The sequence below is a fragment of the Octopus sinensis genome, linkage group LG4 (genome assembly GCF_006345805.1).
Source record: "Octopus sinensis linkage group LG4, ASM634580v1, whole genome shotgun sequence".
Classification (NCBI taxonomy): domain Eukaryota; kingdom Metazoa; phylum Mollusca; class Cephalopoda; order Octopoda; family Octopodidae; genus Octopus; species Octopus sinensis.
In genome coordinates this window covers 124,344,905-124,416,993 of record NC_043000.1, presented here as the reverse complement: position 1 = coordinate 124,416,993, position 72,089 = coordinate 124,344,905, and the positions used below count along the sequence as shown (strand labels likewise).

The window sequence follows — 72,089 nt, the reverse complement described above, 5'->3', positions numbered from 1 at the left end:
ATACATATATATATATACTTATACTTATATATATATATATACTTATATATATATATATATATATATATATATATACTTATACTTATATATATATATAATAGAAATATTAAAATTACTAAGTCTACTGGTCTGGCTACGATGCATTGAAAAGGGGCAATACCCCGAACGCGTCTGTAGCTGCCGGTCAAGTAGTGTGGAGCGACTGACCCCTTGTTCGAAGGTTATATGGATACAGTTTGTGTATCAAATAGCTAACTTAAGGCGATGGCCTCATGGAGCTAATAAGCGGACCGCTTTATTCTTATTTTTATAAGAATGCCATATTAGTATGGCGATAACTATTATATATATATATATATATAAATATATATATATACTTATATATATATATATACTTATATATATATATATATATATATACTTATATATATATATAATACTTATACTTATATATTATATATATATATATATATATATATCTATATATATATATATATATATATATATATATATATATCTATATATATACTTATATATCTATATATATATATCTATATAATATATCTATATATATTACATTATATATATATACTTATACTTATATATCTCTTATTATAAAAAGGCAGATTTTATCTGCCTCCCTTTGTATCTTATAGAAATCTACAATATAGGATTTCTTCAATTACAATTTACCTAGCATTTTTAAGAGTAGAATGCATCGGTCATGCCAGGTGCCAGGTCCAGTTTTTAAAATTTAAACTCCAATTAAGCAAAATTTACAGAAAACTCACATTCTGGTGTGTATGTCAAATGCTTTTCTTAGTCTGGTTTACAGCACACGCAAACGCACCCACACAGTGTGCTACGAATAAAGTGAACGTAATTCAGTGTGTTGACAGGTAGACAATAGAATGCAATGACGCTGTCTATGACGCTGATAGATACATGAGTAAAATGTATGGGAAGCTAACAGATAAGAGTGAGTGAAAATGTTCTTGGAAGAGAGTAAATAGCGAGAGAGAGTGATTTGAGGAAGACTTTACATTAAATAACCGTAGTGGCTTGTGTTAGTAATAAAGTAAACATACACTCATACATACATACATACATACATACATACATACACACACACACACACACACATACACACACACATACATACATACACACACACATACATACACACATGCATACATACATACATACATACATATACATACATACATACATATACATACATACACACACACACACACACACATACACACACACACAGTATTGAAGCTTGAGAACAATCAGATACATTTGCAACACATCTGTTGAAAATATTATTGTTCACACACATACATATACATATATACATACAGACAGACAGACAGATACACACACACACACACACACATGATCCAGCATGGCCACAACCTCAAGGCTGAAACATATAAAAGAATAACAGAATATAAATGTGTGCATGTGTGTGAGAGAGAGAGTGTGTGTGTATATGTATGTATGTATGTATATATATATAATAATGCGGTTTTTTCATCAGCTTGAACTAAAAGTCAGAGGGGAATGGGATAAACTACTTATATTAACTTGCTATAAAAGCAGGTAGTAATTTTATCTTGTCCTTATTCATAGTGCAAGTTTTGAAGAGTGCATTTCTATTTTAACAGCTATTTTTTTCAAAGCTATGTTGGAAGTAACAAAGGAGCATATTTGGCATATTTTGCTTTATGAGTTCAATAAAGACAACAACGCAACGGAAAGTACAAGAAATATTAATGCAGTATATGGGGATTGGACAATAAGCGTAAGGCAGTGTCAATGGTGGTTCCAGAAATTCCGAGCCATAAACTACAGCCTAGAAGACGAGCCTCATCCTGAAAGATCTGTAGAACTCGACAAGGACATCCTGAAAACCCTGGTGGAACAAAATCTCATCGTAACTGTTAAGGAACTAGCAGAGAAGCTTAGATTTGGTCATTCAACCATTCATTGAGACCTGTGTGCTATCGGAAAAGTCAGCAAATTGGGTCAATGGGTTCCTCACGAACTTTCCGAGTCTAATTGCATGCAGAGAGTGAATGTATGCTTTTCTTTGCTGTCACATCTCACCACTACTGCGCTATGTATATCTATATATATAAAACTGTAGTTGTATGAGTGTCTGTCCCCTTCGATTTAGATTCCTAACTACTCCCACATTTTGCGGTGCAGTTTAACCAAATTCGGGTAGCTAATAGTCGTGATTCATATCGAGCCCATCTGAGTATTAGCGTGCGTCTACGATGAGTCTACGATTTTAAAAATAATTTAACATCATTTTTTATTCCATTTTAATGCATAATTTTTCGTGTGTCGATGGCGGCGGAGTTGGCGTCCACGCTCACACCTGCACCTGTGGGGAAGGGAGTGTAAGGAAATCAACGTCGTAATGCGTTGTCAAGGAGACCAGCGTTCTTTTAGAACAACGACTTCATGGCTTGAAGACACCAAAACAGAAATGGCTAAGAAAGCGTCTACATGAGTCTACGATTTTAATGCATTTTTTCGCTATTATATAAGGGAAGTAACTCTCTAAAAATGTCTACGATGAGTCAACAATTTTTTAAAAAATTTACCATCGTATTTTTTCCATTTTTAATGCATTTTTTGCTATTTTTTGGCTATAACTCTCTAAAAATGCTTATATAGTTATTTCCCTTACAAACCCGAGCAACGCCGGGCGATACTGCTAGTATATATTATATATATATAATATATATATATATTACTTATATATATATATATATATACTTATACTTATATATATATATACTTATACTTATATATATATATACTTATATATATATATACTTATACTTATATATATATATACTTATATATATATATATACTTATATATATATATATACTTATTATATATATATATATACTTATATATATATATATATACTTATACTTATATCACAGAAACAATGATAAAAACATTGATAGAGGGAGAACAAAGTGTGAGAGCTTTTTTTTACATTAAGCAATATATATATCAGTGGCATGTAAAAAGCACCCACTACACTCTCGTAGTGGTTGGCATTAGGAAGGGTATCCAGCTGTAAGAACCTTACCAGATCAGACTGGAGCCTGGTGCAGCCACCTGGCTCACCAGCCCTCAGTCAAACTGTCCAACCCATGCCAGCATGGAAAGTGGACATTAAACGACAACAGACAGGCAGACAGACAGACAGATAAGAAAAGAAATGGAGCAACAATTAACAATTAGAAGTTGATCATTGTATTAAAAGGTCATAATTTAATTGTAGTTGAAAATATAGTTTTTATATATATATATATATATATATCAGGGGTGAAGAATCTATGTATAGAACACATGCACTACATGCCTTACTATTTTACCACGATGGATAATTTTTGTGTAATATATAATTGATTATTGATAAATTTCACTAGATTCATTGTAGACATATTTACTTTTATTGTTCCATACCAGTGGCACGTAAAAAATACCATTCAAGCGTGATTGCTACCAGCATTGCCTTACTGGCACATGAAAAAAACATTTGAGCGAGGTTGTTGCCAGTGCCATTGTACTGGCTCCTGTGCAGGTGGCACGTAAAAGTCACCATTTGAGCGTGGCCGCTGCCAGTACCGCCTGATTGACCCTCGTGCCGGTGGCACGTAAAAGCACCCACTACACTCTCGGAGTGGTTGGTGTTAGGAAGGGCATCCAGCTGTAGAAACTCTGCCAGATCAGATTGGAGTCTGGTGCAGCCATCTGGTTTGCCAGACCTCAGTCAAATCGTCCAACCCATGCTAGCATGGGAAGTAGACGTTAAATGATGATGATGATTATTTTGCATTCTTTCATTTCTCAGTATAAAGTGGTCAACAGAAACATTGGGAAAGGAAAGCAAATTTTTTTAGCACTTCCTTTCAGTTATAGTAAGAGCAGTGGTGTTATTTTTTTTTAATTCTATTATTTTCATGAAGGGAGCATAAAAAAAGACAGCCAAAACAAAATAGGAGTAAATGGCTAAGAAAGAGAAAGACAGAGAAAACAGATAGTTTACTGCTTGCCTTCCAAACGTGTTAAGCCAGTAGACAAGTTGTCCAAAAGAGAGAAAGGTTGACAACTTGTCTACTGGCTTAACTTTCTCTCTTTTGAAGTGCTGATATTTCTACTGTCCTGTGCAGCAGAAGTCAAAAACTTGCCTATTCAGAGGACTTTCTTGATAATTCTCTTGATACATATCCCATGTAAACAAAATATTAGATAGCAATACATGTAAATGCATGGATATAAAACAGTTCAAAGAATAATGATACATTATAAAAATCATTTTAGTTTTTCTTTTTTACAAACAAAGGGGAAATTAAACGGAAAATACTAACTGCATTGATACACCTCCTGCAGAAAACACTTGTTTGTCTTTGATGAAGTTCAATGGAGCAGCACCAACATAACTTTCAGGAGGTTGAAGTTTGGGAAATTTATGTACTTTTGCAGAGGAAGCTAAAAATAAAGATGTAAGAAAAATTTCAACAAGGAAGAGCAACGATATAATTGAAATGCAGCTAATTTGTAAGAAAAAATAGTTTAGACCGATGGTTCTCAACCTTGGGGTCATATAAGATTTTGTTGTTGAAGTTAATATGCAATAGATTAGTTGTATTTCTACAATAAATAAAATATTTTAACAATTTATTTACAAATAGAAACGTTATCATTTCTAAATCTCCCAAACAGAGATATTCAGTAACAGTTCTTTAAAGTAAAGACTATTTACCAAAATAATGGAGCAGTCCTGGATGGGACAAATGTTACTGGGGCTAGACAACAGTAACATTCGTCCTGTCCAGGACTGCCACATTATGTTGGTGAATAGTCTTTACTTTACTTATACAATTCCCAATAATATTTAATTATAAAAATATCAGTTTTTTTTAAACATGAAATGAGTAGGGTGGGGGGGGTTCTAGCAGACTAAAAGCAGGATTAAAACAGTCCAAAGGCAAAATATAATTGAGAACCTCTGGTTTGGACAATGAATAGAATGCAGAGACCAAAACTGAAGGTTGGCATTGCTCAAAAAAAATTGGCATCTTGCCAGTTAGGGGAGCTTTGGTAGACCATGAGGGAACCAAAACGCCCTGATGCAGTACCAGGCAGTGGCTCTTGTGGCTTCTGATGTTAACTGATTGGAACATGTACATTGTTTTGTCTTGGTATAAAAGACGGGCTACAGCAAATATTCTGCTCAATATCACAGTTTTGCTTGTCAATTGCTTGACCTTAACCCTTAGTGGCTGACGATATGTGTATCTCTGATCACGAGAAGAAGTAGTGGGGAAGCATCATAGCCATGTGCTGAGAGGAATTCTTTGGAGATTGAATAATTCACATGGTGTTTCATTCAACATCCTTAAATAACCCTTATTCAGGGACCTTTTGGGCAGGATGGGCTACTCAACCTGAAAAAAATTCTAACTGGGCCCCACCTGCAAGGTCATGAGCTGTTTATCTTGATATGAAATCACCATGTTGCACACATGTGGCTATGATGTATGTGCCTGGCGTACCCTTATCAGATGGATAGACATGATGTTTATACTGGGCTTCATATATTTTACCCCAGTGTCACTTTGATGGCATGAATTGTTCTCTCACTGAATAATAATAATAATGGTTTCAAATTTTGGCACAAGGCCAGCTATTTTAAGGATGGAGTAAGTCAATTATATTGACCCCAGTATACACTGGCATGAGGTCCAGTCAGGCAGTACTGGCAACTGCCACACTCAAATGGTGCTTTTTATGTGCCACCTGCACAGGAGCCAGTCCAGCGGCACTGGCAACAACCTCACTTGAATGTTTTTTCATGTTCCACCAGCACGTGTGCCAGTAAAGCGACGCAGGTAACGATCACGCTCGAATGTTGCTTTTTACATGCCACTGGCTCGGAAGACAGTTTGTTGCTCTGGCAACGATCATGCTCGGATGGTACTCTTAGCTCACGCTTGGATGGTAATCTTAGCTCACGCTCGGATGGTACCCTTAGCATCATGCTCAGATGGTACTCTTAGTGGATGGTACTAATATTTGATTACAAAAATATAATAGGATTCTTTTAAACATCAAATCGCAATGAGGGTCAAACCAAGTAAAACTGGAATCAACAGAGTCCACAAGTAAAAAAAAAAATAAGGTTGAGAACTACTGATTCACACAGTCAGTAAATTGTTGTAATGAACTAAAAAATCTTGTTGAAAAATATAAAATCTAACTCGTTGAGATCATACAAGGACAAAGAAGTAATTGGACACAAAAGATGCTACAATTGGATATGATGCTATAAAAATTGTTCTGGCTACAACTTCTTGTTATGTATAATTCTCATGAAATTTCTAATCCATTTAAGATTTGAAATGTGTGTCGGTGACACGTAAAAAGCACACACTACATTCACGGAGTGGTTGGCGTTAGGAAGGACATCCAGCTGTAGAAACACTGCCAGATCAGATTGGAGCCTGGTGTAGCCTCCTGGCTGCCCAGACCCTGGTCAAACCGTCCAACCCATGCTAGTATGGAAAACTGACATTAAATGATGATGATGATGATAATGATGATGATACATGTTTTTGATAAAAACTGATTTACCTTCTTGTACATCTTGCAGAATATTAGCTACACCACCAACGTGGTCACCATGCCAGTGAGTGACGATAATATCACTAATAAACCATTTATTCGTCTTCAGCTCTGTCTGAAGCAGTGAAATATATTCAGAGTTATTCTCTTCACCAGCATCAATCAGTATTTTGCTGAAAAGATGGAGTAATACAACGGAACATGAATTAGAAAAATTAATTTTAAAATGAAATTTATTTCCTTTAAAAATAACAATAATAATTTTTTCTACTGTAGGAACACAGGTGGAGGTGCATGGCTTAGTGGTTAGGAAGTTGAACTTATGATCATAAGATTGTGTTTCCAATTCTTGGACTGGACGGTGTGATGTGTTCTTGAGCAAAACAATTCATTTCGCATTGCTCAAGTCCACTCAACTAGCAAAAATTATTAACCCTGCAATGGATCAGTGTCCCGTCCAGGTGGCGAATTTCTACACCACTGAAACTAAGAAACTGTCCCTTATGAGCCTGGCATGGCTTGAGAAGGAAACATTTCTTCTTCTTCCTCTTCTATAGGAACACAGCCTGATGTTTGGAGGGAGATGGTTAATTGCTTACATTGGCCCCAGTACTCAACAACTACTTATTCTATTCACCACAGCACTCAATTAGTATTTATAAAGACAGATGAAATGCTGCTAAGCATTTTGTCCAGCATGCTAACAATTCCACCAGCTCACCACATTTTTAATGATAATGTTTCAAATTTTAGTACAAGGCCAAGGGGACTAGTGGATTACATTGCCCCAGTGCTCAAACGGTATTTATTTCATCGACCACAAAAGGCCAAAAGGCCAAAAGGCAGCTAGGTGGCAGAAACATCAGCACGCTGGGTGAAATGCTTAGTGGCATTTCATCTGTCTTTACGTTCCGAGTTCAAATTACTCTTTCATCCTTTCAGGGTCTATAAATTGAGTACCAGTCATATACTGGGGTCGTATGTGCACAGAGTAGAAGAGATTACAGCTGCCAAAAGTCAGATTCAATCTCCCAAACTAGATAAGTGTATTTCAATTTACTTTTTTACCTGATAAAAACTTCAAGAGTTCTCTCTCTTCCTTTTCTGAGAGAGAATTATCATTAACACTAATGACTATTTTTCATTAAGTTATAACTACAATGAATTAAAACAATATTTTTATCTTAACACATTCTGTAATGTATGCCTGATCACAACACGCGTTTGCAAAAGATAACAACGCAAATACCTTGAGATAACAGACAAGATACAACTACAAATGACAAGCCTGATGACATGCTTAACATCCTACAAATGTTGAAGAAGATAACACTATGACATGCAACATTTGCATAATGTTAATCACACTTTGCACGTGAATTGGCAACATAGTGAAATTATTGCCAAGAATAGGTACAGGTGTAGCTGTGGAGTTAAGAAGGTTGCTTGCCTCTCGACCATATGACTTGGGATTCAGTCCTACTGTGTGACGCCTTGGGCAAGAATCTTCTGGTGTAGCCCTAGGTTGACCAAAACCTTGTGAGTGAATTCTGTAGATGGAAACTGAAAGAGGCATAACATATGCATGTAATGTGTATGTGTGCATCCACATGTGTGTGTATGCGCGCATGTACGTGTGTGTGTGTGTACCCTTGTATACACATCACATGATGGTTGCAAATGAGCATCATTGACACGTGAGGGTGTCCGCTTGTTCCACATGTGAAGGTGTTTGCTTTCAGTCTTGGAAAATATTCTTTTCTACTCTAGGCACAAGGCCCAAAACTTGGGGAGAGGGGGTTAGTCGATTAGATCGACCCCAGTACACAACTAGTACTTAATTTATTGACCCCGAAAGGCGGAAGGGCAAAGTCAACCTTGGCAGAATTTTAACTCAGACAGACGAAATACCGCTAAGCATTTCGCCCGGCGTGCTAATGTTTCTGCCAGCTCACCACCTTAAGAAAATGTATATATTCTTTTCTACTCTAGGCACAAGGTGCAAAATTTTTGGAGAGGGGGTCAGTTGATTAAAGCAACTCTAGTATGCAGCTGGTACTTAATTTATCAACTCCGAAAGGATGAAGGGCAAAGCCAACCTCAGCAGAATTTAAACTCAGAACATAAAGACAGACGAAATACTGCTAAGCATTTCCCCCAGTGTACTAACGTTTCTGCCAGCTCGCCACCATAAACATGGAAAATATTAACTTGCTTAGAAACAGGTGAGGGTTGGTGACAGGGAGGACATCCGGCTGTAGAAAACCTGCCTCAACAAATTCTGTCTGACCCTTGCATGCACGGAAATGTGGGCATTAATTGATGATGATGATGGTGGGAGGAGGAGGAGGTTTAATAACAAGAAAAAAGCTTGTTCCCACATATTATGCAATCTTAGCAATGTGTTATAGATATCAAATCTACAGTTTACTACTCCTTCACCATCTAACTTTGTTTCCTCATAACTTCTTTACAATCATGCATATTTGTTTAATGACATTTTATAGAAATACAGGCGTGGCTGTATGGTCAGAAGTTTGCTTCTCAGCCATGTGATTCCATTTCCAGTCCCACTGCATGGCACCTTGGGCAAGTGCCTTCTACTATAGCCTCTAGCTGACCAAAGCTTTGTGAGTGGATTTGGTAGATGGAAACTGAAAGAAGCCTGTCGTATGTATATGTGTGTGTATGTTTGTGTTCCCCCCACCATTACTTGACAACCAATGTTTGAGTGTTTACGTCCCCATAACCTAGCGGTTTGCCAAAAGAGACCGATAAAATAAGTACTAGGCTTACAAAGAATAAGTCCTGGGGTCGATTTATGCAACTAAAAGGCAGAGCTCCAGTATGGCCACAGTCAAATAAAAGAATAGTCACGAGACCAATTATTTTGCAAGGAAGACCAGTCAGTTATTTCAACTCCAGTATTTGACTGTAAATTCTTTTACAAATATAGGTGCAGGTATGGCTGTGTGGCAAGAAGTTTTCTTCTCAGCCACGTGGTTACATTTCCAGTCCCGCTGCATGGTACCATGGGTATGGTACCTTAGGCATGGTACCTGAAGCTAACCAAAGCCTTGTGAGTGGATTTGGCTGGTGGAAACTAAAAGAAGCATGCCGTGTGTGTGTGTTTGTCCCCCACTGCTGCTTGATAACTGGTGTTGGTGTGTTTATGTCCCCATAACTTAATGGTTTCGGCAAAAGAGACCAATAGAACAAGTTTGTCTGTTCCTTCTCGAGCCACACCTTGGCGTATAGGTTTCCTCACCTGGACAGGACGCTGGTCTGTCGCAAGTGAGCTGCAAGATGCAAGAGGAATGAGTGAGAGAAAGAAGTGGCAAAAGAGTCAGCAGAAGTTCGCGATTACCTTCTGCCGGAGTCGCATGGAGCTTAGGTGTTTCGCTCATAAACGCACACATACCTAGTCTGAGATTCGAACCCACGATCCCTCGACCGGGAGTCCGCAGCTCTAACCACTAGGCCATGTGTCTCCACAATAGAACAAGTACCAGGCTTTAAAAAATAAGTACTGGGGTCAATTTATTCAACTAAAAAGAAATTTCTCCAAGGCAATGCTCCAGCATGGCCGCAGTCTAATGACTGAAGTAAGTAACAGATAAAAGATACATATTCAGGCATGATTACAGCTTTGTGTTCTTCTACCTCCACCAAACCACCACCACCAACAACAACAACAACAACATTTCCTCAACTTTCTTTAGAACACATTTTCAATGAGTATGGTACTGCTCCAAATACAGACTTTGGACAGCTCAGGATATCTGCAAGTACAGCGATGACGCCCAGTGGTTAGAGCAGCAGGATCGCGGTTTCAATTCCCAGACTGGGTGTTGTGTGTGTTTATTGAGCGAAAACACCTAAAGCTCCATGAGGCTCCAGCAGGGGGTGGTGGCGAGCCCTGTTGTACTCATTCGCTCCAACTTTTTCTCACTCTTTCTTCCTGTTTCTTATCCCCAACTTTCTACGCAACCGCTGAGCCTGGATGCACATTCATTCATCCGTCGATGCTCTCGGTGTCAGGGTTGACTTGCTTTCTCTTCTGCAGGTCTTACAAATAGCAAAGGACCATGTTTCGGACTTCTCCCACTCTGGGAAGAAGACCGCTTCGCTCAACAAACGAACAAACAATGACGACAATGTACTAAACATACATCTTGTTGCAACTTGCTGTTGAAGTGGTAAAGGTCAAGGCTTTGTTACTTTAGGGTTTGTACAGAATTGAACTTTTCAATGAGTAAGATTTTTATGACTGCACTGAAAAAAAAAAACCATACACAGACCTCACATAATTGGGTTTTTTTTTACTATCCAGCAAACCACATATCTTATTTGTCACCGTGACACAAATTTCTAAACTGTTATCAATATCCATCTTTGCTGTCCATATTATGCTCTTCAGTCAAGCCATATATAGATTCTACTCACCCCTCTACAATCACCTCTCTCACCAGCACATCAGCAACAAAGAGTTCCAATTAGTCAGGCTCAAAGTCTCCTGCTGCTCCGTCTAAAATATCTGCTTCCCCCATCACTCTCTGAACTCTACAACCACATCTCTTCTTGCCTCAAAGACAACTTAATTTACTCCTCTTCAAAGTCATTGTCCTCTACAACATCACTGCTCACAACTCACCTTTCCCCTCACCCAACCCCAACCACAGTCCTTCCATATTAATGCTGCTGGGGCAAAAACCAAATCTTTTGTATTCAGCAACTTTTCTACATTAATTTGTTTCATCCCCAAGGTGTGTCTCAGACCAACACAGAGACAATCTAAACATACTTAATTTCTTTCTCATCAGCAAACGCAACATCTACAGAGCCATAACTGTCTCTGCCCTTCTAAGATAACAGGATAAGTATTGTGGGAATAATGGACTGATGGTAGGAATTAATGTAGAGTAATGGAGTAACTGACACTGTTGGTTATGACAAGTGTTCCAGCTGATCCAATCGATGGAACAATTTGCTCATGAAATTAATGAATACTCCACAGATATACTCTCTCTTTACTCTTTTACTTGTTTCAGTCATTTGACTGTGGCCATGTTGGAGCACCACCTTTAGTCAAGCAAATCGACCCTGGGACTTATTCTTTGTAACCCTAGTACTTATTCTATTGGTGTCTTTTGCTGAAGCACTAAGTTACAGGGACATAAACACACCAGCAGTGGTTGTCAAGCGATGTTGGAGGACAAACACAGACACACAAACATACACACACACACATATATATATACATATATACGACGGGCTTCTTTCAGTTTCTGTCTACCAAATCCACTCACAAGGCATTGGTCGACCCAAGGCTATAGTAGAAGACACTTGCCCAAGATGCCACGCAGTGGGACTGAACCCAGAACCACGTGGTTGGTAAGCAAGCTACTTACCACACAGCCACTCCTGCACCTATGTGTACAATGAATATAGTTCTCAGGGGATTCAGTATGATACAAAATGTAACGAGTCTGACCCTTTGAATTACCAGTACAACTCATTTTTGCCAGCCAAAAGGGAAGTTTTAACCCAATATTTTACATGCTATTATTAATAGCTTTTTCTACTTTGAGTTCCATTGTTAAAAAAAATAAACAAGTGATCTGGCATTGACAGAATCTGGGGTAGCTTAAAATATTTAAGGGAAGCTTTAGGTCTACTTCAAAATGAGGAATACTTTAGTTACATGAGTCGACAGCACAATAATCTGGGTGTGTAGATTTTAGGCAATTTGTTTTTGTGGGGGCGTCCAGGGAATTTTTTCCCCACCTCTTCCCATGATTTTTTTCTGATGGGTGATTTTGTAGAATGTATATCAGAAAATATTTCCAGAAAAAATGTCAAAACTGATCTGGCATACCTCCATATATTATATGCCCCACCGACTTTATCGCTTCATATCAGTTAAGCAAATGGCCTTCCCTATTGCCGTTCTTTTGGAGCATATAAGTCAAATTTGGATGGGGCAAAATGAGTAAGACATCAATATTTATCCTTAGACATCAGAAAGATGAGAAATGCAAAAGATTACTACATAAATAAATATCTACATCAAATGAAACAGGGTCGGGGGAAAATGGCACATGATATGAAATTAACGAAACTCGACTAAACAGAAAAAAAAACTCAACATAAAATATCATCTATAGCTTCTTCACGATTCGTTGGAGTGTTGTCTTCGTTATATATTTACTCACCATGCAGTTAAAGAGAATACATTATTGAAATCAGACATTACTCATTTTACCCCATTTTAGAAATCATATCTTTGAAACTTGAAAATTATCAAATTAGACATTAGAGTGGAAAAAAAAATGACTTGAAATAATATTGATTGTTAAACACCAAAAACTATCTAGATATTTTGATATGGTTATCTAGATATGGTTAATATAGGGCGTAACAAATATCAGAAAATCAAAAAAAAATGTGTGTAATAGGTGTAAAACAACTTCCTATGAACGAATATGAAAAAAAAAATTCGCGCACGCGAAAGGGGGGTGGGGGAGAGGCTTCGGAAAATTCACATCGGGAAGTTCCGAGGCCTCTCCCCCACCCCTCTTTCGCGAGAGCGCATTTTTTTTTTCATATTCGTTTAGAGCAAGTTGTTTTACACATATTACACTATTTTTTTTTTTGTTTTGGTGCCCGGGTCAGCCCCTCAGACGCTTTCGGAACTTCCCGATGTGAATTTTCCGAGGCCTCTCCCCCACCCCCCTTTCGCGTGCGCGAATTTTTTATTAGCAACCACAATCAAAATCAAAGTGGAGAACAAATTTGAAAAAAAGAGGACCTGCCACCGGAATATGTTTGTTTTGGGGGTTTTTTCTTCAACTTTAACAACAACTACGCTGACCAATTTTTACTCTTTAAGATGATGCAACAGTACAAAATAATGTAATACTTGCAAGTAGGTAGAAAATAAGGTCAAACTAAAGGGTCTCTCCCCAACTCCACTTTCGCGAGCACGCATTTTTTTTTTTTTTGTCATATTCGTTTAGAGCAAGTTGTTTTACACCTATTACACTATCTTTTTGTTTTTTGTTTTTAAGCCTGGATCCAGGCCCCTTACTTTGACCGAAAAATCGAAAGATGTAAAACACTGAGTAGCGAATGGATAGAAGACTAATATATCCGCATAATGACATTCTCTGTAAAATAAGTACACTACATGGGGTAATGTGGGTCTAAGCAAATTATGTAAGAGAAAAGAAGATAAGCAGGTTATCATACGTCTGTACCAACACGTCAGCCGTGAAGCTAAACAACCGATAGTGTCAGTGAAAGAAAGAAATAAAGTTTACTGTACCTATCTCCTTTACCAACTAAATATGTATTTGTACCCTGAAGTGTCATTTGGCCTGGATTGCATCCAAGAATACGGGTAACACATGATGAAAGCTTCTCAATTTTAGGGATGAACGTAGTCATTTTACTGGACCTCTTCGGATCAGTTGTAAACACGGTGCCCTCTCTGAAAGGATAACGTTTGACTGAAATGCATCCAGAGTTGTCTCCCATGAGTATAAATATGTATAGATATATACACACATATATATCGTTTGTTTTGTTGTGTCCGGAGAGGGTAGGTCTCTTTTAGTGCCTTGTTATTAAACACACTCATCGGTAAAGTTTCCACTCATTTACTTATTTATTTTCCCTAAAATTTTCGTTGCGTCTAGCAACCTCTTCAGTAGTCGTTGACCCTGTCCGTTATCCGAGCTGGGTTCTTTTTGTTTGTGCGCATACACATATATGTATGTGTGTATGTGCATGCATATATGTGTGTGCGCGTATGTATGTGTGTGTGTGCACACACACATATATTGATAGAAGTGGTAAAACAACAAAAGAATGAAAGTGACCTCGATATTATGTAAATAGAAGGGATCTTTTCGGTTTGAACGGCAGTTTTTTTTAATAATTTCCACGTAACTAAACACTTTTAAACTTCATATACTGGTAGAATGTGTTTATAAAACATCCTTTTCTCTTGGCTTTATTAAGAAAATTCTATAGTTTGTAAGATATTTGTTGTTGTTTTTCTTCAATTTCTGCAGTTTCAACCAATCAATGACGTCTGTTGAGGTGAAAACATTAGGCGCCGTATGAATATGTCACTCTTTTAAGAAACAAATTGGGTTTATTTACATTTCTGAAGAAAAAAGATACCCTTCCCCCCACCCCTAACCTTAACCCTAAAACCGATTGAAATGCGATAGATCGATACTAGGGTCATAATTATGGATGACAATTTCATGACACCGCTAGAAAAAACTGCCGTTCAAATCGAGAAGATCCAATAGAAGAATTTATCTGTAAATATGATATGTGGCCACTATCTCTTCGGTTACGCGGCCATCGAAAATATGCTATGAAAATGACTGTTAAACAAAGGGAAATTACTGTGTGATTGACCGTTATTAAGACAAAAGAGCTATTAGAACGACCGCTAAGTGAGGGGAGTGAGTAACGGTAAGGGAATAAAAATGTTCATAGTATTTGCGTAAGCGCACATGTCCATACCTATACATGCGCGCCCGTACACCCATGTACATGCGCCTATAAGTACATACTCATCCACCCTCACTTGAAACACACACAAGCTCACCCACACATTCGGCAAAAAATATATACATACCCGCATACACGCTCGCACACACACGCGCATAAAAAAGGTTCATGCACACGTCTATATACGCACATGCACAAAAAAAAACAGGGCTAAAAGCAAAAGAATGTATATATGTATTTTAATACTTTTGTGACAACCATTACTTAACACAACAAAGCTTATACAAAGCTTTACATTTTACTTTTGACAACTTTTTTCTGAAAAAGTGAAACCGGTCAAGTTAATAAATATCTAAAATTGCATTTTCAAACCTTCTTTCATATATATTTCCACTCGTGTGGTTCCTTACAACTTCACTTTGTTATATATATATATATATATATATATATATGTATATGTACATGTATGAGCTTGTGTATGTATAAATATATAACTTAGCAGTTCGGTAAAAGACACTGATAGAATCAGTACTAGGCTTACAAAGAATAAATCCTGTGATCAATATGGTCAACCAATGGCAGTGCTCCAGCATAGCCACAGTCACATGACTGAAACAAATAAAACAAAAAAAAACTATGCCATTTTAATCCCGAGCAAGGCCGGGTATCTCTGCTAATATATATATATATATATGCATGCATGTACATATGTAAGTGAGGTAATAGTTTTAGTTTTAATAGTTTCACTATGTATATATTATATACATAGTGAAACTATTAAAACTGACAGTATTATCTTACATTACAATAGAGATGTTGTTTCACTTTTGACATGTAATACTGAAATGGTGTAAGAGATAAGAGATTGCTCCAGGCTTGCATTAGGCAAGAAATTGAAGATTTTTTCAGCCCATGACACTGCATGGACACTAAGTAAGGTATGTGTAAAATTTGAATGAAATCAGTTGGATTGTTCTCAAGTTTTAATGATGCACACATACAGACATACACAGAAACACACACACACACACACACACACACTCTCAGATCATAGCAGAGAAAATTATATTTTGTGGTGTAATGTATGGAAATTATTCTATAGAAGAAAAGCAAGCACTTATATCGTGGTAAACAATTGCAAAGAGGAGTATGATTCTGAATTAGAGCGAATGAAAGGGAAAACTGATTGGGATGCTAACAGGAAATGCCATGTCCCAGACGCACTAAAACAGGGATATCTTGCGAAGCAGTTTGTTTTTTTTACTCGAATTTGGCCAGTGTCAAAATCTCAACTATTTGATTCTGTTGTCCAAGTAGCCAAACACTGCTATGAAAAATATCTGAAAGACAAACTTGACAGTGCTGAAAAAAAACCCAAGAAACATTTCAGAGTTGCTGGAGGAGGTCGTAAAACAAAAGCACCAGGCATGAGAGACACCTTGTTTAAATGGTTTGTGGATGTTAGAACATCACTGCATGTGAGATTATCACAAGCTCTTTTCTTAATGCAGGCTGAGGAATTTCATGAGGAGTGGCTTTGCCAACACCCAGACACATCATCTGAGAAAAAGCTTTATTTTTCAAAAACTTGATGAAAGGTTAGTAAAAAAGAGTATGGTCAATGCCAGTGCCAGCTGACTGGTCCCGTGCTGGTGGCACATAAAAAGCACCATTTAAGCATGGTTGTTGCTAGTGCTGCCTGACTGGCTTCTGTGCCGGTGGCATGTAAAAAGCACTATTCAAGTGTAGTCGATACCAGTACTGCCTGACTGGCCCTCATGCCAGTGGCACATAAAAAACACCCACTACTCTCTCAGAGTGGTTGGCATTAGGAAAGGCATCAAGCTGTAGAAAGTTTGCCACATCAGATTGGAGCCTGGTACAGCCTTCTGGCTTGCCAGCCCTCAGTCAAACCGTCCAACCCATGCCAGCATGGAAAGCTGACGTTAAACGACGATGATGATGATGGTGATGATTGTTGCATCTGAGGAGAGTCGTTTTGTTTTAATGCCTTATTAATTAACATTCACCGGAGCAATTTCTATTCATTTACTTATTTATGTATTTTTTATATTTTTTGTTGCTTCTTGCAACCTCTTCTGTAGTTGTTGACTATCTGTTATCGGAGCTGCATTCTTTTTGTTTGTTTGTGTGAATGGATGGGCATCACCGTGCATGTGTATACACATATGTATGTATATATGTATGTATGTATGTATGTATGCATGTGCGTGAATGCATATATATATGTGTGTGTATGTATATATATATATATATATGTATGTATGTGTGTGCTTACATTTGTATGTATTCTGCATATTCCTGTTTGTGTGTGTGCGTGTGTGTATTTGTGTGCGTACTTATGTCTCCTCGTGTGTGCGTGTTTGAGTGTCTATATGTATGGGTTTGCGTGACTGTACATGCATCTGTAATGTATGGATGTGTATCTCCATATGTGTCCTTGTTGTGTGTGTGTATATGGTCATATGTTTCCATCTCCTTTTGTGTGTGTGTGTGTGTGTGCATTTGTGTGTGCGTGTGTGCGTGTGTGTGCATGTGTGTGTGTGTGGTGTGTGTGTGTGTGTGTGCTTGTCTGCCAGTATTACCTATGTACCTATCTATCTACTTACCTATCAGTTTACCTACATATCTACTTACGTATCTCTTTACCTACATATCACTTTACCTACCTATGTTCGCCTACATAACAGCCATCTAGCAAATCTACTTGTGTATGTTTTCAATGGTGGCTATTGTGATATTTCTTTTTATATGTCTGTTTCCTTTTACACAATATTAAAAATTTTCTGAGGGAGCTCCCCAACTGGTGGTAACAATATGTAGAGAAGGGAAAAGTTGACCATGAGAAAAGCAAAAAATGAAAGAGATAAATGAATAGCAACACCTTTTCTGTTGCTATCAAAGATTTTGAAATTTTAAGATTACTCTTTTACTTGTTTCAGTCATTTGACTGTGGCCATGCTGGAGCACCACCTTTAGTCAAGCACATCGACCCCAGGACTTATTCTTTGTAAGCCTAGTACTTATTCTATCAGTCTCTTTTGCCAAACCGCTAAGTTACGGGGATGTAAACACACTAGCATCAGTTGTCAAGCAATATTGGGGAACCAACACAGACACACAAACATATACACACACACATACATACACACACACACACACACACACACAACACACACACACACACACACACACATATATATATATATATATATATATACATATGACAGGCTTCTTTCAGTTTCCGAAGCTATAGTAGAAGACACCTGCCCAAGGTGCCATGCAGTGGGACTGAACCCAGAACCATATAGTTTGTAAGCAAGCTACTTACCACACAGCCATTCCTACGCCTGAGTAAAAATTTTCAAATTTGGTATATTGATGTACTTTTCAATGCTGAATCTGAGTTTGTCAAACATTTATTCCAGAAAAATTGTAGCAAAATGTTACAAAAGTTTAAATTTGATCATTTCTACTCAATCAGAAAACAGGATTTGTACATGATAGCAAGTGATAAAATGAAAGTAATCGTTAGAAGATGATGTTTTAAACAAAATGAAAGCAATGTATGAGAAATAATACTTATTGGAAATTGTAGTTGCGATACCTGTGCTGATGGCACGTAAAAAGCACCATCCGAATGTGGCTGATGCCAGCACCACCACCTTGACTGGCTTCCGTGCCAGTGGCACATAAAAAGCACCAACCAATCATGGCTACTGCCAGCCTCTCCTGGCACGTAAAAAGCATCCACTACACTCATGGAGTGGTTGGCGCTAGGAAGGGCATCCAGCTGTAGAAACACTGCCAGATCATACTGGAGCGTGGTGCAGCCTCCTGGCTTTCCAGACCCCGATCGAACCATCCGGCCTGTGCTAGCATGGAAAATGGACGTTAAACGATGATGATGATGATACAGAGAGAAAGTGACAAGGAGTGAGGTAACTAGTAGACATAGGTTGGTGGTGACAGAAAGACAACAGATTTGTAGATCCAAATGTTGAGTTATTTCTCATAGCAAATTATATTTGTTTTATTATTATTTACGGAGAACATTCTCTTTGGGGCATAGATTTTGAAAATGAAATTTGTTTTTCTTGAGGATACATCATTTTAGAGCCTTTCGGCACTAAACACACATAATCACATACACTCACATGTGTATATGTGTGTATTTGTTTGTATGTGTGTATATGGTTGTCTGTCCATCTCTCTATACACACACACATTCAAAGACATATATTCGTCATCATCATCATCATCATTTAATGTCCACTTTCCATGCTGGCATGGGTCGGACGGTTTGACTGAGGTCTGGTGAACCTGATGGATGCACCAGGCTCCAATCTGATCTGGCAGATTTTCTACAGCTGGATACCCTTCCGTAGAAACTCTGCCAGATCAGATTAGAGGCTGGTGCAGCAATCTGGCTCGCCAGTCCTCAGTCAAACCATCCAACCCATGGAAAGCAGACGTTAAACGATGATGATGATGATGATGGGTATATGTGTTTGAATGTGTGTGTGTGTGTAGAGAGAGAGAGAGAGATGGACAGACAACCATATACACACACACACACACACAAATACACACAAATACACACATATACACATATGTGCATACATATACTGGATGTATTCATTTGCTTTGAGGGTAAAGAGATAATATGGATGTAGAAGGCTGACTCATGAAACAATTACAGATTGAGTGACAGTAGAAGAATAGGATGGAACAATAGGGTGTTTATTTGTTATATTTGACCAAAAATAGAAAAATGATACCTGAAAGTAGGTTGATGTAAGAAGTGTAACAGCGGTCAGAGTCTCATGTCTCATTGACAGAAAATACAGCATAAATATGACAGCATGTTGTGATATCAATGACAGTATGTGTTGTCATTGATATCACAGCAATAAAATAACAAATTTAATAATCATAGGATTTTAGAAGTTATGTCCTTGAAGCCCCACATTGCAGCCCCAATGACACTGCACCAAAAATGTCCCCTTCCTATTCATCTGTAACCAGACCTTAGTGATCTGTACCTGAAGAGCCATGAAACCATCTAAAACCTATGCTGGTAATTCTACCTGATGAATTGAAGGCACATGGCTCAGTGGTTAAAGCATCATGAGGTTGTAAGTTCAATTCCTAGAGCGGGCTGTGTGTTGTGTTCTTAAGCAAGACACTTCATGTTGCTCTAGTTCACTCGGCTGTAGAAATGAGTTGCGATATTACTGGTGCTAAGCTGTATCAGCCTTTGCCTTTCCATTGGATAACATCGGTGGCATGGAGAGGAGAGACTAGTATGCTGGTCTTCCATAACGACCTTACCCGAACTTGTGCCTTGGAGGGGAACTTTCTAGGTGCAATCTCATGGTCATTCATAACCAAAGGAGGTCTTTACCCTTTGCCTTAATACTATTCTCAGTAAATTTGAGTCCACTAATCACAAAACTACAGGGTGCAAAGGGTAGCTGAAGATACTTAGTTATCAGTATATTACTCTCTTCAAACCAGAAAAATCAATGAGAGCCATCACCAAAGAACTTAAGCATCAGAGTGGACTATCAGAACTGTGGTGCTGAAGGACACTAAATTCAAGTTGTATGTACCGAAAACAGGAAAACTCAAGTTAATCAAGTACTTACCCACAAATATAAAAACATTCATGGATATGGCATGTTTTGATTCTTCTGTGATGAGAAACACTTCAATCAAGAGCAAAAGTCTTACAGAAGAATTGACAAATGGTTATGTGCAGATCCTTTTGATGTCACCATAGTGATGCACATTAAGTTTCCAGCAATCACGATGGTTTTAGGAGTGGGGAATAAAACAGTTTATGTCATGTCACCTCACGTTTTTTTTTAATTAATTAAAAACCAATTAAATACCAATGGAAGAAATAAGTGCTTTTTTATTTCTTTCAGATCCCCATGGCAGAGAAAATGCTAACACAAGAAGTTAAAACACATTCAGTACCACCACCATCATCATCACCATCACCACCACCACCACCACCACCATCGTCTTCATCATCATAAACAGTCTAAATTTGACGATTTTTTTATGTCTCCTGTTTTCAGGAATAGATTGATACATTGGTGAACGGTCAACGGCGTTGGAGAGCATGATGATTAAATTTGTAGTTGAAAAAAAGTAGCTGACATTCAAAGAGAGACTAAACAACTTCCTCCCAATGCCATATTCCTAACTGAAAGAAGCCATTGATCAGGTGATGTCTGAAATAAGTGAGGACTATTCAGTGCAGGCAGGTTAACAGTTCCAGACAGACATTGAAGCACTCATCAATGCTGAAGACAGGTTCAATCCTCAAGTACCGGGACCTGTCAGTGAACTATTTTTTGCACTGTGCAGCATTTGAGATGCTTGGAGAGGCTGGACTACTAACAACAAAGTTCTTGTCATCATTAGTGGCTAGCCTTACTGAGGCGTCAGGTGGTCCCCATTAAGGTGCTTGGCTGTTCCAATGCCTTAGCCTCACATTACCCATGGTAATGCTGTGAGCATCTTGGCTTGCTTCAGTTGGTTCCATTAACTGATAGAATAAGTACTAAGCTTACAAAGAATAAGCCCTGGGGTCGATTTGCTCGACTAAAGGTGGTGCTCCAGCATGGCCACAGTCAAATGACTGAAACAAGTAAAAGAGTATATGTGTGTAAGTGTGTGTAACTTTTTGAAAATCTGTGTAAACTGTGAAACCAGTAAATATAATAAAAAAATATTTTAACTATTCTCAGTGCATTTTGAACTTCTTTTTCTCCTATATTTCTACCTGTGTTTTCTACATGCATAGGATTGAAAGAAATGAAGTTAATATGATCCACTGGATGTGTAATGTCAGTGTGCATATACAGCAGAGTGTAAGTGCCCTGAGAGAAAAGTTGGGCATAAGAAGCATCAGATGTGGTGTGCAAGAGAGGCGTCTGTGCTGGTGTGGTCATGTGTTGCGTATGAATGAAGACAGATGTGTGAAGACGTGTCACTCCCTAACTGTAGATGGAACCTGTGGAAGAGATAGACCCAAGAAGACATGGGATGAGGTGGTGAAGCACAACCTTTGAACATTGGGCCTCACAGAGGAAATGATGGGAGACCAGGACCTTTGGAGATATGCTGTGATTGAGAAGACCTGGCAACCAAAGTGAGATCACAGCCATGCATGTCTGACCCTGTTAAGAATACCCCTGATGCATTGGGTGATATGATATGCTTGAGAAGACCTGTTGAGTAAAATTAATATCATAGCTGTGACCAGTGCCCCCTGACTGGCTCCTGTGCTGGTGGCACGTAAAAAGCACCATCCGAACGTGGTCGATGTCAGGTCTGCCTGACTGGCTCCTGTGCTGGTGGCACGTAAAAAGTAACAACCAATCATGACCGATGCCAGTACCCACTGGCTCTTGTGCCGGTGGCACATAAAAAGCTCCATCTGAACATGATCACTGCCAGGCCCACCTGATTGACTCCCATGCTGGTGGCATATAAAAAGCACCCAATACTTGCTTGGAGTGATTGGCATTAGGAAGGGCATCCAGTTGTAGAAACAATGCCAGATCAGTTTGGAGCCTGGAGCAGCCACTGGCTCTCCAGACCTCAGTCAAACCATCCAACCCATGCCAGCATAGAAAACAGATGTTAAACGATGATGATAATGATGATGATGATAACTATACCTATATATATATACATATATATATATATATATATATTATATATATATATATATGATGGTATTTTAATAATACCATCCCTATATTTATTTATAAATGATTTTACGCATTTCGTTTGTTCGTACGGTGCTTGATCACTTCAAACGAACTTTCGCAGGCATGATGGGGGAGAATGTTAGTAGTTATTTAGCTGGTGGACTTCGGTTGATGAGAAATCATGCGTCTAGGTGGCGCTAAATTTCGAAACCGGTACCAAGTTGACCAGCATTTACTTGTTCTGACCCATTTGAGGTAAGACATTATTATTGTTCACTGATATTTTTTCCTATCTTGTCTGTAATAGATTTGTGATTTTTCAGTGGTACAGAAGTATTTTTTGACTTCTATCATGAGCGATATAGGTACTCATTTAGTACCCTTGTGTAGATATGTACATATCTAATATTGTATGTATATATTTTATTAATTTGCCTGTACGGCTAATAATTCGCTTACCACTTGTGATGGTATTTTAATAATACCATCCCTATATTTATTTATACACACACACACACACACACATATATATATCATCATCGTTTAACGTCCGCTTTCCATGCTAGTATGGGTTGGACGGTTCAACTGGGGTCTGGGAAGCCCGAAGGCTGCACCAGGCCAGTCAGATCTGGCAGTGTTTCAACAGCTGGATGCCCTTCCTAACGCCAACCACTCCGAGAGTGTAGTGGGTGATTTTATGTGCCACCGACACAGGTGCCAGACAAGGCTGGCGAACAGCCACGCTCGGATGGTGTTTTTTTATGTGCCACCGACACAGGTGCCAGACGAGGCTGGCGAACGGCCACGCTCGGATGGTGTTTTTTATGTGCCACCGACACAGGTGCCAGACGAGGCTGGCGAACGGCCACGCTCGGATGGTGTTTGCTACGTGCCCACAGCACGGAGGCCAGTCGATGCGGTACTGGCTATGGCCACGTTCGGATGGTTTTCTTATGTGCTACTGGCACCACAAAGATACAAATTCCATTGATGTTCATCGATTTTGATTTGGTTTGATTTATATATATATATAATATATATATATATTATATATATATATATATATATATATATATATAATATATATATATATGTATAATATTAATTAGAGACAAAACCACTATTATGCAAATCAAACAAAGAAAGACTTAATCCAATACATAAAAAATTTTATATAAATTAAATAAAATTAAATTCGCCACTACAATTGTTTCGTGTCTCTTCTAAGGACATTCATCAGGTGGTCTTCAGATCTTCTATTCAATTTTAAGTTATGAAGTAACTTAAAATTGAATAGAAGATCTGAAAACCACCTGATGAATGTCCTTAGAAGAGACACAAAACAATTGTAGTGGCGAATTTAATTTTATTTAATTTATATAAAATTTTTTATGTATTGGATTAAGTCTTTCTTTGTTTGATTTGCATAATAGTGGTTTTGTCTCTAATTAATATTATATAATATTTTACTATAAAATTGGATTCAATCCTAAATCTGATTTTTCCCTGTAAATTTGTATTTATTCCCTAATATTTATTATTATATATATATATATATATACACTTAATCATATCGGAGGGAAATGGAAATTAATAGAAATTTTCATTTCCAGTGGCCTAGCGTGTAAAAATTTAGTTGAAAGACCATGTATTACTCATAAAATACAGTGTACATTTAAACACATATGAGGAATCTATTCATGGGATTCATCACGCTAGAACCTAGCTGTTCTTTCTACGGAGATTATGAAACTGAATATTTTTTTGTGGATGATTACGTCGTTTATGTTTTAAAAAAGAAGTAAAAAGGGTCGTTAAATGAGGGGGAAAATATTTTCCAGACATTTAGTTATTGTTTCTAGCATATCGGGTTTTCTTGTGGTGGTAGATATTTTTTCGTCTGCTGTTTCAGGAGAAATCTACGCATGCATGAAATATCAGACGAAAGTAAAACAGGGAGTTTTTAGCTTTTTGAAAGTGGCAAGGTGGATGGAGGGGAACAGGGTATTTTGTAAGAAAAATTAAAATCTAAAGAAAAAATTTCCAGTTTCGTAATCTCCGTATTTTTCTACGTGGATTAATAAAAAAAAATTCGAAAAAAGTGAAAAATTATAAAATTAGGGTAGGGAGGAGGAAATTAAAATTTTGGAAATATGATTTCTTTTATTTTTTTTGCAAAATCGTAATCTCCTATATCAAAACCAAAGGAATCCGAGGAAATTTATGAAAAAAAAAGAAGGGTATGGAGTGCTTACACTTTACCTCCGCCGGTTTATATTACAATTAAGAAAATGGTAATTTTTTTTTTTTTCTTTTTAAAGAAATTATATAGACTGTTACGGAGATGTACTTGCATAGCAAGTGACCTGATTTGAGATCGTGTGCTGAAACAAAAACAATTGTAGCGTGGAAGATGTTTATAAACCATTTCAAAACACACGAAAACCATTAGCTTCACTTCAGCATTTAAATTTAATTTGTCAAAACATTTTCTTCGCTTTGAAATCGCGACCTGTTCACTGGCATGCAAAAATAATTTTTGCTTTATTAGAGTGTTGCATTAAAAATTAGAAACGTAAAAATTTCGTTTTGAATTTTCCACGCCGGTTTTGTAGCAACGCGCACCCCCACCATATTACGACATTACCGTCACATTGACTACGTTGGCAAATAACAGATCAGGTTAAAGAAGGGCTGCAATTTAATGCTGTTAGGAAAGTTCGTTCACTGCTGACATTTATTCTACAATGCAGCTGAATAACTGGAAGGCAATCAGCGGTGTTATAGTACCTGCTGTTGTTTTATTCATTGCTGTTTATTACTATTACTATTTTAATAAACACAGCAGCGGAATCAATGAAACTAAACACGGCCTCGATGAGATTCTTTCTGGTCTCCTCCGGGCTGAAAAAAAAGTTGATAATCTTGCAAGGCCTCGAGTGGCACTAGGACTTGGTGGATGTCTCGACTTGACCGTCAGTGCTTTAGCTTTATTCCAAAAACTGGGATTAGCTCCATCGAACAATTCTAATGTTCATCACGAATCAATCAGTTCTTTTGTTGAATTGGAAGAATTATTCACTTATTTCTTCACCTACGGAGCCGCAGCAGAGTAAGTAATTTATATCATCAACTCATCATGTCTTATACCAAAAGTTTATTTCTCGAAGTTGTTGCATTTAGATTTAACATATTTATAAACACGAAAAGTTAAGATGTTACCGTTTTGCTGACTTTACAGAAATTCGAATTTTAATGAAATTGAAACCTAATACCGACAGCTGCAAATGTTTACAAATGTTATGTTTACAAGCTGATTATGTTTGACCTTCGTGTTTTATAACCATATGACAGTAATTGGTAATATTATCAGTTTTTATTGTATAGAAAATTGGAAATTTGTGTTGAACTAGAAAATTAGAAATGTGTTGGGTAATTTGAAATACGATGTTTATTCTCTTCGACTATTTTAAATAGCAAAGCAGAGATGTACCATACAAAACCAACGAAGCGTGAAGGGTTACGCATTTAATGTTGTCCATCTTTTCTCTAAATGCTGTAGAGGCTAATTAAAATAATTGAATTCTAGTTATTATTTTATTTCCTGGGTAGACGTTTGGGCTCTTCTCTATAGAACGGGGAAAGTGGAGTTGTGAAACTTGTCTTTCCTTGAAGTGAAACTACTCTATCGGGAAGAGGGACAGGGACACGAGCTCAATTCACTAAAAGCTTGCTTTTATGATGACCCATTGAGAGAGCCCACATGTTTAGCCATCTGACCTGCTCAACAAAGGAAAACCCGACTCCGAGAAAAGTGTGATGGCCTGCGTCAGCAAAATTCAGTAAATAACGTTCGTAAATTCAAGTTGCTATTGTTTAGACCTGACTGAGAAGACTTATGATCAAAGGCATTCCAGCTTAAATTGTCCCATCTTTTGTTTTTTTAAGACGATAAGGTTTTAAGGGGAGCGTTTGGTTATTGTTTCTGTTAGTTTGAGCGATCATGCAGAGATTCTGCTGTTGTTGATTCGATATATGTCATGATAGAGACCTAAACGTAACAAGACACTTTAGAGGAAAATGCTTCTCTTACGTGCTGAATAAACAAATTTTTTTATGTATAACCACATCTTCAAATCGTAAATCGCTGGACAATATGCTGAAGTTTGTTTAGTCTACCCAAGCTGATTTATGTCAAATAACGATTCTCTCTCTCTCTCTCAACCGAGAGGACAAACTACTGTAATTAAATAAGTTTGTTTAGTGTTAAGGGTAAGAGATTCCACAGATAAATGAATGAAACTATTGAGATGGACGTTCAGAGGACGACCCTATTAAATAAGGGTTCTTGTAGGCCCTCAACTGAGCGGGTAATGAAAAGCAAAAGACGTAAATAAAGCAAGGTATAGTGAATGCTTCCATAATAAAAATTTTATGGAAAGAATGCCGATTTTATATATTACCGAAGGATCGCAAATTTCTAGGGTGAAATTGACTCTCTAAGTGTGTCAAATATTTTCATGGATGAGTAATTAACAGCAAATAAAGACGGTACAATTAACTTCCTTCAAAACTATGTTCCACTTTCAGTGGGGCAAACAGTTTGCATAAAGTCTGTTTCAAAGTTGTGTAGTCTCTCTCACTTGCTCAATCTATGAGTAACAATAAATAAAAGGGAAGGGATATTCTTCAGAAAAAAAAAAGTTTTACTTCCGAGAGCGGTGTTCAGGGAACGAACGTTTAACGAACCGAATTATCTCTGACAACAGCTTACATAAGTCCTCTCTTCCCTCCTCCCTCTCTCTGTCTTTGTATGTAAACACATATAGAGAGACACGCAAACGTGTGTATGTGTGTGTGTATTACATGTAATCATCATCATTTAACGTCTGTTGTTCATGCTAGCATAGGTTGGACACTTTGACCAGAGCTGGTAAGCTGAGGGGTTGCATCACACTCCAGTCTGGTTTGGCATGGTTTCTACGACTGGATGCTCTTCCTAACGCCAACCACTTTACAGAGTGTAGTGGGTACTTTTACGTATTATCACTCGTGCGCTTTTACGTGGTACTACCACGAGTGCTTTACACCACCAGAAGGACCAGACTTAACACTTCTGCTGTGGGTAGAAAAGGCAGTGAGGGAGTTAAGTAACACCTGTATTGATGTAGTGAAGGTTGTGAAGAAATTCAACCCTTGATAATTGGAGTAACCCGACAGGAAATTTTCAATCCCGGTGAAGGATGAATGGACCCCATTTGTGGATATCTTTCTCAGAAAGTTCTGTCAGGCAAAAACCATAAGTAATATAAAGGGCAACAACTTCGTTTTTACTCAACTTTTCAGGAACCAGAAACCACTGGGTTTGTAGAAACGATACATGTGGTCATTGAGGAGAGTTAAATATCCAAAGTATGAAAATAAAGATTATGTAATTGTTTCAGGTGTTGGTACCTGTGTCAGAGAGATTTCCTTTCTTGGAAACATTGTGACATATTTCTGAAAGCTCAGTCAATTTCTATAGAAAGAAAGATTAAAAAGTTCAGTAATGATAGGGACACGTTTAAGATGGGTTGACAGTAATGTATATAGAATGCCATCTGGTTCAGCCTTAGGTAATTAATGTCAGTGATCAAAATAAATAAGGTTAATAACCCACTCTAATTATACCATTATTATAAATGTGAAACATTTATATTGATGATGTATAATGGTGCTTCATGTGATGATTATAATATAGAACAGACCTGCTATATGCATCCCATCTATATCATCCATAGATTATTGACAAGAAAAATATCTAAAACTGTCAGTTTTAAATAGCCGATGTGTAGACTACTTCCAAGATTCTCAAGTTAAAGAAATAAGTTCCTATGTAGTATTTCTTTGCATGTATAAAAACTAAATATTTCAAAACTTCAAATTATTCAGGACAGATGAAAGTGTGTCACATTGTTAACTGAATAAATGAATTGAAATTTGTTGTTTAATGTGTAAGACTAAATTTTTCTTAGTAATTATTGAAGATTTCATCTTGTTAAAAAGTTTATTTTGAAACTTGAGTTATTCGTAAATTTTTACAAAAGTTGATTTGAAAATCTTTGGGTCTTTTCTTTTTTTTACATGGCAGCCTTTTGTTCGTATTAACCATTTTTAATTGATTTAAATGGAAATGTCTTAATATCTAAATTACTGTGAAGGTGACGAGCTGGCAGAATCATTAGCACTCTGGGCAAAATGCCCAGGGAAAATCTTTACGTTCTGAGTTCAAATTCCACCAAGGTCAGCTTTGCCTTTCATCCTTTCAGGGTTGATAGAATAGGTACCAGCTGAGCACTGGAGGCAAATTATCAATTTTCCCCCACCCCTGAAATTGCTGGCCTTTTGCCAAAATTTGAAACTAATATTTAAGTTATTGTGTTTTGGCAGAAGACTAAGGCATTAGCTATATTGCAGTTGAATACTGTGTGTGTGCATTTATGTTTGTGTCTCCTTGTCTTGACATCACATGATAGCTATAAATAAGTGCCTTTGTCACACAAGCAACGTCATTCATTTCCAATATGTCTGGCCATGGGAAATATTGCCTTGCCCAGAAACAAAGGACGTTTGGCAACAGAAAGGGCGTCTGGATGTAGAAAATCTGACCCATGCAGGCATGAAAAAGTGGATGTTAAAATGATTATGATGATGAATATTTTGGGGATACTATATAAATTGTTGCCTTTTGACATACTTTTAAAACAATTGGTAGGATTTTGTTCTTTAGCTTCTTTTGGCTGGTTGTTTGTCCTCCAAATTTACTTTTAATAACTGTTACTATTCATACACTGTTAAATTGTAATGCTCACTTCCAGAAAGTTGCTCTCAGATTATTTCTAAATTTGCTGTATTTTAAATAATGTAATAATGTAAAATACACAAACTTGTTTATTAAGAAAAAACTTTTCATTTATAAAAAATATATATATATGATGACTTTGGAAAGAGCTTTTTAGATAATAATAATAATAATAACCAGCTTCTGTGCCAGTGGCACATAAAAGGCACCATTCAAGTGTGATCGTTACCAGCGTTGCCTTACTGGCACTTGTGCCGGTGGAATGTGTAAAAAGATTCAAGCAAGGTCGTTGCCAGTATCGCCTGACTGCCCACCCCTCACCCCGTGGCATGTAAAAAGCACCCACTACACTCTCAGAGTGGTTGGCGTTAGGAAGGGCATCCAGCTGTAGAAACTCTGCCAAATCAAGATTGGAGCCTGGTGCAGCCATCTGGCTTGCCAGCCCTCAGTCAAAATCGTCCAACCCATGCTAGCATGGAAAGCGGACGTTAAGCGATGATGATGATGATGATGATGATGATATATAATTGTTTTTTTTATTTATAAGTTTATTAAAAATTCTATAGAAACATTATTGTAAATAAAAGCATATGCATACTTCCAGCTTGGATCTGCATTTACCTAAGTTTGGTAACAGAAACATTATGTTATTAGTTTACTTATTCTATATTATTGTCTCAAGAACTCTCAAGAAAGTTATAATGGTTGGTGCTTTGCCTTGTCTTATAGCATTAAGCAAATTAAAGATGAGATACATTGAAAACCACTAAATCACCTCAGTTAGGTTAGAGAATGCTATTACATCTGGTAACAAGATCAGGCATCTGTTTCCAACAGCTAGGTGAATATAGTCAATATAAAATTAAGCTTTCTATTCACTGTCACTATGAAATACTTGAACTTAATACCTTATTAATAACTTATTGATTTTATAATTTAATGAATAAATTTTTAAAAGTTAATGCTATACTTTTTCTATTTTGTGTGTCTATTTTTAGTTAATTGTATAAATACATAAATCTACTACATTTTGAGTTTGAGTTTTACCTATTTTTGTACCCACATAAACTTTTGGTGTTGGGTGCATAAAATGTTAACACTAACCTGATAAACTGCAATATTCATCCCAAGATAGCATCTCTTATAGACAAACAGTGTTAAAAATCATAGATATATATCAGTAGTTAGTGTTAACAGTAGTTTAACTACTGTGAATGACATTACAGGGACTGCATTTTAATTCAGAAGTGTGAGTGTATTCTTTTATTTGTTTCGGTCATTTGATTGTGGCCATGCTGAAGCACTGCCTTTAGTTGAACAAATTGACCCCAGGACTTATTCTTTGTAAACCTAGTACTTATTCTATCGGTCTCTTTTGCCAGACCGCTAAGTTACAGGGATGTAAACACCAACATCAGTTGTCAAGTGTATGTATGATGGATTCTCTCTCGTCATGAACAACTAACGAGTATTCAGTAAAAGCAAAGTGGTAATCATGTTCTATGAACACAAATGTGTCTCTTGAGCCTTGCTGCTACCTTTGCAAACCTTTTGACAAAGGGAACAAGTTGAGGACTCAGTTTGCTCAAGTGCTTGTGGATCATTTACTATGTGTTTCCTTGAGTGGACGGCAAGGCCTGCTTTGCTCTGTGCTACAAAAGCCAATGATAGATATATGCACACTGACATTACCCATCCAGCAGAGCATACGGGCTTCATTTCTTCATATATCCTCAGTAGTCACAGCTCAAGTCTCACTGCCATGTAGCATAATATACATGTAGCATAATACACACATATATGTGAAGGCGCATGACTCAGTTGTTAGAGCATCAAGCTTACAATCGTGAGGTAATGAGTTCGATTCCCGGACCGGGTTGTGTGTTGTGTTCTTGAGCAAGACACTTTATTTCATGTTGCTCCAGTTCACTCAGCTGTAGGAATGAGTTGCATCATCACTAATGCCAAGCTGTATCAGCCCCTTTGCCTTTCCCTTGGATAACATTGGTGACATGGAGAGGCAAGGCTGGTGTGGGTGACTGCTGGTCTTCCATAAACAACCTTGCCCGGACTTGTGCCTCGGAGGGTAACTTTGTAGATGCAATCCCATGGTCATTCATGACTGAAGGGGGTCACCCCTATATATATATTTATATATCATCTTCATCATACATCTGTTTTCCTTGTTGGCATGAGTTGGACAGTTTGATTGGAGCTGTTCAGGTTCCATGTCCGTTTTTACATGGTTTCTCTGGCTGGATACCCTTCCTAATGCCAACCACTTTACAGAGTGTACTGGGTGCTTTTACACAGCACTGACACTGGTGCATTTACATGACATCAGTATGGATGCTTTTTATAATGACACCAGGACCCATGTGCCCACAAGGTTGGGAATGCCCAGCTGGAGAGGAATGCAGGGGACAGTCTGTATGCAAAGACAATCATGCTTTTACTTAGCTTGACGTATCTTTTGAAGCACAACAAACTACCAGGATTATTATTACTATTCAGGTCACTACCTGGAATTGAACTTGGAATCTTGGGGTTAGTAGCCAGCGTTCTTAACCACTATACCCACGGGCATATGAGAACCTCATTCTTAACCACTCTGGCATAGTGGTTAAGAGCACGGGCTATTAATCCCAAGATTCCGAGTTCAATTCCAGAAAGCGACCTGAATAATAATAATAAACTACCAGGAGTCGTGGTCTCCTGTTGTCCCCTCTGTGGGTCTCAATGTTTGTAGATCCTTTCTCGTCATATCATCCCATGTCTTCCTGGATCTACCCCTTCCACGTATTCCCTCTACAATTAGAGATTGGCACTTCTTGATGCAACTGTCTTCATTCATATGCATTACATGGCCATACCAGTGCACACAACATCTGATGCCTCTTATACCCAGTTTTTCTTTCAAATCACTTAAACTCAGTCACATATATACACTGACATTACCCATCCAGCAGAGCATACTGGCTTCATTTCTTTCAAGCCTTCACATATCCCCAGTAGTCATAGCCCGTCTCACTGCCATGTAGCATAATATGCATATAAAATATATATAAAAGTCAAGTTGTGTGTCTGTCTCCTATGATTTAGATTCCTAACTACTCCAACATTTTGCGGTGCAGTTTAACCAAAACTTATAGTCGTGATTCATATCGAGACCTTCTAGGTATTAGTGCGCGTCTACGATTTAAAAAAAAATTTACCATATTTTTTTCCATTTTAATGTATTTTTTCGCTATTATATAAGGAAAGTAACTCTCTAAAAATGTCTACGATGAGTCAACGATTTAAAAAAAAATTTACCATCATTTTTTTGCTATTTTTTGGCTATAACTCTAAAAATGTCTACGATGAGTCAACGATTTAAAAAAAAAAATTTACCATCATTTTTTTGCTATTTTTTGGCTATAACTCTAAAAATGCTTATATAGTTATTTCCCTTACAAACCCGAGCAACGCCGGGCGATACTGCTAGTAAAATATATAATACAGGAAGATGGACTGAACAGGCTTTAATTCAAATCACAACAATTGTTTCTGTGCATTAGTAACAGACAGCTGTTAGTTGCTGTGTATTCCTGCTCTATGATAGCATATGGTAACTGATATCTGTAGAGGAGCTTTGAAATGTATGTTATAAGGTGATATTATACATATATAAATATGTGTGTGTGTTAAATTAAATGAAACAACAAAACCAATACTGTGTGGAATTTTCAGGACATTTATGAAAAGAAAGTTAGTCTTACAGCTGTTTCTGGGATGTTAGGGATATCACTTCATCAGAGACGATGTGAGATGGTTAAATAGAGGGAAATAGTAGAGTTCAATGTAAGGAGTTATTTTGGAAAAGGATGGATATAGGAAGTATAAAGAGAAATAAGAGAATAAAAATACAAGTGAAAATATATGTAGAATGTTACAGTTGCATCCTACAATATTTCCCATATTTTAGCTTTGAGTAACACGAATGGGATTTGGATGTATAAAGTCAAAAAAGAAATTATAAGGAACATATATATAAAAATAATTCCTTCTGCTATAAACACAAGTTGTGAAATGTTGGGTGGGTGTGGCTAGTCAATCACATCAACCCCAGTGTTCAACTGGTGTTTATTTTATCAACTCCAAAAGGATGAAGGACAAAGTTGACCTAAGTTTTGGTGGAATTCAAACTCAGAATGTAAAGACCGGTGAAATGCTGTTTAACATTTTATTTGGTGTGTTAACTTGTTGCAGTAATATATATAAAAATAACAGAATGATTAGTTCATTAATATTTAAAACAAAAATAATAGGATAATCTATATATATAAAACTGTAGTTGTGTGAGTGTCTGTCCCCTTCGATTTAGATTCCTAACTACTCCCACATTTTGCGGTGCAGTTTAACCAAATTCGGTTATCTTATAGTCGTGATTCATATCAAGCCCGTCTGAGTATTAGCACGCGTCTACGATGAGTCTACAATTTTAAAAATAATTTAACATCATTTTTTATTCCATTTTAATGCATAATTTTTCGTGTGTCGATGGCGGCGGAGTTGGCGTCCATGGTCACACCTGCACCTATTTGCTTCTCCCCCTTCTTCCCTCCCTCGTGAAGCTGTGGGGAAGGGAGTGTAAGGAAATCAACGTCGTAAAGCGTTGTCAAGGAGACCAGCGTTCTTTTAGAACAACGACTTCATGGCTTGAAGACACCAAAACATAAATGGCTAAGAAAGCCCGAATTGGCATCTATAAGGGAAGTAACTCTCTAAAAATGCTTATATAGTTATTTCCCTTACAAACCCAAGCAACGCCGGACGATACTGCTAGTTCTCAATAAAAATAATGTAAGTAAAGATTTTCAGCAAACACATTGATGTTTCTGCTACATTTTTGAGGACATAAGATGTTATAGCAAACTTCTTGATAGAAAGGAATTCCTCTTGAAGGTTTGTTCAATTAATTAGTATAATTCCTAATGTGCAATATATAGGAACAGGTACAGATGTGATATTCAAACTGAATTCAAGATTATTTCATGGAAATAAAGGCAGGGGATGCAGACTTAAATATTTAAGGACCTCTTTTGCCTTAATGGACTAATCCATGCTAACCATATTTTTCTACATCATTTCTGTAAATTGGAAGGCAGTTTATAATTGCAGCTGGAACATGTAGTTCACCATTATTACACATTCACTTAATACCATCACTGGCCATTGTCTGCAAAACTACTTTATTTTATTAAATTGTCATAAAGACAGTACAAAGGTTAGGTAGTTTTGTGGGCTGGACAAGACATTAATGAAATGAATGATAATGATACAAGAATGATAAGGATGAGAGAAGACAGAAAGCACCCGCCGACCCTCTGCTTCTTTATAACATTGTTCTTTCACAAACATACATTGAGGTATTAAACCTCTTACATTTTTCAATATTTTCAGAGGGAGTTTGAGTCTGTGTGTTGGTTGGTTGGTGTAGAAGTTTTCTACATTTAGTATGTAAGAGGCAAGAGTTGTGTTAAAATCAGTGAGAACAATGATTTTCTTGCTCTAATTGCTGAGTCATTATCAGAACTGGAGAAGAAGTTTCAGGTGTGGAAGCATGGTTTAGAATCGAAGGGCCTTAGAGTCAACCTAGCTAAAACCAAAGTCCTAATAAGTAGGAAGGTAGACAAATCACAAACGCCTTCAGGTAGATGGCCCTGCTCAATCTGTAGAAAAGGTGTAGGTAGAAACTCTATAAGATGCACCAAGTGTAAGCTATGGACACATAAGAGGTGCAGCAATGTCATAGGAAGGCTAACTAGGAAGATGGTTTTTGTATGTGGCAGATGCTCAGGAGCATTAACCTCTGAAAATCTGCAGAAAACAACTTCCGTCACTTTCCAGGGGGAAAAACTAGATAGCTTCCGTTATCTTGGTGACCAAGTCAGTAGTGGGGGTGGGTGTGCTGAAAGTGTAACAGCTAGAGTAAGAATAGCCTGGGCAAAGTTTAGGGAGCTCTTACCTCTGTTGGTGACTAAAGGCCTCTCGCTCAGAGTAAAAGGCAGACTGTATGATGCATGTGTACGAACAACCATGCTACATGGCAGTGAAACATGGGCCGTGACTGCTGAGGACATGCGTAAGCTCGCGAGAAATGAAGCTAGTATGCTCCGTTGGATGTGTAATGTCAGTGTTCATAGTCGACAGAGTGTAAGTACCTTGAGAGAAAAGTTGGACCTAAGAGGAATCAGATGTTGTGAGCAAGAGAGATGATTGCGCTGGTATGGTCATGTGGTGAGAATGGATGAAGATAGGTGTGTGAAAAAGTGCCACACCCTGGCAGTTGAGGGGACCTGTGGAAGAGGTAGACCCAGGAAAACCTGGGTCGAGGTGGTGAAGCATGACCTTCGAACTCTAGGTCTCACCAAGGAAATGACCAGAGACCGAGACCTATGGAAGTATGCTGTGCGTGAGAAGACCCGGCAAGACCAGTGAGAACAATCAAAATCAAATCATATATCAGAAAGCAGGGGTTAAGTGACCCATCCGTTCGTGTCCGCTGTCAGCCTCGTCTGGCACCCGTGCCGGTGATACATAAAAGCACCATTCGCTCATGGCCGTTTGCCAGCTCTGTCTGGCCCCGTGTCGGTGGCACGTAAAAGCACCATCCGTTCGTGTTCGTTGCCAGCCTCGCCTGGCCCCGTGCCGGTGACACGTAAAAGCACCGTCCGTTCGTGGCCGTTTGCAAGCTCTGTCTGGCCCCGTGTCGGTGGCATGTAAAAGCACCATCCGTTCGTGGCCGTTTGCCAGCTCTGTCTGGCCCCGTGTCGGTGGCACGTAAAAGCACCATCCGTTCGTGTCCGTTGCCAGCCTCGGCTGGCCCCCGTGCCGGTGACACGTAAAAGCACCGTCCGCTCGTGGCCGTTTGCCAGTTCTGTCTGGCAACCATGTCGGTGGCACGTAAAAGCACCATCCGTTCGCGTCCGTTGCCATGTAAAAGCACCGTCCGTTCGTGGCCGGTTGCCAGCTCTGTCTGGCCCCGTGTCGGTGGCACGTAAAAGCACCATCCGTTCGTGTCCGTTGCCAGCATCGCCTGGCCCCGTGCCGGGGACACGTAAAAGCACCATCCGTTCGTGGCTCTGTCTGGCACCTGTGCAGGTGGCACGTAAAAAACACCCACTACACTCGCAGAGTGGTTGGCGTTAGGAAGGGCATCCAGCCGTAGAAACACTGCCAGATCTGACTGGGCCTTACGAAGCCTTCCAGCTTCACAGACCCCAGTTGACCCGTCCAACCCATGCTAGCATGGAAAGCGGACGCTAAACGATGATGATGATGATGATGATGATATTGGGGGTATTAAACCTCTTACAATTTATTTGGACTAAAAAGTCCATTACAAATTTAACACATACTTGAGGCAATAAACCTCTTATACTAATCCCCGCTTAACTCTATTTTGTAATACCATCTAAAAGGCACTGGTACTGACACCATGTACTGTATTTGATGGCCTATAAGACGCACCTTTTTTACCCAAAAATGGCTTTAAAAATCCCCCTGTATCCAATGCACTCAATGTAGGCTCAAAACAATATGTATGTTTACAAAACGTGTGCTGCCATCTGTTGGTGAATAATCACCTATGGTATGTTTATATCGAATGTGGATGCAATAAATTGCTTATAATTACTAGTAATAACATAAAGTTATACAGGTAAGTGGAGGAATTAAAACATTATTTGAGTGGTAATTTATTTTACAAAAGTATAGCCGAGGCTAGGGTGTGTCCTATGCACTTATGTGTCTTTTCGACCACCAAAAACAGTAAAAAGCATAGGTGCTGGTGTCATGTAAAAAGCACCCAATACACACTAAAAAGTGGTTGGCATTAGGAAGGGCATCCAACTGTAGAATCCAAGTGAAAACAAACTATGGAACCTGGTGCAGTTCCTGGCTTTGCCAGCTCCTGTCAAACTATCCAGCCCATGCCAGCATGGAAAATGGACGTTAAATAAAGATGAGGAATATTATTGCATTCTAAAATTGAATACAAAGCTAAAGGTAATTAATTACTTCAATGTATTTTTATAAAATATATTAATTTTTAGATGATTTCTACTTCATACAATCATAGAAAATTGAACAACTTATACATGGAGACCTGATTTGAAAGACATAAATGAAATGAACTTCAATGTATCAACTAACTAACAACTTGCTGTTTTAAATCTGACTAAAAGACTTCAGGCACAGTCATGCCTTTGGATGTCAGAAGTGAAAGTAGAAAAATCTGACGTCAGACGTCAACTTCGTGTATTTACGTCGTCATGTTTAAACTTTCGTTTATTTACGTACCACCACGCTTTAATTTACGCCGTTTATTTACGTACCACCACGCTAGGTTTATAAAAGCTTGAAGTTAATTTTTAAAATAAATGTGATACTTATTCTGTTTAAACTTTATAAATAAATATATTCTTGCATTATTCATTATTGTTTTTAAAAAAGAAATCACACCAAATCTGCACAAATGAACCCCCATGACCATCACCGCGAGACTAGAAGTTAAGCCTTAAGTTTGAAATAAATATTTTTTTTTCCTTTTGATGCTCTTCTGAATACATTTAATAGAATATTGTCAGTCCTGTTTGAGCAAACTAAACATCTCTACTCTATTAACTTACTTCACATACATTCTTTTTTTAAGACATTTTCTCTTTTCTTAGCGCATTGGCTTTTATATAATTTATTTTTCTTTGACTTCCTTACCTAATTTAATACGATGCTTTATTCTGTTGTCCAGGCGCTATGTCCATAACTCTTCATTGTTTGATGTATTATCGTCAAATGCAGACAATTTAAAGGACAAACAATGGACTCTCGGTGGCAATGCACCAGTGATGGCCAATCGATTATACCATGAAGGAGCAGATGTGCTTTTGGGTACATCGTGGAGTGAAAAACTGCTTAATTTGATTCCAGAAGGAATCAAAGGTAAGTTGCTTATACAAATGATTTGGCTCCTTTTCCTAATATTTTATCAGGTGGACCTCATGGAGGCAATGACCAAAACCTTTGGCATTATGTCATGCTTGAGAAGAAGACTCATCAAGCTGAGCAAAATCACAGTTGTGGCAGATACCGGTGTCACACAAATGGCACCCATGCCGGTGGCACATCAATGCATCCGTTACACTCTCATTTCTTTACTGCCCACAAGGGGCTACACACAGAGGGGACAAACAAGGACAAAGAAATGGATTAAGGCGATTACATTGACCCCAGTGTGTAACTGGTACTTATTTAATCGACCCCGAAAGGATGAAAAGCAAAGTCGACCTCGGTGGAATTTGAACTCAGAACATAACAGCAGACGAAATACTGCTATGCACTTCGTCCGGTGTGCTAACATATCTGCTAGCTTGCCTTCTCAGGGTGGTTGGCATTAGGAAGGGCATCCAGCCATAGAAAACCATGCCAAATCAGACTGCATTGTGGCACAGCCTTCCAGCATACCAGCCCAGTCAAACCCTCCAACCCATGCCAGCATGGACAACGAATGCTAAATGATGATGATGATGATGTTCCATACTTTTAGGACACAATAAAAGGAATACTAAACTGACATATACTGAAGAACATAGAAAATTATATTGGAATGTAATTAGTATAGTTAATTTTCATGGGATAGCCATGTATCTCCTCTACAGCAAGACACTTGTTTCTGTCCTTCTATCATGCTTTAACCTCTTATCACAGGCACAAAGTCACCTCCTTCACTACTACACACCCTCAGTTGAGGTGATTTTGTCTTGCAAGTTATTTAGTGATCTCATTAATGCCGGCACCACATAAAAAGCATACAGTACACTCTATAATATGGTTGATGTTAAGAAGGGCATCCAACTGTAGAAAACTTGCCAATGCAAACATTTCAGTTTAGCTCATTCTTCTGGCTTGCTAACTCCTGTCAATATATCCAACACATGCCTACAATAGAAAATGGATGTGAAATGATGCTGCTGCTGTTGATGGTGATGATTTAACTTTGATTTTCAACTATATGGACCATTGAAAGAGTTGAAAGTTTAGGACAAATTTGATATAATGAAATTAGCTTTTTAAGACTGAGTGCCAATTCAGCTTTCATAATAGTTAGTAGGAATTGCAAAGAACATCAATTTGGAATTCTTGTGAAGGTATTTCTTTCTTGATTAGAAAAGCAATTAGATCTACCTATAAAACAATACTGCATCATATATTTGATTCCTTCTGAGTCATTCTTTTCTACTCTAGGCATAAGGCCCAGAATTTTGCGGGAAGGGGCCAGTTGATTAGATCGACCCCAGTATGCAACTGGTACTTAATTTATCGACTCCGAAAGGATGAAAGACAAAGTCGAACTCAGCAGAATTTGAACTCAGAACATAAAGACAGACAAATACCGCTAAGCATTTCGCCTGGCATGCTAACGTTTCTGCCAGCTTGCCGCCTTCCTTCTGAGTCATTCTGTCACATCCATTTGTCAGATGTTGTCACAGATTTGAAATCAATAATTTAAGTTTTCGTATTTTGAAGCTTTTCTTTAACTTAGTACTTTATATCTTGCTGTGTCAATGAGTAATCAGTGTTACCAATGCTTCATTCTCACTCATGCTTAATGTTAGACACTCCAAATTATTAATATTTTATTCGTTGAATACTGACTTAAGCCTTGAGGTGGGATTTACATGATGATGTATTCTCAATTCTTTGAGTACTAACCGAAACACTTTTCAAGCACTTGTCATTTGTCTGGACCACCACACTATTAGTAAATATAACTGCAAGAAGCTACTAATCATCATCATCATCATTTGATATCCATTTTCCATGCTGGCATGGATTGAACGGTTTGACCAGAGCTGGTGAGCTGCACCAGACTCCAGTCTGATTTGGCATGGTTTCTACAGTTGGATGCCCTTCCATATGCCAACCACTTTACAGAGTGTACTGGGTGCTTTTACGTGGCACTGCACAAGCACTTTTACATGTACTGCCATGAGTGCTTTTCACCACCAGAGGGACAAGTCTTAACACTTCTGCTGGGGAGTACGGGTCTTCTTGAGGACAGCAAGGTGCCAGGCATCTCCGTCTTTTGTTATCTCACCTGAAAGGTTCAGCGTCCACGCTTGTTCTTTAGTACTTCGTTCCATGTCTTCCTGGGTCTCCCACTTCCACGTCTTCCATCTATTTTGAGAGATCAGCACTTCTTTATGAAGCTGTCGGCATCCATCTTATTTCTTTACTACCCACAAGGGGCTACACACAGAGGGGACAAACGGATTAAATGGATTATATCGACCTCAGTGCGTAACTGGTACTTATTTAATCGACCCTGAAAGGATGAAAGGCAAAGTCGACCTCGGCGGAATTTGAGCTCAGAACGTAAAGACAGACGAAATAGCGCTGAGCATTTCGCCCGGCGTGCTAACGTTTCTGCCAGCTCGCTGCCTTCATTCCATTCAGTCTTTCTGACACAGACTTGTCAGGAGACAATGAAGCAAATTCTGGCTGTCACACTTTAAACATGACGAAACCAGCACAGTCTTCTTTCTTGCACACAGCAACTAGCTCCTCTTAATGTTCAACTAAACCAAAATATAAACGTTACTTATTTTCAGGAAACTCCACACCATATTTGTTTTATAAACACATAGTTCTGGAGTCAATACCACTGCACAGTACCTTAAGCAAGTGTTTTCTACCATAACTTCAAGTTGACCAATGCCTTGTGAGTGAAATTTAGTAAACGAAAACTGTGAAGAAGCCCATCACCTATGTAAATATACACGGGCTCATGCCTGTGTGTGTGTGTGTGTGTGTATCAGCAACGTATTGGCACAGGCACTGATAAACCAGTGCAGCAGGCAAAAATACTTGACGCTATTTTCTTTGCGAGTTACGTCCCTTTACACTAAAGCCAGCAGCCATTTGCTAACTCCAGATCAATAAAATTACTACACTTATTTCTGAGGTCGATATGATCATCGAAACCTTTGAAGCCCGTGCCCCAGCTTAGCTGTCCAAAATTTGAAACCAGTAAAAGCCGTTTATTCAATTAATTTGCTTAATTAAAAAGGTGTGAAAGAATTCCACACTTCTGAAACTTTTCCTGTTCATGTATTTTTTATCAACTATGAATCTGTCTGTTGAAGCTCCATATTAACTGCAATAATCTGTCTCAATTCACTAACCTCTTTCTATTGGGGAGAAACCTCATAGACTCAGACATAATACTCAAAGAGGTTTAAGACTGATTGTGCAATATTAACATTGCTATGCAAATAAGGTAGCTGTAAATGTGTTCGTGTTCTTTTGATAAACAATCTATAGACCAAATCTGGTTTATCAAGTCACATTTTTTACCAAAATTTCTCCACATTAATAATTAGTCATGCATGTTATAATTCATTAATAATAAAGCAAAAATTACTAAACATTAATGAAATCTATTTCTTTTTATATATAAACTGTATGTATTCTATAATAATTGTTTTCAACAGTTGTTGGTCCTAAACTGTCACATGATGATATTCACTTAATTTTGGAATACAACAAAGGAGAACAATGGGGAAAGAAAGTTTCACCTCGAGCTAATCGGTAAGACTAACATTCATAACTAAATAAATACATTCAGTCTTAGATTACAGTTAAAAATTTTATTTCTTGATCAGAGTGTGTTTGTAAAATAGTAATTGAAAATTCATCAAAATTACAACTTGTTTCATTTACAGGATTATAAATGTTTCATTTACAGGATGGAATGGAATCTATGGGCTTATAAGTTGTGAGATTCCTAGCTTGTATTTTACTACAGGTTTTTGAACTAAACTGAATGGGAGAGAAGATAGCTCTGCTGCTAGCAGGCTCGTGGCTATGCTTGATATGCAGCCAACGAGTACATAGAAATTTCATATAATGTACCTAAGAGGTGTAGTGGGATTACAGGCAAGGCCACAAGGAAAGAAGACTTCATATGTAGCAGCAGATACATTGAGGAAGTTAACAGTAAAAATACAAAATAGATTACTTTTGTGGCAGTGTTTTATGGCTAGATGCCCTTCCTTTCACCATTCCAGTTGCCTTTTACAGCATACAGAGGCATAGTATACCTATCCTGTAACTGGGACACACATGGTATATGGGATTTTATATATACAATACTCAAATTATTTCTAATCCTAATACATGCCAGTGGGCAGACACATGTCAACCTGAATAATTTTTAATTAGAATTCAGGGAAAGAAGTTTCTTTTAGCTCTTTAGTACTACTAAAAACATGGCATTTCAGTTTGTTCTGGTAGCTTCTAGTAATTATAGTGGATAAAAACAGAAAGATTATCCAATTTAAGGAAATACTTTTCATTTTACTTTACAAATATTGTGTTTTATATTTTGGCTTGGATGCTCAGGTTTCAATTTGGACTAATGTTGTTATATATAACTTACCATATTTTAAAGCCAAAAAGACACATGGGTATATTGGATGCACCCTAATTTCAGCAGTGCATATTCAGGGGAAAATGGTTTTAATGCATTAAAGCTCATGAGAAATTCAACTTCATTTATAAGACCCAGGGTGATTTTTTTTTTAAATAAAAGTGTCTTATATGCTATCAAATATGATATCTAATTTGTATGAAATGCTTTTTGTATCCAGGATATGTGACTTAATAATGTTAAATATTAAAAATTATTTACTGTTTTCTAGATTTATCATTCACAATGATAAAAGTAACCCTCAACTTACATCAATGGAAATCTTTTCAAAAGAATTGCTTAAATTTAAACCTTCGTTGTTAATTCTTGGTGGTCTTCAAATGATGGATAATTTTCCTTTTGAACCTGGTAAGAATTTTCTATAATTCTAAGAAAAAAGTTTCTTTTGATTAATTTTTATATATACATTCAACATGTATTCCTAATATATTTACATGTACACCATGTTTCATTAACAAAATTAAGTAATTGCTTCATGAAAGAAATTCTTTCGAATATGATTATAAATAAGAACTTCTTTTTGGCATCTAGAGATTTTAGATGTCAATTTGTAAGAATAGAGCAAATATTTGGAAGGTAGCTTAGTAAAATGACACCTTTGAAAACTGCACAGGAAAATCAATCTTCAGCAACAGGAAAGAGAAACCTAGTTTTAAGGGAATTTTTTTGAAAATCTACATCATCATCATTTAACGTCCGCTTTCCATGCTGGCATGGGTTGGACAGTTTGACTGAGGGCTGGCGAACCAGATGGCTACACCTGGCTCCAATCTTGATCTGGCAGAGTTTCTACAGCTGGATGCCCTTCCTAATGCCAACCACTCCGAGAGTGTAGTGGGTGCTTTTACATACCACCGGCACAGGGGACAGTCAGGTGGCACTGGTAATGATCACGCTCGAATGGTGCCTTTTACATGCCACTGGCATGGAAGCCAGTTAGCCGCTCTGGCAATGATCACGCTCGGATGGTGCTCTTAGCACTCTACTAGCATGGGGCACAAGTGCCAGTAAGGCGACACTGGTAACAATCACCCTCGAATGGTGCCTTTTATGTGCCACTGGCACGGAAGCCGGTTAGCCACTCTGTCAACGATCACACTCGTATGGTGCTCTTCACACCCCACTAGCACGGGTGCCAGTCATCGAATTTCACTTTGATTTCTCTTGCCTCATACAGATACTTAAAATCAGTTGAGCACTTTGCATAAACCTCATTAGAGATTTAATATGCAGGTATTTGTAGGTACTTAAAAATGTGAAATTAATTGCCCGTAACTCATATGATGTGAGAACACAAATCATACACTTCTATAGAATGAAATGATTTTGATAATAAGCCATGTTGGGTAACAATAAACTATGAATAAATGTCTTTCATCAAGTCATAGATAACCAAACATACATGAAGATAAAATAGAAGTAGCTTGGAATGATAAAATTTTCATAATGAAGAAATAAAATTTATCTAAGATATTATAGTGTTTATTGTAATTGGGTCCAGTATACAACTGACTGAAAACTTTAATTGATTAATAGTCTGCAACTGTAGAAATGGTTTAATTTTAGCCATATGATATCATTATTGATGTTTATTTTATAAAGATTAGAGAATAAATGATTAACTGTAACTGGATATATATATTTGTTGTTCATTCTATTTTTGTGTGACTTTTTGCTACATTTTCACCTTTTTTAAAGCAAATGTCTTTATGGCTAAACCATTATAGCAAATTTTATTTGATACACATTTTCCTGCTCTGTACATTGAAGTCAACAGAAAAAAAACTAGAAAACTTAAGGGATACAATGCAACTTGCATTGTATAATTTGAATGCTATGAACTACCTTTCCAAAAACTATTGTATATATTTACTCTTTGAAATATTGAATTTATTATTTAATAAATCTTCAGATTCATGTTGTTTAAGTGATATCTAAATATACTTTAAGCTATTTTTAAAATTCATCATTTGCTTCTATTTTCAGATCAAAGACAACTTAAGTTATCAGAACTGGAACAAATGATGTTATCTGTTTCACCTGAAACCAAAATTCATTTTGAATTTGCATCTTTCGCAAATTCTGATCTGTTGAGTGAAATAATAAACAAAGTTGTCATACATAGTGATTCACTTGGTATGAATGAACAGGAGCTGCCAAATTTAGTGACTGCTCTTAATGATGGCAGTGTCACATTAATATCTGATGCCTATCCAAGAATTGCAACTGTTTTAGATCAGATGCGATTTGTATACAACCATCTTCAAAACAGAACAAATAACATAAGTAAGCGTAAAGTCACAAGACTGCATGTACATACACTTGCCTTTCAAGCTATTTTAACTGACAAGTCTTCAACATGGAAACATTCAATGTCAGCCACAGCTAAAGCTGCATTAACTGCTCACCGTCATGTTTGTGGATCAGTTGATATCGATACCTTAAAAGCCAGGCTCATCATGGATGATTCCTTCTCGACAAGTCAAGTTGAGTCTGGTCAACGAATCCCACTCCAGAAGGACCGTCCTGTCTCATGCTGGAACGAAGATGATTATGAAATATGTGTTGCCCCTGTTCTTGTATGCACCCAGATTCTCAAAACTGTTGGGGGAGGAGATAACATTTCCTCTGCAGGTCTTGTTTTACAGATTTAATTTGTACAAAAGAAAGGATCAAATGGGAGAAGTGTTCAGCTTCTCGTTATTTTCATATTAAATTTTTTCTTAGAGTTGAGAAGGTTTAAACATTGTCCTTATTATCTCCACAAGCAATTCGCCATACAATCTACATTTTATTACATACATAATTCTGAATTAATGAGGTGAAATTCATTACATATGAAACTTATATCTCCAGCTGTATGATTTCTATTCATAATCAGATGATAGCATGGAAAACAGATGTTAAATGATGATGATGATATATATATATATATATATATATATATATATATATATCCATAGTTGAGTAATGATCCAGGAAAGAAGTACTGAATATAAACATAGAATGCAGTAGTTTATTTATGTCAATCCACAGGTTGTTTGTCTGGAGTTCTAACAGCATGCATCTCCTTTTTCAAGCCAGTCAGATTGATATATATATATATGCTCACTACATTTCTAGGTCAAGAGAATTGACTCTACATATCCTTAGCTTCGGCCAATATTATTTGCATTAGTTTTAGACTAAGCATTGTAGCTGCACTTTGGTACATCAGATGTAGTATCTGTCTTAGTCCTCTTAATAATATAATATATATATATATATATATATATATATATATGTATGTATATATATCAGTTGATGAACACAAACATGAGGGCTAAGTTGAAGTTCCATTCCTATCAGAAATAACTTAGTCTTTAAATTTTTTATAAAATGAAGTCAAAACAATGATTAATACTCACAGTCTAATATCAAATTGATTGAAAAAACATTTTCATATGGGAAAATAACATTTACTGTTTATTAACAAATCATATAAGATAGTTATATTTAAGTGATTCCTTAAAACACTATCAACAATCTTATTTTATATGTGAACCTTCTTTGGACAGTTTTTGGAAGACTAATATTTGTCAAATTTCTAGATGCCAAAAAACGTCACATGTTTTTTAAAAGTTCTTTTCCATATTTCTATATATAATATTTCAAAACTTTTCACAATAAACAAAATTTATATTTACAAGAATTTATGGAACACACAATATATTGCAATAACTATAGTTTTTCATTAGAACATGACTGAAGGTTCATGTAAACTTTATTCTCAGCCTTTTACCTTCCACTTAAAGCCCATAAAACAAAATTATATTAAAAGTTTTCTACATAATTGCTCGAGTTTAATTTTTTAACAAGGAAAGAAGAGTGTAGGGTGTCTGCAATTTCTTGAGATTTATTAAAATATATTTGTTCTCAAGTACAGAATTTGGGTTTAACTGGATCAGGTGAGAGAGAGGATTATTTTTCCAAAGTTTCTAAATTGTTTTAGGATAGCTGAATGCATAGCTGTATAAATTGCAGCAGTCGTGAATTATAAACTTTGCTTACTTAGATCTTGTAGTGTAGTTTAGATTTTTTTATGTTTGTGTTCTTTGGATATAGTTTATTATGGTCTGAATCATGAATTTTGGGGACGTCTAGAAAATTCACTTCATATTTTTCTCATTTTGAAGGAATTTAGTCTTTTATGCTTTTGAAAACCTCTATAATCAGATTTACTGTGTGTGTAACTCTTATAATTTTTATAGTTTTTTTTTCCTGAAGTTGAAGGTGATGAAAAATAGGAAAATTTGGTCTCTTTTTATGTGGTGGTGAGTAGAGGAGAAGCAAAAGATATTGCTTCTATTCTACAGCATTTATAGTTAAAATAAAATTCTTACAATAGGTAAAACAGCCAAATATGTATCCTTTAAGAATTCTATTTTTTCCTTTCAAAGAAGAGGGAGGAAAAATTGGAAATGTTAAAGTTGAAGATATTGTTCTTGAATGAAATGTCTAAACTGACTTGAGCAACTTTTCAAAGTTATTGAAATCAACCCAACTTTTAATTGTTCAAAGACAAAAATGAAGATAATTTTCAATATGAGTAGATATCAAGTTCTTACTTTTCTTGAGTAAATTCCACTTGATATTCTGGGATCAAAGACATGAAGCAAAGTAGAAATGGTGATATTCATGTTTCTCTTAAGAACAGTGGCTCAGTAGGTTAAATATATCCAGGAGGAGGATTCAAATCTCACAGCTTTAATTCACCTGGACCTTTCAACCTATGTAGTAATAGATGCTACATATATTTAAAGTAGCTTATTTAAAAGATTACTAATTTAAATATTCAATAAATTTATTGCTTTTCCCTTTTTTAATTATATAATTGATTGTGTATGCATGAATTAAAAGGGACTGCTAAAGAAAGAAATCGTTACAGTTAAATTTTAAAACAATTAGTATATAGTCATCTATGTATCATACTCAATGTATATACGCTGTTGATAAGCAAGATATTGCAGTTTTCATCTAAGATAAAAAAAAAATGTTATGGATGTGTTGTGATTAGAAAGACAATATACTTTGGAGGGAAATGAAAAATTACACAGGATATTAGATGCATTTTGGCCTTGTTGGGCCTGGTCAGTCATGTGTATTCATCGTTGACTGGGCCCAACAAAGTTAGCCTCTGCTGGAGTGATTTTTTTGTCTCACTTGGATATGTATTGTCTTTTTAAACACTGCATATCTAGAAGAGATTTTATCTCAGGCAAAAACTGCAGTAACTTATTGTCAACGGTGTATATACTTTAAAAATAACTATAGATGGCTATTTTTAAACTGAGAATTATCAACAATTCATGTAATCCCTATAATCTTTTAATTTATTTATTTCATAGTTGTAAATTTGATTTTGATTTTATTTATTCATTAAAGTAAACCATTATCAAAAAAACTCCTTAGCAACTCTAATAACTTTAGACTGTTAGATATCCGAGCTGACGTCAAGTGTTATTTCAAAGTTAATAGAAATTTTTAATTATCTTTTCTATCTGGGCTCTATCTCATCTAGGATTTTAATTGGAAACAAAATACACTCTTCTAAAAATGTATAAATTAAAATTGAAGTGTAGCATCTTTCTACATAAAATTTAGCAAAGTAAAGTAGTTATTTGATCAGAGATATTCAATCATTTTGAGAAAGTATGCAGAAATATAGAATTCTCTAGGCGTAGCTGTATGGTAAGAAGTTTTCTTCCCAACCACATGGTTCCAGGGTTTAGTCCTACACCTTGGGCAAGTGTCTTCTGTAGCCTTGAGGCGACCAAAGCCTTGTGTGTGGATTTGGTAAACGGAAACTGAAAGAATCCCACCATGTGTGTGTTTGTGTGTATATATATATATATATGTATATGTATATATAACCCATGCTAGCATGGAAAGCAGACGTTAAACGATGATGATGATATATGTATATATATATGTGTGTATATGTATATATACGTGTGTATGTATATATATGTGTGTGTGTGTATGTATATATATATATGAGTATATATATAAGAGCATATACATATGTGTGTGTGTATATATATATGTATGTGTATGTGTGTATATATATATGTATATATGTGTGTGTGTATATATATATGTGTGTGTGTGTGTATGTATATCCCTTGCCACCAGTCAACAACCGTTGTTAGTGTATTTATGTTCCTGTAACTTAGCAATCCAACATAAGAGACTGGTAGAACAAATACCAGACTTTAAAACAATGAGTAGTCAATTTATTTGACTAAAATTCTTCAAGGCAATGCCCCAACATGGCTGCAGTCTAATGACTGAAACAAATAAAAGATAGAAGATATTTTCATTGTTTATGGCCAGCACAGATAATATTTATAATTGTACTTACATTGTAAGGTAGTAAGCTCACGGCTGTGTGGTAAGTAACATGCTTTCGAACCACATGGTTCCAGGTTCAGTCCCACTGCATGGCACCTTGGGCAAGTGTCTTCTACTATAGCCTCGGGCCAACCAAAGCCTTTGAGTAAATTTGGTAGACAGAAACTGAAAGAAGCCCATCGTATATGTGTGTGTGTGTGTATATATATATATATATGTGTGTGTCTGTGTTTGTGCCCCCAAAATCGCTTGACAACCAGATGCTGGTGTGTTTACATCCCTGTAACTTAGCAGTTCTGCAAAAGAGACCGATAGAATAAGTACTAGGCTTACAAAGAATAAGTCCTGGGGGCGATTTGCTCAACTAAAGGTGGTGCTCCAGCATGGCCACAGTCAAATGACTGAAACAAGTGAAAGAGTATGTCAGACAAAATGCTTAGCAGCATTCCGCTGGCTCTTTACATTGAGTGTTCAAATTTCACTAAGGTTAGTATAATTGATTTACCCACCTCTCCCTCAAAATTGCTGGCCTTGTGCCAAAGTAAGAAAGAATTGTTATACTTACATTTTACCATTTTCTTTAAGAGAGCTCTATTCAAGTAATAACAATCAGCTGGCCCAAAGTACTTTGTCAAGATTTAGGTTCTTGTGCCATGCTGCATTGTCACATAGTGGAACACCTAAGAACAGCTCAATATAAACACAAGCATGTTAGATTTGACAGAAATTGGAAATTGATCTCCCAAAATGAAACATATAGAAAGAAAAGGAGAAGGTCTTTGCCCAAGACTAGAAGAGAAATGTCTCGTTTGACTGATTGTTTGATAGTAAAAATGGTAGGGCTTTTTGTCATGAATGGGCAATATTTTCTTCACTATGTTTTGTGTTGAAACCTGCCTGTCAAGTTTGTCTTTCATTCCTCAGACATTCAATTGAAATCATTACAGGTCACTTACTAGGGTTGGTTTTGTTCACTATCCTCTCTATCTACAAACGTATGACCTTGAGCTAAAGTCAGAGATCAATATTATTTTCATCACCACAAATTCCACTTGAAAATAGAACAAAAAAATTCTTGTGATAATTGATATTCTTTAGGATTTTTAGGTTTGAGCTACCTTTTTTTTTTTTAAATTAATATATACTTTTTCTAACAACGGATCAATAAAAGTTTCATATCTAAGAAAGAGTATTTCAACCCTGACAAATAAAAACATTATACACTGTATGTTTTGTGACTAGGAGCTACTGTTCTATAATATAGCAAAAAGGAATTTGAGGAAACATTTCTATTCAGACCCAAAGTATTTTGAAGAATAAGTTTCCAAAATATATGAGTGATTTAATTTTTTTATAAAAAAAAATTTATTTTTGTATTGAGGGAGAAATGTTTTCATTTGACTCAAAAGGTTTTTTTGGTTTTTTTTTATTAGTGCTACACAAAGCTATTTTATGTAATAATCTATTTATTGAAATAAGATTTAAGATCTCATTAGAAATTAAATTTTCAGATTTAAAGCTACTGAGAATTTCTTCAAAATTAAAATATTTCAGATGTTTGTTGTTTAAAGCATCCGTCCTTCAGTTTTTAAAATTCTCTTTACACAGAGTGTGTGTGTGTGTGTTTATATGTGTATGTGTGTTTTAATCTTGAAGTATCTTTTCTAATAAATTTAATTGAAAAATACCCATATTTTATTCATTTTTTTTTTACATTAAAATCTTTATTTTATATTTTGGGTCAAAACTAAGATATTATGTCATTTTGAATTTAAAAAATAATAAACTCACTAGAAGGTAACATCCTAACTGACCATGCAAGAGAAACATTTATAGCATACAGCTATTGCTTTCTCATTCAGATCCTAACGAACACTGATCAGCTGCTCAAAGGAGAATTAGTACGAAGGTTAATTCTGAAAATGATGAAACCGTATTCATTAACCACTTTGACAGGCTGTGTAGGTAAGCTGTTCACTTCCAGACCATGTGAAAAGGATAAAAGAAATGTGTCTTTTTTTTTTTTTAAGACAGTATGGTGGGATTTGAAGGAGGTTTGGCCATTAATTGTTGCTGGGCAAGTGATTATATAGAGGTTCCCTCCTGAATTTTATAAATGGCAGAAAATATCAGTGATGTATGTAGATCAAGGGGAGCATTAGAGATAGCCATAGCCTCCTAAGAAAGGTTGAATATCACAGATGAAATGACGGGTTTAAGATGTATTGTAGACATGCTGTATTAAATAGTCATTCCGTATATTTCAACACAAAACAAATGTTTTAAAGCAAAAACAATAAGAATTTTGCTTTTTCAATAACAGCAGTATCGCCCGGTGTTGCTGGGTTTGTTTCAACCCTTTAGAATTGGAATTTTTGAAAAATAAAAATTTTGCATTATGTAATTTGTTATTCTCTTTAAGTGAACATTTTTCTGGTTGAAATACACCGAAAAATGGCGACACAGCAGTAAAAAAATAGGGATTTTCATAGAAAAAAAAGCACCTTTTTGATGTAAATAATTTTTGGTCTTAACATGGTCTGATTTGAATTTTTTCTTCTAAGGAATGAAGAGCAAGCCTTCTATCATACTCTCAATTTTGGTCAACTTGTGCCGCAGGGTCTCGGAGGAGATAGTGTTAGTTGAAGGCTACCAAACCTGCCATACACAGACAACTTCAGCTTTATATATAGAAAGATTTAGAAAATTTGCCATCTTTTTCTAATATCTCTAACTTGGGGTTGCATGAGGGACTATTCAAATTTGGATGTTTGTATGTACTTTTTTTAACAGAGATTTTCTATATATATAGCTGGATACTTTCCTAACAGCAAGTCACTGAATAGTGAAGAGATAGCAGTATTTAATTTCTCTAATGTTTATTTAGTCATGTAATTTAACTTTTTTTGAAAGGCTTATGTGATATAAATTAATTAATGCAGTTGAATCTAGTCTCAGTTCCCAGTTATTTCATTCGCAATAAAAGTCACAAGATGATATCTTAATCTTAAAAGCTAACAAGGGAGCCCATCTTGGTCACTCAACCTAAATCACTGCTATAAATAAATGTCAAATTCCCTTCAAATGACACCTTATAGTCATAAAAAAAAAAGTGGAAGAATACAATGGATAATTTTGTACCAGATATACTGTTAGAAAAAATGATTGGCTGGTCACAGCTATAGAAAGCTTGATCACGAGTTTCTTTGGTCAAAGTTGACCTGTGGTTAAACAACAACTTTTACACCTAAAAGTCAGAGGCTTTATAGCTAACCAAGAACGCAACTAGAAAACCATCCTTTATACTCTCTCTAGTACACTGTGATTATGGTATCGCAAACAAACTATATCAGTAAAGAAGGATGAAAATGCCACTATTGAGAACATTTTCAAAGCAACAATTTTTGGCAGAATTCAACATTCTCTGCTGAAAGAGTAATAAAAAAAAAATTTAGAAATATTTCTATGCATATAGCTATTAGGAGCAATGTATATGTTGCATTGTTAGATCACAGGTATACTAGCTGTATTGACAAAACATAAGTTTAAAAATAATAACGAGCTTATTGTATACTGTGATCAGACACACTACAATTCATCAGAGAAGGGGGAAAGAAAACTGCAATTAGTCAAATAAAGACGGCAACAAAAGCCAAAACTACATGAATAGTACACAGAATAAAACACAAGATAGAAAAACAAACAATAAAAAATCCATCAAGAAAAAAGGGTGCATGGGTATGCGAAGAGTATTCTGGGTGAAATTTAGAAAGCATGGACGTTTTTAAGGATACAGGGTCCTGACAGCTAAAATACTCTGATAAAAGTATTTTATCACATGCTTTGACAATTCTGAGCATGAAAAAAATGTTTCTGAAAGTCATTAGTGTTGTACTTTTTTTTGGGGGGGGGATTTTACAAGGCTCACCATTAAATTAAAAAAGGTGACCAAAGATGTTGGATAACTTTTTGGACTTCTACCAAGTCATTTGCTAATGCTGAAGCTTTATGGTGTATTGATGCCCACATTCAGTATCTTGTCGTTCTTTTCTGGTTTGATGCACTGCTGCACTCTTCCAAATTGCACTTTTGGAGGTTCTAATGTATTTATATAGTATTGATGCTTCACGTGCAGCCCAGTTTGAATGGAGGATAAGCTGAAGTATTGACATCTATGAAATTGTAAAATTCAAACCAGTTTGGGTGCTGTAATTCAGTACAATAAGATTTCCAGAAAAAGTGAGTTGTGGTGAAGTTTCTTTCTATCCATAACAGACATGTTGGAGATGATCAAAGCACAATTGGAGTAGCCTAAAGGTCTCTTGGTAGTGATGGTGATAGCAGTTTCAGGAGCAGAAAAAATTAGCAGATCCAAAGTGTTGTCACCACCATATTGAGAGAGGTAGTATTTGGGACTAGTTTGAACCCAGTTTTTAATCAAAAGAGTCATTTCCACTTAGCAGACAGTGAAAGGTTTTTCAATTATCTCTAGGTTACTGAAATCACCAATAATGAAAATAAAGATGGTTATTTTCCTGTGTTTGTCAAGAGATTGTCACAGTTCTAGGACAGCACTCTTCACCCTATGAGATGACATCTGGTGTACCACAGGGATCTGTTCTTGGCCATCCTTTTATCTGTTGCATATATTAATGACATAAATGGCAACTTAAAGAATGCCACAGTGCTGAAATATGCAGATGATATCAAGCTGTACCTCAAAATAAAGAGGACAGATCCTGTACACTATAGATCTTTATTGCAATCAGACCTGGACACAATGCAACAATGGATCATGGACTGGTAACTCAAACTGGCTGTGGACAAATGTACCTCCATGCATTTTGGGTGGAAAAACCCAGTGTCTGCTTACTCCCTCCACAACCCTAATCTCAAAAAGTCTTCTTGTGAACGTGACCTGGGCATTATTGTCGACAGCGATTTGTGTTGGACAAAACACATTGCTAAAATTGCCAAGAATGCTGAGGGTGTCTTGGCATCACTTACCAAGTCCTTTGTGAGCCGCTCTCCAGGATATTAATTGTCATGCCTTACTTCTCTGGGCATGGATACATTGAAACTCTGACGTCTGGCAGCTGACTTGGCAGACACCCATAAAATTATTAACCATCTTACAAACAATAACTCTGAGCACCTTTTCAAACTCCACCTGTCTAACACCCGTGGACATGTTTACAAAGCCAGAAAACAGCACAGCTCCCATGACTTTCAGAAACATTTTGTCATGCTAAGAGTTGCTGAAGTATGGAACAAACTGCCGACATCAGTTGTTAGTTGTCGGAGCACTGCATCCTTCAAAACTTCCATGCTTCCTGAGATTCACCAACACTACACCTGATTTTCTCCCCTCCATACACATGCAAGCATGTATCTGATGCATACACTGTTCACCTTCCAGACATTTGTACATTACTGCATATGCTTTATATGCACTTTTGACAAGTTGTAATGCACCTGAGGACTGTATACAATAATTTCATTATATTAGTTTGGGAATTACAATTCCAAGAAGAATTGTTGATGTGCTTTATAAGAAAATCACAGAAAAATATGTTTTGTTGCAACTGGCTCAATTATCACAAAGAATTACTAAAAAGTTTGAGGTGAATATATACCATGACACCACCCCTTGTGCGATTAAAATGGTCTTTGTGGAACAAGTTGTAGTCAGGTGAGTTTTGAACATTAGGAATGAGAATAAATTAAAATCAAAAAGTGGAATTATAAGCAATTTGGTCAAAAGGTTTGCTTCACAACTATTTGGTCCTGGGTTTAATCACAATTGTATGATTCTTTAACAGACATCAAGGTAACCAAGGTTTTGAAAGTGGAATTTGGTAGATGGAAATTATGAGGAAGCCTATCATGGGTGTGTAGGTGTTTCTGTGTTTTCGTTATACTAGCAATATGGCCCAGCATTACTCGGGTTTGTTCCAACCCTTTCGAATTGGAAATTTTGAAAAGTAAAAATTTTGCATTATGTAGCTTGTTATTCTCTTTAAGTGAACATTTTTCTGGTTGAAATACACCGAAAAATGGCGACACAGCAGTAAAAAAATTGTAAAAATTAGGGATTTTCATAGAAAAAAAAGCACCTTTTTGATGTAAATAATTTTTGGTGCTAACATGGTCCGATTTGAATTTTATCTTCTACGGAATGAAGAGCAAGCCTTCTTCTATCACATTCTCAATTTTGGTCAACTTGCACCGCAGGGTCTCGGAGGAGATAGTGTTAGTTGAAGGCTACCAAACCTGCCGCACACAGACAACTTCAGCTTTATATATATAGATATTGCACAACACCCCTTTTCAAGAATAGATAACTCTGTGATTTGACAAATTTATTTTGATAAAATAAGTACTGGGTTTAATTGAAAATCTAAAATCCTTGAATGCAGTGTCCCAGCATGGCCACAGTTCAGTGTCTGAAGCTGTTGAAAGAAAGAATTACAAAAGTGGTATGAAAAGCAAGTGAAAATACAATTTTTTTCTTTAGCAATTATCCCTTAAAATCAGGTGGTTTCCCCACCACCACAACCACCCTCTATTTTCATTAATCAGCTTTGAGATCATGTGATGGTCCTGACATGATATATTTCTACACACATTTACATACATTCCCTTCCTCCTCGCATAATTTAATATATAAGCATTGCTGTTTATTGCTGGTTACTATGTAAACAAAACTGTCATCTGACTGCAGCCATAAACATAATTCACACCACAGCATGCAATTGATTGTACTAAAACTGGCGTTAACACTTTAATTGGATAATTTAGAAAAATGACATAGTTGTTTTTATTTAGCCAGAGGTTAGCTTTAACCAAGCAGATCTATATTCAAAAGTAGTCCACCTGTGACCACCTCAACTATTCAAGCATGATGCCTGCAGGACTGCATTATTTATTGTGTCCTTCTAATCTAAGATGGTATTATGTAATTTGAAGAGAGATTTGGCTACTATTCCTAGCATGGTGTGATTTGACTGTTGCTTGTGGAGTTGATCAAAGGCTCCCTCATTGGCATAGATAATGTAGAGATAGTAACTTCCTGTTGAGCTCAATGCAAACCACTCCTCTTTAATTTCTAGTTACAACTTGGTTAGAATTCATCATTTAGATATCATTACTAATTATAATTTATTAAAATTTGGTTTATTACACCAAGTATTACTACACCATCTATGTTATGATTTATTAAGTTTTCTCGCAGCAGGTGCCCCTGGGTAATTATCTCCTATCATTTCTCTAAGACTTTTCTACCATAGGCACAAGGTTTCTACAGCTCAATGTCCTCCCTAATGCCAACCACTTTACAGAGTGGACTGGGTGCTTTTTACATGGCACCAGCACCAGTAATTTTTATGTAGCATCTGCACCTGTGCTTTTTACATGGTCTTACATATTTGTTGCATTTTAATACAGCATGTCCATAACAGATGATATAAGGTTGTCCCAAAAGTTCGTAGAAAGTCTTGGAAAATAATGGTCTTTATTTTGAGGAATAATTTTTGTTGTTTTTGTTAGTACTTGGCGAGTAAAAATTCAATTTTTACAAGTGTTTACAAACTTTTGGGACAACTTAATATTATAGGATGAACACTGCAGCAAAAGTATATACATAAAGTATGATACACAAATGAATATTCTAATTTAATACTGCCTCAATTGCATATAACAGATTTTTAATTAATTCTAATCAACAAAAATGTCAAAACTGTATCACTTGTCTTTTTATCTTTTTTAGAATTAGTAATTTAAATTATTGTTCTCATCACTGAAAGTGTATTCTGTTGTGTCTGGGGAGAGTCATTTTCTTTTTGTGCCTTATAATTTAATACACTCACTGGTAAAATTTCCACTTATTTCTTATTCTTATTTTCCTAAAATTTTCGTTGCATCTTGCAACTTTTTCAATAGTCATGAAAATAAAAAATAAAAATTGGAAAATAAAAATAAGAAATAAGTGGAAATTTTACTGGTGAGTGTGTTAAATTATAAGGCACAAAAAGAAAATTACTCTCCCCAGACACAACAGAATATGCTTCAACACACGAACTCATATAAAGAATCTTGGAAACCAAATCCAAAAGGAAAACTGAAAGTGTAATTTCATTTTTATTTAAATTTCTTGTTTTTCTTTTCGTTTGTTTGTTTGTGTTTTCTTCTTTCTATATCAAGTTAGCTAACATCCATTCTACTTATAAGGTTTCAAGCCAATATTTATCCCTTGATAATTTTCCTTGTAATTTTTTTACCTGTTATGTTACTAGCTATGGTGTTTGGTTATCTCCCTTTACATTCTATTTCTAGTCCAGCCTAGGTTCACCTTCTCAGTTGACAAAGAAGTATTGACATCAATATAACTTACACCTCAGAAGATAGCGCATGCCAAAATCCATTGATGGAAACTAATAAAAGAATCACCAGCATTCCCTCTAAGCTTTATACTTGTTTGTGTGTGTGTGTGTGTATACACATTTTACAACAAGAAATGGGGAAAAACGTGCACACAGGATGTTAGGATGGATTTTTTTAATTGAAGAAATTTGAACATGGATACACACATATTTTGCAAACAAAGACAAAATTTGCCCACACGACAAATTTCTGCACACATTCAATGCAAAAAATTAAAAGGAATATTGCTCTTGTGAATTACGCAGTGCATTCCAGAAGTTTTCAGACTTTTTAGGAGCGACAGTTATAACTCTCCTAGATTAAAAGGAATATTGCTCTTGTGAATTATGCAGTGTATTCCAGAAGTTTTCAGACTTTTTAGGAGCGACAGTTATAACTCTCCTAGATTAGAAGGAATATATGCTCTTACAAATTATGCAGTGCATTCCAGAAGTTTTCAGACATTTTAAGAGTGACAGTTAAAACTGTCCTAGATTATTGTAATTTTAATATATCATTTCTATACATCTAATAAGCTGACCTGCCAACTTTTTATTATTCCAGATTGAAGGAGATGACTGTAATGGCACTTTGAATACAGAGCTGACTAGTTTGGAGAATGCAATCAGGACATGAAGACGATTTGAAAGCTTGTGTTAAACTGGGCAAAATACCATAGAAGCTTATGAAATGCTTCAGACTACTTATGGGTTAACTTTTTCGCAGGCATAAGAAGTTCAAGGGCAGCAGAAAAAAGGTAGAAGATGGTGAGAGATGTGGGAGATTAGAAGGAATATTGCTCTTGTAAATTATGCAGTGCATTCCAGAAGTTTTCAGACTTTTTAGGAGCAACAGAAGGAATATTGCTCTAGTGAATTATGCAGTGCATTCCAGAAGTTTTCAGACTTTTTAGGAGCATTAATTTTTGGGTTAATTTTTTCGCAGGCACAAGAAGTTCAAGGCAGCAGAAAAAAGGTAGAAGATGGTGAGAGATGTGGGAGGGAGAGGGATGTCAGAACACTGGAGCTGATTGAGAGAATTTGTAATTTTCTGGATGAAGGTTGTTGTGTGTCTATAAAGACAATAAGCACACAGTTTGGAGTTGGTGTGGCAACTGTACACAGAATTATTCATAAAGATCTGAATGTAGGGGTGGCTGTGTGGTAAGTAGCTTGCTTACAAACTACATGGTTCCAGGTTCAGTCCCACTGCGTGGCACCTTGGGCAAGTGTCTTCTACTATAGCCTCGGGCCGACCAAAGCCTTGTGAGTGGATTTGGTAGACGGAAACTGAAAGAAGCCTGTCGTATATATGTATATATATATGTATGTGTGTCTATATGTTTGTGTGTCTGTGTTCCCCCCCCCCCAACATCACTTGACAACTGATGCTGGTGTGTTCACGTCCACGTAACTTAGCGGTTCGGCAAAAGAGACCAATAGAATAAGTACTAGGCTTACAAAGAATAAGTCCTGGGGTTGATTTGCTTGACTAAAGGCGGTGCTCCAGCATGGCCACAGTCACATGACTGAAACAAGTAAAAGAGTAAAAGAGGGGTTGATTTGTTTGATTAAAGGCAGTGTTCCAGCATGGCCACAGTCACATGACTGAAACAAGTAAAAGAGTAAGAGTATGCACTAAATTTGTGCAAAGTTTCTTCTTAGGGTGCTCAGTGACAAACATCCTGGTAACCAACTGCTTGACAGAGATGGGCACCAAAACTATCCGTCACCCTCCCTACAGTCCAGTCATTGCACCCTGAGACTTTTGGCTGTTCGCCGAGTTGAAGAAGAATCTCAGAGATAATTGTCTGAAAGATGAAGGAGGCTGTGACAAGGGTCCTAGACACCTTCACTTTGAGGGGACTTCTATGAGATCTTCACAAAGTGGCTGCATTACTACAGCAAGTACTTTGAAGTCAGAACATCCTACTTTGAAGGAGATTCGAGTTTTGTACTGCTTTGAAATTAATAAATGTCTCTCTTGAAAAAGTCTGAAAATTTGCAGAATGCACTTTGTATCTGGTCACTAATGCATCCATTCTGACTTCTTGTGTTTTATCATACAAACATGGCCTATGCATGCACCTTTGTCTATCATTACTGTCTTTCTTTATTTGAGATTCGCCAACACTACACCTGATTTTCTCCCCTCCATACACACGCAAGCATGTATCTGACTCATACACTGTTCACTTCCCAGACATTTGTACATTACTGCATATGCTTTATATGCACTTTTGACATGTTGTGATGCACCTGAGCACTGTATACAATAATTTCATTATTATTATTATTATTTGACTCATCATTACTTTCTGTCCCTTCTTTTACTATTTTAACTTCTTTATTGCCCATAGGGGGCTAAACATAGAGGGGACAAACAAGGGAATAAGTTGATTATATCAACCCCAGTGCATAACTGGTACTTATTTCATTGACCCTGAAAAGATGAAAGGCAAAGTCGACCTCAGCAGAATTTGAACTCAGAACATAAAGACAGACAATATACTGCTAAGCATTTCGCACAGAATGCTAATGTTTCTGCCAGCTCGCCCTCTTTTACTATTTCCCAATGGATTACAATGCATCTGATCACTGTATCCAATAAGGTAATTATTTTCATTTATCTTTTATTGAAATAAAAGCAGTGACATCCATAATTGGATGCTCTTAAAGATCAGTACTTTGATAATTAACCTTTTGCACGTTAATAGCTCACAGATGATCTATGCTTACCATTGGGAGGGAATTGTAAATTCCATAGAAATTTAAGTTGATTTGGTTTTATTGATGTGAAACAGTTAAGTGTGGTTTTTTGCTAGTAATGCACCAGTTTAACACTTGGTCCTTCAGTACCATATACCAGAGTCTACTACTACTACTCTTTTACTTGTTTCAGTCATGTGACTGTGGCCATGCTGGAGCACCGCCTTTAGTCAAGCAAATTGTTCCCATGACTTATTCTTTGTGAGCCTAGTACTTATTCTATCAGTCTCTTTTGCCAAACTGCTAAGTTGCGGGGATGTGAACACACCAGCATCGGTTGTCAAGCGATGTTGGGGGGACAAACACACACATATATCAACACCTGGTTGGTGTCATTCCTAAGATTTGGAGCAGGGGTAATCACATGGACAGTAGACAAACTAAACAGCTTAAACAGAAAGACATGGAAATTACTGATTAGATACGGGATACTCCACCCAAAAAGTGACACAGACAGACTGTATGTACCAAGAAAAAGAGGGGGAAGAGGACTGATTGGATGTGAATGCAGCATTAGAACAGAAGAAAACAACATAGCATGGTATGTAAAAATGTCACAGAACCACTATTATTGGAAGTAGGAAGGTCAGGCTTGTGTAAGATGGAAAATTGCAAAGATAAAACACTGTACAAGTACTTGAGAATGAATGAAACTGAAAATAGGTGGATAAAGAAAAGAATGCATAGACAATTTCATAAGAATGTTTAAGATAAGACAGACAGAGACAAAAGCTGGCTATAGATGACTAAAACTGATTTAAAACCAGAACCCAGAAACTAATCTGTGCTGCCCAAATACATCAAATACAAAATAGACAACACATCAGAAAGTGATAAGTGCAGAATCTGTGGACAAAATGTACACCACTAACCCAGAAAGAATATAAGAGACGTCATGACAATATAGCAAGGATTGTCCATTGGACACTTTGCAACAAGTTTGGACTTAACAGAGGAAAAAGGTGGTATGAACATAAACCCGAAGGCATCATTGAAAATGATAATGCAAAGATCCTATGGGATTTTATGATTCAGTGTGACCATGAGATAGAGAATAGGAAACCAGACATAGTATTAATTGAGAAAGAAAGCAAACAAAACTGGATCATAGATATAGCATGCCCAGCTGACAACAAGGTATGCGATAAAGAAGAAAAGTAGATAGATATGACAGGTTAGCTTGGGAGGTTAAGCAGTTGTGGTTGCTATGGTAGTAGTACCAATAATTGTCGGAGCCCTGGTAACAGTGAATAAAAATCTTGAGAAGTACATGGAACAATTAAGGGCTGCAATAAGGGTGGAGCACTTGCAGGAAACAGCACTGCTTGGAACCACTCAAATACTCTGGATGGGGCTCGAAAAATAAGGAGTATTACCTTAGTTCACTGATAGTGAACAGCTGGTACAGTAGTACATCTCCAGTGTTAGAAGTTGTGCAAAGACAATAAATAATACTAATAATAAAAATAAAGGTTTCATATTGGTGGCACAAGATCAAAGCTTGCTTACGAAAAACTACCATTTTAACGTTCTTCAAAACAGTTCTGACCCTAAATGCAAATTCTGTGACACATTTGATTAGAAATGGACCATCCTGTCTCAAGATGTCCTGTGCTGACACCAAACAAATACTAAAATTGCTACAATAGAGTAGGACAGAATTTACATTTGAAAATATGTAAACACTACAAAATCAGCACTCCTGCTTTCTGGTATGAACATCATCCTGAGCCAGTCGTTGAAAGTAAAAATGTCACTCTCCTCTGGGATTTTCCAGTCAACACTGACAGAATGATCCAGAATAACCAGACATAATTATTAAAGACAAAGAAGAAAACACTTGTAGACTAATTGATGTAAGTGTTCCCACTGATAAAAATATATCTGTGAAGGAATTTGGCAAATTAAGTAAATATAAGGTGCTGGAATTGAAATACAAAAGATGTGGCATCTTAAAGCGAGAACTGTTCCTGTTATTGTGGGTGCCCTAGGTATAAGAAAGGGATGTCAGAAGCATCTAGATAACATCCCAGGAGAACCATGTCTCAGAGAAATCCAAAAGATTGGGCTGACAAGTATTGCTCACGTCCTTAGAAAAACCCTTCAATTTAAATGTATGTGTTGTATTACATGAAGATATTTCACTACTGCCCCTGCCACTTTCCCTAGCCAAACTTTCAGTCATATTGTAACATCTCTTATTCTTCACTTGCCCTAAGACGCTGGGTGTGTCTTATGTAAATTAAAAGTAAATAATAATACTCTTTTACTTGTTTCAGTCATTTGACTGTGGCCATGCTAGAGCACCGCCTTTAGTCGAGCAAATCGACGCTAGGACTTATTCTTTGGAAGCCTAGTACTTATTCTAATGATCTCTTTTGCTGAACTGCTAAGTTATAGGGACACAAACACACCACCATCAGTTGTCAAGCGATGTTGGGGGAGATAAACACAGACACACAAACATATATATACATACATAACATATACAACAAGCTTCTTTCATTTTCTGTCTACCAGATCCACTCACAAAGCTTTGGTCGGCCCGAAGCTATAGTAGTAGACACTTGCTCAAGGTGACACACAGTGGGAATGAACCTGAAACCATGTGGTTTGTAAGCAAGCTACTTACCACACAGCCACTCCTGCGCCTATTATTATTATTATTATTAATATTAAAAACCCTATAGCTGATGGTGCTTATAATAGTGATTATGAAACAGTATATGCTTATTGCCCTGTTAACTAATCTAGCGACAATGATAGGGTTACTGGACTGCAGAACAACAAAGCAAAAGTGAATTCTGTTATTTTATTGAGATGGATGATTCGCTTTTCTTATTATAGACTACTAAATAATTTGTTATACTCCAACCTACTTCAGTATTCCATATCCAGTTTTCGGTGTGCATTCTTTGTAGGTTATTCTAGAGAGATTAGTGGTCCAGACAAAGCTGACATAATCCATTATTTGTACACCATTGTTGTTGTTGCCATTAACCAGTTCTGCATATTCAACACTAGCACAGTGAGAGTGGGGTGGAGGGTGCAGTCCACTTTTGGGTCTGCTCTAGGCAATATGTACTTTTCGTTGGGCCCCGGGGGTGACATACTCTAGCTATGCTAGTGATATTTAATTTTCTTATGGCTATAACTACTACTTCCCCCAGATCCTTTGCTCAACCTTTTGTGAATTCTCTGCCGTACATCATCAGACTGTCCCATGCCTCAAATCACCTGCTTTTCAAACAGAGAAAGAAACACTTTGTTATTAGTGTGTAATTCCATAGTTGATCAAATATCCAGATATATTGTTCCTGTTTTATAATTCCTTTAACCAAAAACCACACTATATGCTCTGTATAACATGCAATGTGGCATCTGTATTTTCTTCCCTGTCCATTTCTGTATGCCAAAGAATCTATTGGTTGTCACTAGAGATAGGGAAAATGAACTTGGGCGCTGTTTCTGTTCTCATAGATTTATTATTAGCAGATGCATTCTAGAACTCCATTTGTGGGTAATGAAGCTATTGATGCTGGAACTATATCTGTGTGTGTGTGTGGGGGGGTGTAACCATAAATAAGAAATGGAAAACAAAACAATAAACTGAACAAATATAAATTCAATTCAATTTAAATATTTTACACTTAGCTAAATTGTTATATATATATTGTTAATCCAAACATGAAAACACAACAACGCGAGGATGTGGAACAAGTGTCGTGATATTGGACGCCCAGGAAAGGAAAGAAAGAAGTGGGATTTAACATTTCGAGAGGAGCTCTTTGTCAGAAACATAGAAAAAGGAAAGGTCCAAGGAAGGGAAAAATGGAGAAAGAAAATCGTCAATGATACACATGTGGTCACATATTGAAAATATATATATATAATTTTTGTTTAGCTGAGTGAAAGAGAGAGTGTTTTTGATTTTCCTGTAGGGTACTGTATATATATTTGAAGATTTTTTTTCAAGTACACCCTGTGAATGTCAGTTTGTTTCAGGAGCAAACTTCATCCTTAAATTATCGAGGTGGTCTTTTACTCTTAATATTTTTGTTTCATTACACATATGGAAATTTGGTGACACCATTGTGCAACTAGTGGCTGTATGAAGTGCAATGCTTTTGTATTCTTTGCAGTTTATTCTATAGAGATAGTGATCCAGAAGAAACTGGCATAATCCATTATTTGTACACTATTATTGTTGTTTGCTGTTGGTCAAATATGGAACATATTTGTGTTCTATTTATACACATGTAGCATTCATAGATCATTCATATATTCTGCATTTACACACACACAATAATGAATGCTTTCTTTACTATTCATTTGTGTGTGTTGTGCATATCATGGAGGTTTTGTACATAACTAAGTACGTTTGTGATGTTTACTACCAAGTGTGAATATTGGTTGTATTCAATAGCCTATGGCATTGTTGGTAAGAAGGAAGATAGTAGATTTGATAGGTGCTACTTTAAGTTTGTTGTTTTGGAACCTGAGATTTCCAGATAATTTAAGTATGGTGGACTAGTTGTACAGTACTATTAAAACCACTGGTTCTTGACTATTTTTTGCCTATGGACCCCTTTGATTCATTTTGGACTTCCATAGCCATTCAGTGGTTAAAAAAAAACCCAACTCTATTTTTATACTTGAATATTATCAAGAATTGTATAAAAAAATTAAAATATTTTGCTTATTGTAGAGAATAAGCAATTTATTGTACATAAATGTTAATAAAATCTTATATGGACCCCCACTGAGAACTCCTGATTTAGATAATAGTGGTAGGCTAGTTCTCAGCTCTGTTTGCATGGTATTAAGTGGATGAGAGACAAATTGCACATGGATAGGACACTAGTCTATGAGAGGTTGATAATTTGATACATAATTTCTGTTAGTGGAACAGAGGTTTATAGAATTAAGTGTACCAGAAATCTCAAAAGTAGAATTAAACACAACAAATGAGTTTCTTCTCCAATATCTCTCAACTGTTCTGTTTCTCAACCATTTTGTTTCTACTCTATCATTCTCATCATGTTTTCAGCCTAAAACCAATTTCCTTGGTATCCTGAAATTTCTCCCCGAATCATGAAATCTCCACCCCTGCTCCAGGAAAAATTTCCATGAGTGTAAGAATCACAAGTGTAGATTGTATTAATTATGCAAAATTATTTTTTTCTTTCAAGCAATAAAAAGTAAATAAATAAAAGGACTCTTTAGTGTGAGACGTTAAGATACCAATATTTGTTTCTTTGATATTTTTCTTAATTCTTTTTGTTTCTTGAGAATCTTTTCAACAAATTGTAAATATATATTTTCTTTGCCAAACATACTTAATACTCTGAAAATTATTTCCTTCTTCTCTCTATAGATATTAATTTTAAGACATGAAAATTGAAACCAAAGATATATAATTATATATTTCTAAGTAAATCTTCCCATTTCAAATCAGTTATAAGCTGGAGCGTTGAGAGATTTGCTTACTATGAACTGGTAAAATTTCCTCTCCACTCCATTTATTTCTTTTCTTTAGCTTCACTTATTCCAGTAAATATCTCAAAATAAATTTATTGCTTAATAATTTCGAAACGACGGCAGACATCTATTTCTGTTTTTATTATTGCATAAATAATTTTCCTATTGCATAGCTTTTAGACAGAAATGATTGATGAAGCAAATCAACGCCATCTGCAAAATATTCAATGCAGAAATAAAAGAATGCATCACTGCAAGCTAAATCTCGCTAGATACACATAAATGTGCATGGTTTAGTAAAACATATTTTATGTATGCGATATGCTTCAATAGGTCACAAGAGAAATGCAATTGTATTTACGGGCGTGCCCACATTACACACATACAGAGGTAATCTTACAGGATAGGGCCGTTTTCAAATGTCTTCAGAATTATCTCCCTTCTCTAATGGTGTCCCTCAACATAAACACTTCATTTCGTTTACAATTTTACCATAATTTAATCATATCACCTATTGCAACAATTTCAAACGATAACTCCAAGAGGAAAATTATTTATACACCTGAAGCAAAGAAATAAATCAGATATTTATTTTTGTTTTGTTTTTATTTTTACTTTTTAAAATGTATTTTCATTATGTCACTTTTGTTTATGCTTATTGTAATTCGTAATTAGCAGAAGATAATTTGTAATTTTCACCCACGAATACAGGAGCATGTACGAGATCGCTGACCTGCTAGAAATGGCAATCGCATCTCCCTGCAATCACACACTACAATAAAAAACGAACACATCGGACAACACAGTCTTAGTTATACTAAAGGTCAGAATGGTCACGGCCGGAATGTTTTAGATATAAGTTTACTCAATCAGAATTTGTTGTTAAAACAACGATTTTAAAATGTCCTTATTTAAGATAATCGCTTTTCTTCAGCCCCTATATTCTTACTCATAGGACCCGAGCCAGTAACTTCATCGGTATGCAGAGGTTTAATTTTCAATTCCAATACTATAAACATTCATTAAATCAACAAGCTACGAACGACTCTTTGAGAAGTCAGTCGACAAACGAATTCAGTCTTTCACACATCTGTACTGTGCGCTTTAGTTGTTGTTTACATCCAGGTCAGTACCGATCGAGCAAATCTTTGGTCAAAGGCATTCCAGCCGTGACCATTCCATCCCTTTCATTTCTTGGTCTACACAATATCTAATATATCCTTCCTCTTATATAATGGTAGAATGTGATTTGAAAGAATTTGACTGTTATTTCTAGCAGGTTGAATGACCGTATAGACTTCTTAGCTGTCTATTTTAAACCCCAGGTTAACCTTAACAGAGCAGATTGATGATCATAAACATTCCATCAGCGACCAGCACGACAGCTTTTTATCATGTAGGTTTACAATATCTAATGTGTCCTGACTTTATACAAGACTGTCATAAGTGACATGAAGGAGATTTGGTCGCTATTTTTGACAGGTCAATCGACCGCGAAGAAGCTCTTGATTGTTTAGTCCCGATCGAGCAGATTCATGATCAAATGTATTCCAGCCGTGACCATAATGTATCTTTTTTTATATCTAGGATTACATTATTCAGTGTGTCCTTCCTTTTTTTTTTCAAGACAGCAGAAAGATTCAACTGCTATTTCTAGCAGATCGAGCGACCGCGTAGAGGTTCTTCAGTTGTGAACATAGATGGCGGTTTGTCTGTGTAAATATGTGTGACTTCGCCCACCCCGTTAATGGACCTGCTTTTTATTTTATTATTATTATTTTTCCCCCTCTCTACTACTTGGCAAGTGGCCAAGAAGAACGACTAAACTTTTATACAAGAACCATGCGGCAACTACGCATGCGTCCAATGTTCCGAGACGTTTCTTCTTGTGTAGTGTTAGGAAGACGACGGTGGCAGTAGACGAGAAGGGTTAGCACCTCTATGACTATCGCCGCTAATAATAGATAAAGAGGGGCACAAGTGAGCGACGAGAAAGGAACTAACACTGGTAGAATGACACAAAGGGTTCACGCACGCGCGCGCGCACACACACATACATAATATAATATACACCGCCACTCCATACGCACGTTGTACGAAGTGAAAATCGTTGATGCTCAAAGAAGTAGACGAATTTTTTTTTTTTTTTTGCCCTTCTTCTTCTCCCCTGCTGTAAACATCCTGGCCATTTATTTTGTTCAGTCTAAAGAAGAGAGTAAATAAACACCACCACAATGGAGACAAAGTAAAAAGAAAAAAAAAGAAGAAAGTAACAAAACAGACAATTCTAAATAAGGAACCTAACCGTTAATTGCCATTGGATAAGTATACAAGTAACAAAACTGACGAGGAATACTTGGGACTAAGCGAGGCGTAAAACAGTATTTTCTCTCCATCGACGTCGGCGACGGCGAAGAGGCCTCGCACTGTACTTGCCCTCACTACTCCCCCCTCTCCTTCTTCATCTCTCTCTCTCTCTTATTGACTCTACTCCTACTCTACCTCCCTCCTTCAATATTTTCTTCTACTGTTACTATCACCACTGCACCCACCATTTATTCTCCCCCCTCCCCTTCACACTAATCTGTTACCATTTACTTTATGTATTGCAATGAGACAATAAGGGCACAACACTTCCAATCTAGTCTTTTTCTTCTTCTTTTCCCTTGACGGGGGAAACAAAACGTCAACAAACTAGTTTTCTTTTTAATGCCTGATCTATTTTCAAAACCTACATGCATGTATGTATCATCAGTCCTCAAAGACCTCAACACAACAGAAGAGTTGTCTGCTGTACAATACACATTGAAAGTATGTATATGCATGTACAGATTATAAATGCACATAACTTGGTTCTATGTATGTCTTTACTTGTGTTTCTCAGAATCATATTGCTGTCCTCTTTCAAGTAGTTTACTCCACCTCTTTACTAGTTTCTTTCACATTATTTCTTTTATTGTGACTGTTAAAAACATCAGTCTCCTACGTTGTAGCAATCTACTAGTGTGTTTAGTTGCTAGTCTCATTATTACAAAATAACAGATAAACGAAAAAAAAAAAAAAATATGCAAGTAATATTTGTTATATCGGCATAACTTAACATTATGAATGCTATTTAGACTAGATATAAATGTGTGTAAATATATGCATGCAAACTATGTATTTATGTCATTAAGTAAAGTATACTTTCTTCTGATGATATTAATTAGTAAAGGGTTTAAATTAAAACTCTAGTTAAATGACATTGAACTGATATTTACGGAATTAGAAAAAAGCATAATAATAATAAATAGTTGTAAGCATCTATATTATTTGTTTGCATCGATCTATTTATGTGTTGTGTTATTGGAGATGATGATGGCTCTAGTGTACATGACACCTCAACTAGGAGAAAAACAAATTCAGTCGGAATCAAAATCTCCACTGAAATCCTGCAAACAACTGTCATCATATCGTCAACAACAGCAACTTGGAGAACAACAATTAAAAGTGAAATTTCTAGGTCTTTCAGGGGGATAAAAAAGAAAGTCGATTTGTATTTGTTGCTGGACAGACGGCGCGGAGGAAGATCACAAGTTCGTGGTGTCGTGAAGCTGTTGAAGGAGTAAAGATTGAGACGAAAGCGACACAGTAGGAACGTGTGAGGTAGATTAGAAAAATACATAACAAAACAAAACAAAAAAAAAGACAAACGGTGATAACACAGAAGGAAAGAAAGAACGGAGAAAAGCAAGAAAGCTACAATAAAAAAAGATTAAATTAAAGCAACAAAAGGGGGGGTACGAAAAAGGAGGTGAAGTATTAGTATAGATTGTAGACGGGGTAGCAGTAGTAATAGAAGTAGGAAGAGGTGAGACGAAGAAGCATGCACCAGTCGTTAAGGTCCGTTTAGAATGCCTCCAGTGTTTACTGCTACCACCACTATTTTGTTACTACTCTGGTGATAACGTCTACTCTAACCGCACCCCTATTTTTTGCTACTACGTCGTAAGGAGTTGTAGTAGTGGTTGTGGGATAGGGAAAAAAAAAACTATTGTAAAAGACCACCACCACCACCACCATCATCATCACTATCACTACGTCTTGCAATATTACTAACACCACTACTACTGCGACTACCACCGTTGTTACACCTACTACTACCACCACTACTTGCATTGGCACTACTACCACCACGTCTGGTCTGGTCCGTGTCATAGTAATAATATCCAGCAATACTACTGCTGCATTACACCATCATTGCATCTGTGAAGCCAGCAGTAGTAGTAGTTGTAGTAGTAGCAGTAGTAGTGATAGCACCACTACTACTACTGCTGCTGCAGCCGTCAACTAAAGGCGATAGTAGCCTTTAGGGGGGAAAACAAAAAAAAAATATTCAGTAACTGGACGGACGGACGACAACAACAACAACAGCAAGCAACAGCAAAAACGAAGGAAAAAGAGAGACAAAAATAAGGATATTTTAGTTTTGGAGTTGGAGGAGGGAGAAAAAGAAAGGAAATTAACAACAATCATAATAATAGTAGTAATAATAATAATCATCATCATAATAAGCATTGAACTACCAGTCATCTCTCTCCCCCCACTCCCTTCACCTTTCAAAACGTGATATTTTTTTTTCTTCTCTTCTCTCGTCCACCCCTCCACCAAATTATCGCAACAAACAGTGATGTTTTCCACGTCCAGTGCAGCTAACGAGAGATTGACCTATGATTTCTCCTCCGAAGCCAACGTATCCAAGTGGCAAAACCTGTTCACTGCTTCCCTGCAAAAGGTGAGTTACAACAATCACATGAATTATATTTTTGTTTGTTTGTGTGTATATGTATATGGGTTTTCTGCCCACCCATCCTACCATTCTCATTATCATACCCCTCATTTCTTTTTCCCTCCACTCACATACACACCAAGTCTATTTTTATTTCATTTTTGAAATATACATTACACATACACTGACATACACACACTCACGCATGTGTATGCTATGGTAGATTAAGATTTACAATCAGATATACGTTTATATATATATATATAATGTGTGTATGTATGTCTGTAATGCTTCGTACGATTGTATATGTTGCACTCATGTATGTCTTGTGTTGTCTACGAGATTGTAATATTGGCCATGTTGTGATCACTTGTGATGGCTACTTTGTATATGTTGTACAGTTTTCTACACATTTCCTACCGTAACTGCATTCCTCGTGTGTCCTGATACATTCACGCAAATACACAAAATACATTTGTCTTATTTCCATTGAATTTCGGTGCTTTTCGTTAATTCGATTAATTCCCCCTTTTAGGTGTCAATTGAAAAGGAAGTCTACAAAATAACCATTTTTAAAAACAAAATTGTAAATTAAATATTACTCAAAACTTTTTCTCACTCTCTCCAATGTGAGGTGGTGAGTTTTTTTTCCTCCTCTATGTACATAACTTTAATTTTGTTGATAGTTTCTGTCATTTCATCCGCCAGAGGGCAACGAAATAAGTACCAGTCATATAAAATGATACCTCTACTGACTACCTCTCTGCACTGTGGCCTTCTGTCTTGTCAAAAGAAGTTTTATTATTTTTTTGTCTTTGTTAGAAATCGTCATTGTTGTTATTCATTTATTTATTTATTTATAACAAGTGTCTGTCCTAACCCGAGATAATAATAATTCATGTCTTCCATGATAACTTCTCACGTTTGTGTA

General features: G+C 36.6%; 3 protein-coding genes across 4 annotated transcripts in view; 2 read left to right on the top strand and 1 right to left on the bottom strand.

The window, feature by feature from the left end:
- LOC115210580 (endoribonuclease LACTB2-like) overlaps positions 1-14,437 on the bottom strand; it is an 81,652-nt gene extending 67,215 nt beyond the window's left edge. The window contains exons 1-3 of the mRNA XM_036502436.1: positions 13,994-14,437; positions 6,676-6,839; positions 4,410-4,530 (exon numbers count right to left, since the gene is read on the bottom strand). Coding sequence (XP_036358329.1) covers positions 4,410-4,530; positions 6,676-6,839; positions 13,994-14,205 — 497 coding nt within the window. The 5' untranslated portion in view covers positions 14,206-14,437. The remainder of the gene's footprint in view (positions 1-4,409; positions 4,531-6,675; positions 6,840-13,993) is intronic.
- An 11,136-nt stretch (positions 14,438-25,573) lies between these two features.
- LOC115210649 (ADP-dependent glucokinase) lies at positions 25,574-47,730 on the top strand. The gene is made up of 5 exons (XM_029779303.2): positions 25,574-26,064; positions 38,588-38,778; positions 42,330-42,426; positions 43,539-43,675; positions 45,314-47,730. The coding sequence occupies exons 1-5, from the start codon at positions 25,700-25,702 to the stop codon at positions 45,979-45,981; spliced, it is 1,458 nt and encodes a 485-aa protein (XP_029635163.1). The 5' UTR covers positions 25,574-25,699; the 3' UTR covers positions 45,982-47,730.
- Positions 47,731-68,272: 20,542 nt separating this feature from the next.
- Positions 68,273-72,089, top strand: part of LOC115211132 (son of sevenless homolog 2) — a 117,194-nt gene continuing 113,377 nt past the window's right edge. The window contains exons 1-2 of one of the 2 annotated variants that reach the window (XM_029780077.2): positions 68,273-69,201; positions 71,058-71,164. In XM_029780077.2, coding sequence (XP_029635937.1) covers positions 69,126-69,201; positions 71,058-71,164 — 183 coding nt within the window. In that variant the 5' untranslated portion in view covers positions 68,273-69,125. Of the gene's footprint in view, positions 69,202-69,617; positions 71,165-72,089 lie in introns of those variants that run through there. The other variant, XM_029780078.2, reaches the window with a different exon arrangement.

Excerpts from the sequence above, each read along its gene's own strand:
- LOC115210649 (XM_029779303.2), top strand. The coding sequence starts at position 25,700 with ATGCAGCTGAATAACTGGAAGGCAATCAGCGGTGTTATAGTACCTGCT. Across the intron at positions 42,427-43,538 it reads GTTTCACCTCGAGCTAATCG|ATTTATCATTCACAATGATA; the intron begins GTAAGACTAACA and ends ACTGTTTTCTAG. Across the intron at positions 43,676-45,313 it reads TAATTTTCCTTTTGAACCTG|ATCAAAGACAACTTAAGTTA; the intron begins GTAAGAATTTTC and ends TTCTATTTTCAG.